General features: G+C 40.8%; 1 protein-coding gene and 2 gene segments (V, D, J or C); all 3 read right to left on the reverse strand.

Annotated features, from left to right (window-relative positions):
* Positions 1-14,341: 14,341 nt before the first annotated feature.
* On the reverse strand, positions 14,342-15,349 carry LOC121820062 (T cell receptor alpha variable 8-3-like). The segment is given in 2 exon segments: positions 14,342-15,045; positions 15,156-15,349. Coding segments are annotated over 2 exon segments (438 nt in total).
* A 27,230-nt stretch (positions 15,350-42,579) lies between these two features.
* LOC101112904 (T cell receptor alpha variable 5-like) lies at positions 42,580-43,568 on the reverse strand. The segment is given in 2 exon segments: positions 42,580-43,218; positions 43,388-43,568. Coding segments are annotated over 2 exon segments (456 nt in total).
* A 10,638-nt stretch (positions 43,569-54,206) lies between these two features.
* Positions 54,207-59,523, reverse strand: part of LOC114115815 (uncharacterized) — a 12,002-nt gene continuing 6,685 nt past the window's right edge. The window contains exons 3-4 of the mRNA XM_060418519.1: positions 54,750-54,905; positions 54,207-54,550 (exon numbers count right to left, since the gene is read on the reverse strand). Coding sequence (XP_060274502.1) covers positions 54,207-54,550; positions 54,750-54,905 — 500 coding nt within the window. The remainder of the gene's footprint in view (positions 54,551-54,749; positions 54,906-59,523) is intronic.

The following is a 59,523-nucleotide window of genomic DNA, read 5'->3' on the forward strand; positions in this document are numbered from 1 at the left end:
ACTGAAGCGACTTAGCAGCAGCAGCAGCAAGAGACAGAGAGACTTTAGGTCAGCGTTTTCTCTTTCAAGTTATGGTATCCAGGACAGAATAGTATAGTTTGAATATGGTCTGCTCAGCACAGGGTTCCACATATTAAAGTTTAGTACAGGCACAGCCATCCCCTGGGCAAAATTTACTGCCTCAAAAATATTTCATTGAACATTGCCTGGCTTACCATAAAAAAATGTGATCTTAGAAGGCTTTTTCTAGTATCTTCATGGACTGTCAAGCAGAATGAGGGCAATATTCATGCCCTCATGGTCTTCAGATCCAATAATCATTTGTATAACAATGTATTAGTGATGCTATATAGTTATATCTTGCCTTCAAGAAATCTCCCTGAAATAATGACTATAGCTGCTATTTCTTGGAAAGTCCTTAAAATATATCTGAGTGTTGAGATGGCACATTTACTTTTGACTTTATTACTACAGAAGCCTGTGAAGGATGGACTGGTCTGCTGGTACCAACAAAGGCTCAACTTGAGGCTCCTTTCCTGCCCTAAGTGTCAAATATTTATATAAATTGGGATTCTTCATACAGGTGGTCAAATAAGTTGGACCATAACTTTCCCATATCCAAACCTACAGTGACCTAAATGGCTGGTCTTACATTAGTTTCTCTTTGCTCAGAAACATGGCCCTACAGGAAGAAAGCAGGGGGAAAGATGCTAAACAATAAGTGAGAAAAATCCAATTTCTTTCTTCTCCCAAATCAGTTAGTGTATAATTTTTTCTACTGTCATCTTGGATTAGCTCCTGTTTTGTAATTGAAGTTGGATTAAAGAATTTCCAAAAGGTGTTCTTGTATACTGTTTAATAAGGCAAATATTTATTGAGGACAGGTTATGTGCAATGTAGAGTGACATGAGAGTGGGGAGAAATTGCCTGCATCATGGAACCTCAAGACCATCTTCATATCCCCATGCAGTCTCGGGAGACTGAAGTTGTCACAAAGCAACACGGGTCTCTTCAGAAGCAGAGCCAGGGTCCTTGGGACCAGATCAGATCTGGGTTTTCACTTATGAGATCAATGACAGATCAAGGTGAACCTAAATCCAAGTAAAATGGAATAAAATGGGACTTCACTCACTGAGTATCAAAATCACCACACGGATGAGCCATAGGTAAGCAGGGAACTTATTTCCAGAGATATATTTTTTATTTTTTATCTATAACATATATTTCTTATAAAAAAAGAAAGAAAGAAAGAAACTCAGTGACTTTTGGAACCTGAAGGAGGTGGATGAACTCACTCACGGGTAAAGCAACAAATTATTTCTCAATCAGCCTAACTGTACCCTGGCTTATAGCTCCCTCCTCCCAGGTCTGACTTGGGTACTCAAGATTCCCAGGCAGGGATGGCTGTAAAATTTGAGGGACTCCATGCAAAATGAAAATCTGAGGCCCCTTGTTCAGAAAAACAGAAAAAAGTGACACTAAAAAATATAGAGATCTTAAAAAATATTTTCTTACTTAAAAAAGGCAATAGAGTTTATGCGTGCATGAGCGCTAAGTTGCTTTAGTCATGTCTGACTCTTTGTGGCCCTATGGAATGTAACCCACCAGGCTCTTCTACCCATGGGCTTCTCCAGCGAAGAATACTGGACTGGGTTGCCATGCCCTCCTCCAAGGGATCTTTCTCACCCAGGGACTGAACCCATGTGTCTTACATCTCCTGCATTGGTAGGCAGGGTTTTTATCCCTAGCACCATCTGGGAAGCCAGGTAGAGTTTATAAAGAAAGTGAAAGTGAAAGTGAAAATGAAGTTGCTCAGTCATGTCCTACTCTTTGTGACCCCATGGACTGTAGCCTATCAGGCTGCTCCGTCCATGGGATTTTCCAGGCAAGAGTGCTGGAGTGGATTGCCATTTAATGATATATTAAATAGAAACATAAATTTACAACTTGCAAAAAATATTTTGGATCTTCAGTTCAGTTCAGTCGCTCAGTCATGTCCGACTCTTTGCGACTCCATGAATTGCAGCACACCAGGCCTCCCTGTCCATTACCAACTCCCAGAGTCTACTCAAATTCACGTTCATCAAGTCAGTCATTGATGCCATCCAACCATCTCATCCTCTGTCGTCCCCTTCTCCGCCTGCCCCTAATCCCTCCCAGCATCAAGGTCTCTTCCAATGAGTCAACTCTTCACATGAGGTGGCCAAAGTATTGGAGTTTCAGCTTTAGCATCAGTCTTTTTTTTTTTAAGAACCAAAAATCATTTTAATGAAAAATGTCATAGGAAATAAAGGAACACTTGAGCAAGCTACAAGAAAATAAAAACTCCACTGCTAGATGTGAAATTACTGATGCAAATAGAGAAATTTTTTAAGGTTACTATTTTTCTTTTGTGATAGATATTTCAGGAGGAGGGCAGAATTCCAACGAAGACCCAGGATTGATTTCCTTTAGAATGGACTGGTTGGATCTCCTTGCAGTCCTAGGGACTCTCAAGAGTCTTCTCCAACACCACAGTTCAAAACCATCAATTCTTCAGCGTTCAGTCTTCTTCACAGTCCAACTCTGACATCCATGCATAACCACTGGGAAAACCATAGCCTTGACTAGACAGACCTTGTTGGCAAAGTAATGTCTCTGCTTTTTAATATGTTATCTAGGGTGGTCATAACTTTCCTTCCAAGGAGTAAGCGTCATTTAATTTCATGGCTGCAATCACCATCTGCAGTGAATTAATAACAAATACTTTATTAATATCATATCTTGATAATAAGATTTACCTGGCTTGCTTTTCTGCAAATTAATTTATTAGGATATAAAAATTATAACTTTAACAATTTAATTTTAATTAATATAATTGAAAGCAATTTCAGTTGCTATTGGTAAATGCAAGATTGTAAACAAAACTTTTTATAATTTTTAATTTTGAGAATATTTCTGTTGATGTAACTGATACTAGAGCTCTTGAGTATTTTGTATGCTGTAACAACATAATATAAATGTTTCAAACTGATAAATTAGTTTGAAATATAAATTCTAGTAAATCCAGAGTTGACGTCTCCAGTGGAACAATTTTTGTAGAAACAACTTAATTCTTTAAACCAATCAACTTCATGTAATTCTGAATTTAATGCCAAATATAAATTTATACAGGGACATTTTAATGTTTCCACTGACATTCTCTGTAACTTGTGGAAGGCGTATAAGACTAAAAGTGGCTTCATGACTTACTTATAATTAAGTGCTTATTTATACATCATATCACTGTTTAATTATAGGGGAAGTGAGTACAAATTATTTTTCTATGTTAGTAATTGTTTCATTGGATTAATTCAAAATGAAAATACTATTCTTTTTCATTAAAGCTATTATCACATGCAATTTCAATTTCTACACTTACGAAAATTTGCTTTCCAATGTAGCAGCAATTTTCAAAATCACCGTTTCTCATTTTTCAGAGAATTTTAACATCTCTCCCACAAGCATTATTGTGATGTTGACATATAAACGTTTATTTTGTAATGACTGAGCAACAAAGTTTACTGATACCCACTTTAGGATCCTGCAAAGTCAGAGATTGACTCAAACTTGCTATCAAAGGCTACTGTGGGGACACATGCCAGCCCATGGAGGGGTGGGGCTGAGGCAGCTGCAGTTTGGATACAGGCTGCAGATCACCTGGGAACACTGTGCCTCCACCGCACAGAGGTAGGTGGCTGCGTCTTCCAGCTGGGAGGCTGTGATGTGTAGGGTACTATACCGCTCTTTGGAATTCATTGTGGAACTCAGTCTTTCATTCTGCTTCATCCCTGAAGCTATGAAAAACAGCCTGATGAGGCTGCCTCCAGGATTCTGCTGGAACCACTGCAAAGTCTTCACTGTGGCAGAAAAATTACACCTCAGAGTACAGTTGGCTCCCTCCTGGAGATTCAGGACAGAAGGGTTCTGCTCCACCTTCACCGCTTTCACCCCTGCTTGGAAAGAGAGAAACAAACACGTATGATGTCTCTGGGGAGTCATGGATGCAGTTTCCAGACCTGTAAACTATCTCAGGAAACACCCAGGAGGATGTAGGACCATCTGGGCGCTCTGGCTCAGCTCACCTTCCCTCCCAGCTGCACTCTAGAACAACCCAGACTCACAGCAAACCTGGACCCACAGAAGCCCCAGCAAGGCTTCCCACCACCTCTTCATGACTCCTTGCTCAGTTACTGGGGTACTTTTCCCCCACTCTGGAGGGTGTAGAGTCTTGGATCCAGAGAAGTTTTCTTCTTACTGTCAAAATCTTCCAGTTTTACTGGAACTCACCAGTATTACTGAGAACCAGTCACATCTGAGCTCTGTCATTCACTTAACAGGAAGCTCCACCCACAGTGAATCAGGAAGATTGTGCAGTAATCTCTCCAGAACTGTAGTTGCAAACAGTGCAGGAGGGTAGGAACAATATCTGTAGTATATGAAGATATAAGGCATTTTAAAAACACTTTATGTAAGAAAAATTTGTGCAAGAGTGTGTGAGAAAGGGTGGGTGTTACTTCTGAGAAGATCAGTGTCTCAACTGTGTTAAATGGAACCTTGAAGAATCATAGGAAGAGTGAGCTCGCTCCCAAATTACTTAGAATGACAGAGCATTTAAGAATTCAGTTGTATGACAATTCAGCCTTTAAAAAGAGTAAAACATTGTCATTTGCTACAATATGGATGGACCTTGAGGGCATTATGCTAAGTGAAGTAGGTCAGACAAAGACAAATAACATATAAATACTCTACTCCATGTGGAGTATTTTTTTTTTTTTTTAATCAAGCTCATAGATAGAACAAATTAGTGGTTGCCAAAAGGAGGGATGAGGGTTGGAAATGAAATAGATGAATGCGGTCAAAAGGTACAAACTCTAAGATATAAAACAAATATTGTGGGGATGGAACGTATGGTAAGATGACTATAGTTAATAATACTGTACTGCATATTTGAAAGTTGCTAAGAGAGTAGATCTTGAAAGCTCTCCTCATTAAAAAAAAAATTGCAACTCTGTATGACACATGTTACTAGACTTGTTGTAATGATCATTCCACTGTATATAAATATCAAATCATTGTGTCATATACCTGAAACTAATACCATGCTATATGTCAATTATACCTCATTTAAAAAATAATTCAGTGATATGTTAATTCTAATAAAGGAAAACTGATACAAGCAGTATATATGAAGACAGTGATACATTTTCTTGAAATTGAGAGCTCTAGAAACCCAGAAGGTACAGCTGTCATCTGCACAGAATATTATTCTAGTAAGATTTCAGTGGGTCAAAAGAAACACAGGATATATGTACAATGTCCATTCTGACTTAACTTCCACCTCCCCCCTTCTCCTGCCCAACTGGCGGACAGATGCACTACACAGCTGATTCTGAAAAGGATGCATATTGCTAGTCAAATTAAATATTGTCCTTTTCTTTCCTCTTTCTACCTGTGTTTCTTGCTTTTAATTCTTTCCTTTTTGCTCCTGATTATTCTTGCTTCTTCTAGTCTCAGGCGAGATATATGAAAACTTCCTAGGTCCATGGAATTGGGAGAGTTTAATCACAAAATTTAAATATTGAAAACAGGTAATGGAGATGTTTCCTGTTGAGCTTCCATGCTCACAGAGCTCAGTAATATTAATATTCCCATCCCTCTACCTCTGCTCAAAGAATCATCCTCATAATTGATTTAGAGAGGTAAGGACTTCAGCTTTCCTAAGTTTATAGAGAAAGACAAAGCTGAAACTTCAGATAACTTTACACAAATACTGTTCCCTCTCCCCACCTTTGCTATGTATGATTTGACTGTTCTGTGCTCTCTGGTTGTTGTTCAGTCACTCAGTCTTGTCTGACTCTTTGCAGCCCCATGGACTTCAGGACAAGAGGCTTCCCTGTCCTTTATCATCTCCCAGAGCAGCAGCAGCAGCAGAGCTTGCTCAAACTCATGTCTATTGAGTCAATGATGACATCCAACCATTTCATCCTCTGTCGTCCCCTTCTCCTCCTGCCCTCAATCTTTCCCAGCATCAGGGTCTTTTCTAATGAGTCAGCTCTTCATATCAGGTGGCCAAAGTATTGGAGCTTCAGCTTCAGCATCAATCCTTCCAATGAATATTCAGGATTAATTTCCTTCAGGATTGACTGGTTTGATCTCCTTGCAGTCCAAAGTACTCTCAAGAGTCCTCTCCAACACCACAGTTCAAAGGCATCAATTCTTTGGTGCTCAGCCTTCACTATGGTCCACCTCTCACATCCATATGTGAATACTGGAAAAACCATAGTTTTGACTAGACAGACATATGTTGGCAAAGTAATGTCTCTGCTTTTTTTTTTTTTTTTCCTCAGATAAATGTTGACTTTTTCAGCATCAATTTTCTTTTATGGTACACTCCCAAGTTTTGGCAACTTGTTTAGCACAATTTAGCTGCAAGCACTTTAAAAAGTCTTTTTTTTTTTTGCTTTTCTTTTCTTTTCATTTTTTTATTGAAGGATAATTGCTTTACAGAATTTTGTTGTTTTCTGTCAGACCTCAACATGAATCAGCCAAAAATATACATATATCCTCTCCCTTTTGAACCTCCTTCCCATCTCCCTCCCCATCCCACCCCTCTAGATTCATACAGAGCCCCTGTTTCAGTTTCCTGAGCCATACAGCAAATTCCCACTGGCTATCTATTTTATATATGGTAATATAAGTTTCCATGTTACTCTTTCCATACATCTCACCCTCTCCTCCCCCCTCCCCATGTCTATAAGTCTATGCTCTATATCTGTTTCTCCATTGTTTCCCTGAAAATAAATTCTTCAGTACCATTTTTCCAGATTCTGTATACATGCTTTAGAATATGATATTTATATTTCTCTTTCTAACTCACTTCACTCTGTATAATAGGTTCTAGGTTCATCCACCTCAACAGAACTGACTCAAATGTGTTCCTTTTTATGGATGAGTAATATTCTACCATGTATATGTACCACAACTTCTTTATCCATTCATCTGTTGATGGACATCTAAGTTGCTTCCATGTTCTAGCTATTGCAAACAGTGCTGCAATGAACAATGGGATACATGTGTCTTTTTCCATTTTGGTTTCCTCAGGGTATATGCCTATGAGTGGGATTGCTGATTCATATGGTGGTTTTATTCCCAGTTTTTAAAGAAATCTCCCTACCATCTTCCCATAGTGGCTGTATCAATTTACATTCCCACCAAGAGTGCAAAAACACTCCCTTTTTTCTACACCCTCTCCAGCAAGTATTGTTTGTAGACTTAGTGATGATGGCCATTCTGACTGGTGTGAGGTGATATTTATAGTTTTGATTTGCATTTCTGTCTCTGCTTTTTAATATGCTGTCGAGGTTTGTCATAGCTTTTCTTCCAAGGAACAAGTGTATTTTAATTTCATGGCTGCAGTCACCATCTGTAGTGATTCGGGAGGCCAAGAAAATAAAATCTGTCACAATTTCCACTGTTTCCCCATCTATTTGCAATGAAGTGATGGGACCAAATGCCATGATCTTAGCTTTTTGAATGCTGGGTTTTAAGCCAGTTTTTTCACTCTCTTCTTTCACCTTCATCAAGAAGCTCTTTAGTTCCTCTTCACTTTCTGCCATAAGGTTGATGTCATCTACATATCTGAGATATGTAGATATTATTGATATTTCTCCTGGCAATCTTGATTCCAGCTTGTGCTTCATCCAGCCTGCCATTTCGCATGATGTACTCTGCATATAAGTTAAATAAGCAGGGTGACAATATACAGCCTTGACGTACTCCTTTCCCAATTTGGAACCAGTCTGTTGTTCCATGTCTGATTCTGACTGTTGCTTCTTGACCTGCATACAGGTTTCTCAGGAGATGGTAAGGTGGTCTGGTATTCTCATCTCTTTAAGAGTCTTCCACAGTTTGTTGTGATCCACACAATTAAAGGCTTTAGCATAATCAATAAAGCAGAAATAGATGTTTTTCTGGAATTCTCTTGCTTTTTCTATGATGCAACAGATGTTGGCAAATTGATCTCTGGTTCCTTTCCCTTTTCTAAATCCAGCTTGAACATTTCGAATATCTCAGTTCACGTACTGTTGAAGCCTTGCTTGGAGAATTTTGAGCATTACCTTGCTAGTTGAAAAATGTCTGCAAATGTGTAGTAGTTTGAATATTTGCTCTCTGGGCTCCCCTCTTTGGAACATTTGGAACCATCAGTCTTTACTTCTTGTAAAGCCTACAGCGGCCCCTAGTGTGCAGAAACAAAGCTCACTTTAGACCAGCTAGTTGGTGATGGACAGGGAGGCTTGGTGTGTTGCAGTCCGTGGGATTGCAAAGAGTAGGACACAACTAAGCAACTGAACTCACTCACTCAACTCAGCATCACACAACCCCAACCCCATTCACTTCCTGTTTCTTGGTCAAAGAAATGCTGAAGGTCAGAAAACAGTATAACTGCATGGATTAAATGGGGATTAAAAATGAACCAATCCAACTTTTAAGATGGAATTTCATGAAAATTAATACTGTAAAATAATTTGACAATTCTCATCTATTGCTATTTGATTTTTTTTACTTAGTTAAAAATAAGTGCATAAATATTTACTAAAATTCTACTGTACATGAGGTAATTTATGAAAGCTTAAGAATATGTAAAAAGGATGAGACAGCATTTTACAGTCCACTGAGTAAAGCCAAGAATCAAAGAGTAGGACCATAAGAGGAAAGTACTGAAAGCTATATGATCCCAGGGAAGAGAGAAATATTTCACTTGATGCAGGTGAACAAAATCTTATTAAAAGGAGATTGTTTTCTCTCTCTGGCATTTTTATGAGAATATAGCAGAATATGGATAACATTTTAGGAAAGCTTTTATAATTTTATTAAGTTTAACATTAAGAAGAATTCATGAAACTATGGAGGATTAAAATAATAAAACGTTATATATAAATTAAAATTCTCTTTGACTCTTCACTTCCAAATTTGACCATTTTGATCATTCATAGATTTGGAATTGATGCCAGCAGGTTTACTTTAGATTTATCTACAGTAAGTCTCCTACATACGAACCGACAAGTTGAGAGCTTTCAAAGACGCAAATGTGGAGCTTACTAATGAAGATCTGAACTGAAGGTCCAGAGTAAGGATGAAGAGAGACAAGAGGAAGAAGTAACTAAAGAACCAAAGAGATTCACAAAGCAGGAAATGTAAGGGGGTTTTCTTTGTTGGAGGAGACACTGTTAGTTTCTGAGGCAGAGGACCAGAACATAGAGTACACAAAGGCTGCAGCAGCTGTTCAGAATGCAGGCCAGTGCTACTGAGTCTTTTATGATGCGAAAAAGAGTTACTTACCACCCAGACAAGGCCTGGATCATTCTTTTCAAGAGGGTAGATAGAATTGAATCCAGCAAGGAAGCAGAACGTATGCCATCAACATCAGATGTGAATGAAATCAGAGTCCGCCCTCCATCTCCTATTGCTGATGACCCTTCAGCTGTACCATCTCCCACCTCCTCTCCCTTCTCCATCAGCAACTCTTCCTGCCTGTTCACTCGATGCTACTCCCTGTGCGCCAGCTGTTGTGCTGTACTGCTGTACTTTTCAAGGCACAGCACTGTAAGATTAAAAGTGTTTTCTTTACTTTTTGTGTTTGTTTGTTTGTTATACATTATTGTGTGATAAAGTATTATAAACCTATTACAGTACTATATAGTCGATTGTGTCAGTTGGGTACCTAGGCTAACTTTGTTGGACTTAGGAACATACTGGACTTAACGAACACACTCTCAGAACAGAACTCATTCCTATATAGGGGACTTATTGTAGGTATATCAAATATACAAGCCAATAGAAAATATATAGCATTTTTAGTATTTTATTTAGTTTTTATTTAATACAAAATGATGCATATTGTGAAACATTTCTGTAACTTGCTTTATGGACTCAATAATAAATCTTGTGGGCCTTATTATATTAACATAGGTTAATATATATATATATACTAACATAGGTTCTTCTGCTGTATTGTATTCCATACTATGCATATACTACCCTTTATATGGCCCTTCCCCTATTGATGGTTGTCCCTACTGCCCTGTGTGTAAGGACTGAAGCCCCCTCCCTTACCCAGTGAACGCATCAGACCCATCAAAGAGGCATTCCAAAGGAGTGTCAATTCTGCTTAAGGAACAGTGAAGGAGTCCAAGAGGACACCAAGTTAGTGAACAAAATTAACTTCTGCAAGGTAAGACCTAATTTTTTAAAAAGACATAAGTGCAAAAAAATTAATTTTCAAAAGAAAAAGAGAGTGGAGGAAAGTTAGCAGCGATGAAACTAAGAAATTAAGATTTACTTACAGAAGAGGATGAAACTAAAAATGAGGACATTTCATAATCCGACACAGCAAAAGGTCAGAGACAGCTATGAATAACAGCTTTAAGGAAGCTTTTTTTTTTCTTCTTCTTTGGCATATTTTTTGTGGAGCTGTTACATTTTCTTTTTTATTATTATTATTATTATTATTTTACTTTAAAATACTGTATTGGTTTTGCCATACATCAACATGAATCCACCACGGGTGTACATAAGTTCCCACTCCTGAACCCCCCTCCCACCTCCCTCCCCATACCATCCCTCTGGGTTATCCCAGTGCACCAACCCCAAGCATCCTGTATCCTGCATCGAACCTAGACTGGTGATTCATTTCTTATATGATATTATACATGTTTCAATGCCATTCTCCAAAATCATCCCACCCTCTCCCTCTCCCTCTGAGTCAAAAAGTCTGTTCTGTACATCTGTGTCTCTTTTGCTGTCTCACATACAGGGTTATCGTTACCATCTTTCTAAATTCCACATATATGTGTTAGTATACTGTATTGGTGTTTTTCTTTCTAGCTTACTTCACTCTGTATAATTGGCTTCAGTTTCTTCCACCTCATTAGAATTTATTCAAATGTATTCTTTTTGATGGCTGAGTAATACTCCATTGTGTATATGTACCACAGCTTTCTTATCCCTTCATCTGCTGATGGACAACTAGGTTGCTTCCATGTCCTGGCTATCATAAACAGTGTTGCGATGAACATTGGGGTACATGTGTCTCTTTCAATTCTGGTTTCCTTGGTGTGTATGCCCAGCAGTGGGATTGCTGGGTCATAAGGCAGTTCTATTTCCAGTTTTTTAAGGAATCTCCAAACTGTTCTCCATAGTGGCTGTACTAGTTTGCATTCCCACCAACAGTGTAAGAGGGTTTAAGGAAGCATTTTTAAATATATCATTTAAAAGGACCACTTTTCAAGTTTCTCTAAAAACACATCAAGGGAAAGTGGGAAACCTCATCCTCAAAATTATTCATAATCATTCTGTGTACCAGAAATTAGTGAAAATTTTAATCAAGGAAGGCCTCAGCTATCTTATTTATGAACTTCACATTTATTTACTAGAGGGTTGTTACTGACTGAATCATATCCCCCACCCTAATTCATATGTTGAAGCTTAATTCCCAGTACTCAGAATCTGACTGTATCTGGCCTTAAGTCTTAAGATAAAAATGAAGTCATATGGGTGGGTACTAATCCGTGTAAGTAGTGTCCTTATAGGAATAGGAAATTTGGACACAGACATGCAAGAAACAGAAGTAAGACTTGGCAAAAGCAGTGAGAAAGGAGTCATGTTTCTCAAACAAAGGCAAGAGGCCTCAAAGAAACTAACACTGCCAATACCTAAATGTTAGATTTATAGCATCTAGAACTATGACAAAACAAATGTTTGCTACTTAAGTCACCCAGGCTAAGGTATTTTATTATGGCAGCCTTAGGAAACTATCACAATGGTCAATTTTAATATCATATGAAATGTCACAAAAAAACCTTGAAGTCATCACTTTCCAGGTCTTTGTTCTTTGCCTGTTTGAGTGACCCAAACCTTTATTCCAGAAAGATCTGACTTTTCAATGGTCCTGTTTTAGTTTTGATTGCTGATATTTTCTAGTAAGCTTAACCACTGGACGTGAAAATAGTAAGCGGCTCCAAACACAGTATTCTTTGCTTCCATTGTATGAAAGCAATCCAATATCCTTTTGTTATTCAAGATCAGTCACTCCAGCTAATATGTTCTTTATTCTTCCATGTTGATTTGATGGCTAGAGAGCCCAAAATATCCAGTCTCATTGTCCATTGACTGGAGCCATTGTTTTGCCCTCTGGTGAAAGAATTATTCCCAGAGGGACTAAGATCTCCAAATCTACATGCATAAAATTGCCAGCTTGAAAATCTATTAAAGTTTGTTAATGGATTATTAGGTGTAACAGTGAGAGGAGCCACTCCCTTCTTTTGATTCCAGGTCCCATGTATTCTGGCTACATGGAGACAGTAACATACAATGGTCTCTGATTCGAAGCACATGCTGAACCCTGTTACACACAGAGCCATCCTATCATGTTGTCTTCCAACTGGTACTATCTAGAAAGTGAAAGTCGCTCAGCCGTGTCCAACTGTTTGCAACCCTATGGACTATACAGTCCCTTCTCCAGGGTTTCTTCCCAACCCAGGGATCGAATCCAGGTCTCCCACATTGTGGGCAAATTCTTTACCTGTTGAGCCACCAGGGAAGCCCAAGAATACTGGAGTGGGTAGCCTATTCCTTCTGCAGCAGATCTTCCTGACCCAGGAATTGAACCGGGGTCTCCTGCATTGCAGGTGGATTCTTTACCAGCTGAGCTACCAGGGAAGCCCTGGTTAATTACTGGAAAAGTCCAAATTGTTAATTTCATAGATAAAGTAGCTCAAGATTTTCATTTTATTCCTCATATAATTTATTATTGTAGAAATTTCTAAAAATCATACAATTATATAAATAACAATAAATTATTAATAGAAAGAAGGGAGGGACCCAGGGAGGGAAGAAGACCACTTTGATTTCACAGGCAGAGTTAGGATCGGGAGGTTGGGTTATGATCTCCCAGCTGCTTGGGGTCCTTGGTATAGGACTTATTTTTCTTCAAACTCAGCTTGAGTTCAGAATCAAAAGGAAAACTTCAAATCAAAAACTTCTCCTAGATAAAGTGCTCCCTGTAGTCCTACAGGACATGTGGTTTAACCAACGACAGTGAGTCACCTGGAAAGAGAGGTAGAAGAGAGTGTTATCCAAAAACAGAAAGGAAGGGTGGGAGGGAAAGAGACATTAAATGAGCATACATTGCTTGTTCTTCATTGTGTTTCTCCAATACCCCTTTTACTTTCCTTATATTCATCCAGCAATCACTTAAATACATTTATTACAAGCCATATCAGTAGGTCCTAAAACTATTGTTATTTTCAGACTCACCGTTTAAGATAAATCATGGTCACAATCTACTCGTTCCCTTTATATTTTGAGAGCTCCTATGCACGTATCTCCTATACATTATGCTGCTGCTGCTGTTTAGTCATTAAGTTATGTCCAACTCTTTGCAACCCAGTGGACTCTAGCCCACCAGGCTCCTCTGTCCATGGGATTTTCCAGGCAAGAATACTGGAGTCGGTTGCCATTTCCTTCTCCAGGGGATTTTCCCAACCCAGGGCGTGAACCCACATCTCCTGAATTGGCATTGGCAGGTGGATTTACCGCTGAGCCACCTGGGAAAAACCCCTCATTCATTATAGTGTAGGCCAAAGAGGCAACCAGAAAACCCCCCTCCTTCTCCTCTTTCTCTAGAGTACTCATTATGTTCCAAGTTCTTAAGAACACAAGGACTATAAAAACTTCTTATACAATTCTTCCCATCCTAGACAAAAAGTTTATATGGATCACAAATTTATACTGGTTCCAGTATCATCTTAGTATTCATCAAAATTCTTATCAATATTCTAGCAAAGTTTGAATTGCTAAACTTACTACCTGATTAATTATGACAATTTTAACATATAAAAATCAAACTCTAACATTCTAACAGTGAAATCATATAAGAACAGGGTGAAAGCAAGGCAGGGGGAAAAATGTCCATAACTGAAAGAAAGCAGCAAAGGAGTTATATTCACGAATTTCTGCTGTAGATTTATAGAATTTAAGAGAATAACAAAAGAATGAGAAGCTACCTTTATAACTGAGATAAATTATCTAGATATGAGGAATTCTAAATCTCCATTCTCCTTAGGTACTATTCTTAAACAGTTGCCAGAACTAATATGACTATAACAGTTTTCTAAGCCCTGTAAGATTCTAATCAACTTCAGAAGTCCTCCTAAGTGAAATAAATATTCAGAGAAAATATTCTAACATTTTGTGACCAACACAGTGAGACCCGGGGGGAAAAAAATTCAAGAAAATTGTCTGTGAATGACCCAGTAAGGAGGCAAATTTTCAGGGAGAGAACATGAGCAGTTCATCTTTAGTTTTCTATCTTGAACGAGACACAAAGTGTTAAATGAAAACCCATACAGTCAATCCCTTAAAACAGTCAACCTAAAGGCCAGTCCTTAAGCATCTGATTAGCACATAATAAGAGCATCATTCTAGGATCTTAACTATTTATTGTTACGTGGTTTCTAAAGCAAGTAAAAAGTTCCCGAAATAAAATTTACCAGACATGGAACTGTAGGCTTATATAAAAGTACCTCTGTCTGCTCAGCTCTCTTTGCCTCATTTGCAATCATATAGCAAAAGATCATTTAAAATAAAACCAGAAGCGATCGTGAGTGTCTGAAAACTCCACTACCATGAGTGGTTTGTGTTCAACTCCTCCTGCAGTCCCAGGCACTGTGGCACTCAGTGCACAGAAGTACTCAGATGAGTCACTCCAATGGGCTGAGAATTTCCTCAGGTTGAAGGAAAAATCACTGCTCCTAAATTCAGCCACGAAGCCTCTAATGCCTTGAACCACGGTGTTCCCTGAAAAGTACTTGAGGAGCAGCTGGGGTCTTTGCCCGGGGTACTGGATGTACCAGAATAGATAGGGAGTTGCATTGTAGGAATAGTTACACTTCAGCTCCAATGAGGTTCCTTCAGAGACCAAAACAGGGTCATCAGGCTGGGTCACTGACTGGCCTCTGGAATCTCCTGCAAAATCAATGCCATGTCAGTAAAAGCAATGCAGACATCACTATGAAAAGAATTGTATTTGTAGTAAGAGTCTGTAGACCTACAGACCACTAGGAAATTTTACTCACTCGGGGCAAATATCATCCCCAGTATTGAGATGAGCAGCAGCAGCATGGCTGAGCAGTGGAAACGCTGTGAAGTCTTTTCTGAATGATCTCCCCTGAGCAGACAGGAAAGTGGCAGGAGAAAGAAGTTTAAGTCTGGACAAGTTCCCCACTAAGATAAAAACGCAAACGCTGCTGAGATGAGCCTGCAGCTTTCTGATGTTTGATGCCTGATTCCTCTCTCTTGCCTCTGCAAAAAACTCAGCAAGCTGCAGGGAGGAAGGACTGAACAGAGGAAGCTGAACAAGATCTTTAGTTTGTGCACATCGCCCTCTGAAGGCCAAATGTAGAACAAAGATCCCAAGGCCCCACGGAGAGCTAATCAGTGTCTTCCTTTTATTTTCTGAGCTACATCAAAAACTGTCTTCCCAATATGTTTTTACCATCCCAAATCTATGATGGTATGTTAGTCCTAGAGTCTACAGAAAATGAAGACAAAGAAAAGAAAGTGAAGTCACTCAGTCGTGTCCGACTCTTTGCAACCCCATGGACTGTAGCCTACCAGGCTCCTCTGTCCATGGAATTTTCCAGGCAAGAGTACTAGAGTGAGTTGCCATTTCCTTCTCTAGGAGATCTTCCCCACCCAGGGATCGAACCTGGGTCTCCCGCATTGCAAGCAGGCGCTTTTCAGCTGAACCATCAGGGAAGCCTATAGAAATTAGATGTCATATAAAAGTAGAGTAACAAGTTACTTCACTGAGAAATCAGTTTATAAAAGGCATCTCAGAGTTGGAATTTGAGTCTATGAGAATCTTTGGAATTAGGCTAAATGCCTCAGACAGTTCTGTCATGGTGGTGATGGAAGATGGCAGAGATGTTTTCTTTGACTAATGCTCATGAGTCCACATGATGCTTGTGAAATCTTTTAGATGTAAAGACAGGGCCCAAAACTATAAGACACTGATGAAGAAAATTTAAGGAGACACAAATAAATGGAAAGATATATTGTTCTCGTGTATTGGAATAATTAATACTGTTAAAATATTCATACTACCCAAAGCAATCTATAGGTTCAATGCATGCGGGCATGCTCTGCTGCTGCTGCTAAGTTGCTTCAGTCGTGTCCGACTCTGTGCGACCCCATAGACGGCAGACCCCCTCCTGGTGGAGCTCCCCTGTCCCTGGGATTCTCCAGGCAAGAACACTGGAGTGGGTTGCTATTTCCTTCTCCAATGCATGAAAGTGAAAAGTGAAAGTGAAGTTGCTCAGTTGTGTCTGACTCTTCGCGACACCATGGACTGCAGCCTACCATACTCTTCCGTCCATGGGATTTTCCAGGCGGGCATGCTCAGTGGTGTCCAAATCTTACAACCTCACAGATTGTAGCCTGCCAGGCTCCTCTGTCCATGGAATTTTCCAGGCAAGTATACTGGAGCATGTTGTCATTCCCTGCTCCAGGGGATCTTGCCAACACAGGGATCGAACCCACATCTCCTGAATTGGCAGGCTGATTCTTTACCACTGAGTCACCTGGGAAGCCCATAGTTTCAATGTAATCCGTATCAAAATGCCAATGGCACTTTTCACAGAAATAGAAAAAATAATATCAAAATTTTTATAGAACTAAAAATGATCCTGAATATCCAAAGCAATCTTGAGAAAGAATAGCAAAGTAGGGGGCATCACACTTCTTGACTACAAGCTATAGCAATAAAACTGCTGCTGCTGCTGCAAAGTCGCTTCAGTAATGTCTGACTCTGTGCGACCCCATCTACCACAGCCCACCAGGCTCTCCATCCATGGGATTTCCCAGGCAAAAGTGCTGGAGTGGGCTGCCATTGCCCTCTCCATAAACTGTTTGATATTGACATAAAAACAATCACACTGATTAATGGAATGGGATAGAGAGCCCAGAAAAAATTCACATATATATGACCAGCTAATTTACAATAAAAGAGTATACAATGGATTAAAGACAATGTTTTCAATAAATGGTGATGAGAAAACTGCACAGTCACAAGCAGAGGAATGAAAGAGCACCCCTATTATACTCCATAAAAAATCAACTCAAAAAGGTTTAAAGACTTGATCATAAGACCCAAAAACATAAAACTCATAGAAGAAAACATTAAGCTATTTTCAATAACATATATGCATCATGAAAGCATTAAAGTAATGAAATAAGTCAGAGAGATACAGACAAGTATTTAATGATATTACTTATATATGGAATCTTTAAAAAGAAAAAAAAAAAAAGCTTATGGAGAACAGATTGGATATTGCCAGAGGTAGTGGTCAGTACTTCGGTGCAATCTCAAAATCTGCAGAATGATCTCTGTTCGTTTCCAAAGCAAACCATTCAGTATCACAGTAATGCAAGTCTATGCCCCAACTACTAATGCTGAAGAAGCTCAAGTTGAACGGTTCTAAGAAGACCTAGAAAACCTTTTAGAACTAAGGCAAAAAAAGATGTCCTTTTTATCATAGGGAACTGGAATGCAAAAGTAGGAAGCCAAGAGATACCTGGAGTAACCAGCAAGTTTGGCCTTGGAGTACAAAATGAGGCAGGGCAAAGGCTAACAAGAGTTTTGCCAAGAGAACACTCTGGTCATAGCAAATACCCTCTTCCGACAACACAAGAGAGACTCTACACATGAATATCACCAGATGGTCAATAGCAAAATCAGATTGTTTATATTCTTTGCAGCCAAAGGTGGAGAAGCTCCATACACTCCGCAAAAACAAGACCAAATCTACTGCTTTGGGTCTAGAATTTTGGTTTTGTCCTCTCTCCACTCTACCTTCCAGTGGATTCTGTCATCTAATTAGGTAAAAAAGTTGGTTCTGCTGTGAAAATATTATTGTTTCCCTCAAATGAACCTAAGTTAATTAGGGTACACTGTTGTAACCAAGATATCCCTTCTCCCACCCCAAAATGCACTGGCTTAAAGAATGTGACTGTTCTCACAAATAACCACCTCTATTTAGGTAAGAGATCAGGGTGACAGAGCAAATCTGCTCCATGCAGTGATTCAGGGGTGCAGGCTCCTTCCTTCGTGGTGCTTTTTCATCCCCTAGGGTATTGCCTTGACTCTACACATGGATGTCACCAGATGGTCAATACCTAAATCAGATTGATTATATTTTATGCAGCCAAAATGGAGAAGCTCACATACAGTCAGCAAAAACAAAACTGAGAGCTGACTGTGGCTCAGATCATAAACTTCTTATCGCCAAATTCAGACTTAAATTGAAGAAAGTAGGGAAAACCACAAGGCCATTCAGGTATGACCTAAATCAAATCCCTTACAATTATACAGTGGAAATGACAGATAGATTTGAGGGATTAGATCTGATAGACAGAGTGCCTGAAGAATTATGGAAGGAGGTTTGTAACACTGTACAAGAGGCAGCGATCAAAACCATCCCCAAGAAAAAGAAATGCAAAAGGCAAAATGGTTGTCAAGGAAGCTTTACAAATAATTGAGAAAAGAAGGGAAGCTAAAGGCAAAGGATTAAAGGAAAGATATAGCCATCTGAATGCAGAGTTCCAAAGAATAGCAAGGAGAGATAAGAAAGCCTTCCTAAGTGAACAATGCAAAGAAATAGAGGAAAACAATAGAATGGGAAGGACTAGAGGTCTCTTCAAGAAACTTAAAGATGCCAAGGGAACATTTCATGCAAAGATGGGCACAGTAAAGGATAGAAATAGTATGGGCCTAACAGAAGCAGAAGATCTTAAGAAGTGGCAAAAATACACGGAAAAACTATAGAAAAAAGATCTTAATGACATAAATAACCATGATGGTGTGATCACTCACCTAAAGCCAGACATCTTGGAGTGTGAAGCCAAGTGGGCTTTAGGAAGCATCACTATGAACAAAGCTTGTGGAGGTGATGGAATTCCAGCTGAGATATTTTGAGCATTACTTTACTAGCATGTGAGATGAGTGCAATTGTGCAGTAGTTTGAGCATTCTTTGGCATTGCCTTTCTTTGAAATTGGAATGAAAACTGACCTTTTCCAGTCCTGTGGCCACTGCTGAGTTTTCCAAATTTGCTGGCATATTAGTGCAGCACTTTCACAGCATCTTCTTTCAGGATTTGAAATAGCTCTACTGGAATTCCATCACCTCCACTAGCTTTGTTTGTAGTGATGCTTCTTAAGGCCCACTTGACTTCACATTCCAGGATGTCTGGCTCTAGGTGAGTGATCACACCATCGTGATTATCCGGGTCGTGAAGATCTTTTTTGTACAGTTCTTCTGTGTATTCTTGCCATCTCTTCTTAATATCTTCTGCTTCTGTTAGGTCCATACCATTTCTGTGCTTTATCGAGCCCATCTTTGCATGAAATGTTCCCTTGGTATCTCTAATTTTCCTGAAGAGATCTCTATTCTTTCCCATTCTGTTGTTTTCCTCTATTTCTTTGCATTGATCACTGAAGAAGGCTTTCTTATCTCTTCTTGCTATTCTTTGGAACTCTGCATTCAGATGCTTATATCTTTCCTTTTCTCCTTAGTTTTTCGCTTCTCTTCTTTTTCACAGCCATTTGTAAGGCTTCCCCAGACAGCCATTTTGCTTTTTTGCTTTTCTTTTCCATGGGGATGGTCTTGATCCCTGTCTCCTGTACAATGTCACGAACCTCTTTCCATAGTTCATCAGGCACTCTATCTATCAGATCTAGGCCCTTAAATCTGTTTCTCACTTCCACTGTATGATCATAAGGGATTTGATTTAGGTCATACCTGAATGGTCTAGCAGTTTTCCCTGCTTTCTTCAATTTAAGTCTGAATTTGGTAATAAGGAGTTCATGATCTCCTCTCCAGGAGCCACAGTCAGCTCCTGGTCTTGTTTTTGTTGACTGTATAGAGCTTCTCCATCTTTTGCTGCAGAGAATATAATCAATCTGATTTCGGTCTTGACCATCTGGTGATGTCCATGTGTAGAGTCTTCTCTTGTGTGGTTGGAAGAGGGTGTTTGCTATGACCAGTGCATTTTCTTGGCAAAACTTATTAGTCTTTGCCCTGCTTCACTCCACATTCCAAGGCCAAATTTGCCTGTTACTTCAGGTGTTTCTTGACTCCCTACTTTTGCATTCCAGTCCCCTACAATGAAAAGGACATCTTTTGGGGGTGTTAGTTCTAAAAGGTCTTGTAGGTCTTCATAGAACCGTTCAACTTCAGCTTCTTCAGCATTACTGCTTGGGGCATAGACTTGGATTACTGTGATATTGAATGGTTTGCCTTGGAAATGAACAGAGATCATTCTTTCGTTTTTGAGATTGCATCCAAGTACTGCATTTCGGACTCTTCTGTTGACCGTGATGGCTACTCCATTTCTTCTGAAGGATTCCTGCCCGCAGTAGTAGATACAATGGTCATCTAAGTTAAAATTCACCCTTTCCAGTCCATTTTAGTTCACTGATTCCTAGAATGTCGACATTCACCCTTGCCATCTCCTGTTTGACCACTTGCAATTTGCCTTGATTCATGGACCTGACATTCCAGGTTCCTATGCAATATTGCTCTTTACAGCGTCAGACCTTGCTTCTATCACCAGTCACATCCACACCTGGGTATTTTTGATTTGGCTCCATCCCTTCATTCTTTCTGGAGTTATTTCTCCACTGATCTCCAGTAGCATATTGGGCACCTACTGACCTAGGGAGTCCCTCTTTCAGTATCCTATCATTTTGCCTTTTCATACTGTTCATGGGGTTCTCAAGGCAAGAATACTGAAGTGGTTTGCCATTCCCTTCTCCAGTGGACCACATTCTGTCAGACCTCTCCACCATGACCCTCCCATCCTGGGTTGCCCCACAGGCATGGCTTAGTTTCATTGAGTTAGACAAGGCTGTGGTCCTAGTGTGATTAGATTGACTAGTTTTCTGTGAGTATGGTTTCAGTGTGTCTGCCCTCTGATGCCCTCTTGCAACACCTACCATCTTACTTGGGTTTCTCTTACCTCGGGCACAGGGTATCTCTTCACAGCTGCTCCAGCAAAGCACAGCCACTGCTCCTTACCTTTGATGAGGGGTATCTCCTCCCACCACCCTTCCTGACCTTCAACGTGGGATGGCTCTTCTAGGCCCTCCTGCGCCCACACAGCCACCCCTCCTTGGGCGTGGGGTTGCTCCTCCCGGTCGCTGCCTTGGCCTCGGATGCGGGATGACGCCTCTTGGCCGTCGCCCTTGACCTCGGATGCAGGGTGGCTCCTCCCGGCCACCGTCCCTGGCTTTGGACACGGAGTATCTCCTCCCGGCCATCGCCCCTGACCTCAAACACGGGGTAGCTCCTCTCGGCCATTCCTGCGCTGTCGCAGCCTGGCACTGTAGGTCACTGCCCCTGACCTCGGACGTGGGGTAGCTCTTGGCCACATATTAATAAAAGGCAAATGTCATACCTAATACATCCAGTTCTTGTGCTGATCAATTTGTATCCCTTCTACAGTTCCCAGCATATATCCAAGATGACCTAAAAAAATAACTCTTCTTTCTATTCCAATATCAAACAAGGATAATATATCTTGAAATTTTTTATATTATTGTCCTTGAGACTCTCCACTATCTCAAGGTGGGGGTGCGGGAAGAAAAGCCAACGAGATCATCTTAGAGTCAGATCTATCACTGCTCAAAACTTCTGTTTAAATTAATGTCCAGTCCCCTCTTTGCTACTGGCAATGTGATATATATACATCTACACAAGTACCTGCAACATTAATCTACGTTAATACCTAAGACAGGTGTCTCAAGAAACTACATTTGAGTCCTGGTTCTGCTACTAACTTGGCTTCCCTGGTGGCTCACAACATAAAAAATTTGCCTGGAACATGGGAGACCCAGGTTTGATCCCTGGGTAGGGAAGATCCCCTGGAGAAGGAAATGGCAGCCCACTCCAGTATTCTTGCCTGGAGAATTCCATGGACAAAGGAGCCTGGTGGGCTACAGTCCATGGGGTTGCAAAGAGTCAGACAGGACGGAGGGACACACATCTGCTACTATATATGATCATGGATAAGCAACTTATTCTCTTTGTGCCTCAGTATCCTCATTTATGAGGCTGGAATGGAAATATATATACAAGCGTTTGAGAGAATTAAATGATTTGATGCACATTAAAGACTTAGAAACAGCGTGTGTAGCAAGGAGTAAGACCTCTGTCAGCATATAAGTTCTAATAGGCCAGCAAATTTTGTATGTTCTCTGTACTGTCTCTTAGATTATGATCTGATACTGAGTAGGCACAAATAAGTCTTTACTGAATACATTTTCTTAATGAAAAAAAAAAAGGTAGCCTTTTTGTGGTAGCAGTAATGGGTTTTCCAACCCATTCATTACTTTAACAAATATGTGAAGAGATTTTACTATGATGCAGTCACTATTCTAATTACAATGAATGTAACAATTCTGCATTAATATGTATGGAGAACATCAGTCTATGTCTAACATGCAACTCCCCCCAAAATAAACTGTAAGAAATGTTCTGTCTTTACTTACCATGTGTGTAGTCATACAAAGGACTCCCTCCTCCCCCTTTCTTTCTTAAATTTCTTCCTTCCTTTAAGAGGCTAATGTTTCTTGGGATGAAGTTTCTCTAGAAATCACCCCTTCTTGCCCTAGATACCAGAGAGCATTGAGTATTTGCAATCCTGTCTATTGCAGGTGTATCTTTAAATACAATATTTCCCTAGATGATCCGGGGCACAGTCAAGGGGTTAGAACTTTATGCAAGGATAACATATAGACCATTTAATTCATTGCAGATCTTATGCTTGTAAAATTACAAATTGCATCCCTGATTAAGGAACCATGGTGACAGACTCTCATCATTAAGGCATCTTGTATGAGGCATGTTTACTTATTTTTCTGCTGTCTTCTTAGAGTTGATTTGGGGGACTTTCACACCAGCAAGAGTTCGGGGGTAGGTATTGGGTGGCAACACAGTAGCCTACTTCCTGGTTCCTAAACCAAAGTGGATAATAAGGTCAGACACTCAGCATCCAGGCCCCCCATTGCTGCTCAGAGTTTGTTCTCAGCTCCCCCTGCAGTTTCTGTCACTGTGTCACTCAGAGCACAGTAGTACACAGCCGAGTCTGACTCTTGGACTAAGGCTTTCTCCAAGTGGAAGGAGGTGGTTTCTGTATTGTATGTGGCTTCAAAACCTTTGTTGCTTCCTTTCTTGTTGTCCCTCTGGGCTCTCAGAAGGAGCTGTGGACCTTCTCCAAGATACTGGACATACCAGAAAAGGGCAGGGTACTGTTTGGTTTCATAGGAGCAGTTCACAGTCGAAGACTCCCCCTCTAAGAGGGTCACTTAGCCTTTTGGCTGAGTCACTGAGTCTCCATTGCTTCCTCCTGGGGGGAAAAAAATAGTTCTGGTTACCTTGGCACAATACAGGGCTCTATCCCTTAGTGAAAATTGTGGCTAAAGAGTATACCACCATAATGAAACAAAAGACTCTAAGGTCTAGGTACCATTTTACTTACCAAACATTAAAAATAGCACAATCACTGATCCTAGAGGAGAGTTCATTCTTGGAGTCTCTATTGTCTTTGAGTCTTGATTGCTTAGTGTGAGAAAAAGTTAAGGTCACAGTGAATAGATGATGGTGAGGTCAGAATTTCAGCAGGAAACATGTATGTTTTAGGAAGATGCACCCCCTTGTGGGCAAAATGCTATACTCAGAGGAATGCTAACCTGTTCTCCTGTCAAAAGTCAGTCATACAGCTTCATTTCTGGCTTTATTTTTATGACACCTGTTAGCTTTCAAGATGTTGTTGTTGTTGCCGTTTAGTTGCTAAATCATGTACAACTCTTTTGTGACCCCATGGACTGCAGCCCTTCAGGCTCCTCTGTCTATGGGATTTCCCAAGCAAGAATACTGGAGTGGGTTGCCATTGCCTTTTCCAGGGGATCTTCCCAACCCAGGGATCAAACCTGTGTCTCTTGCATTTGCAGGCAGATTATCACTGAGCCTCCAGGGAAGCCCAGCTTTCAAAATAATCCTTTGTAAATCTAAACAGCATTTGGTGTTTTTCACACGCCTTTTTTTTTTTTTTTCCCAGTGCACAGCTTAACATGGAAGCTCATACCACATTTCTGCAAACTGTTCAAGTTTTTTCTTTTCTAAATGTTGGCTGAACTGGGTCTTCATTGTGGCATGCGGGCTTTCTCTACTTGTGGCTCACTGGCTTCTCTTCTTGCAGAGCATGGGCTCTAGATTGCGAAGGCTCTGTAGTTGCAATGCAGGGGTTTCTTTAGGCATGGCACACAGGTTCTCTAGTTGCCCCAAGGCATGTGGGATCTTAGTCCTCAGGCTAGGGACCAAACCCATGAGCCCAACACTGGGAAGCAGACTCTCAACCACTGGACCACCAGGGAAGTCCCACTTTTTCTTACTTAGCCATTTTTGGCCTCTTTGTGATCCACTGAAATGTCATACAAGCACATTTTACAGAAAAATCAGAGGAACATCAATAAGACAAATCTAGTCATTAGTACACATAATCATTCTACCTCAATGAAACTATGAGACATGCCATGTAGGGCTACCCAAGATGGATGGGTGAGAGTGGATGGGTCATGGTGGAGAGTTCTGACAAAACGTGGTCCCCTGGAGAAGGGAATGGCAAACCACTTCAGTATTCTTGCCTTGAGAATCCCATTGAACAGTATGAAAAGGCAAAAAGATATGACACAGAAAGATGAACTCCCCAGGTTGGTAGGTGCCCAATACCCTTACTGGAGAAAAGTGGATAAATAGTTACAGAAAGAATGAAGTGGCTAAGCCAAAGGAGAAACAACGCCCAGTTGTTAATCTGTCTGGTGGTAAAAGTAAAGTCTGATGCTGTAAAGAACAATATTGCATAGGAACCTGGAATCTTAGGTCCATGAATCAAGGTAAATTGGATGTGGTCAAACAGGATATGGCAAGAGTGAACATCAATATTTTAGGAATCAGTGAACTAAAACGGACAGGAATGGGAGAATTTAATTCAGATGTCCGTCATATCTACTACTGTGGGCAAGGATCCCTTAGAAGAAATGGAGTAGCCTTCATAGTCAACAAGAGTCCAAAATGCAGAACTTGGGTACAATCTCAAAAATGACAGGACTATCTTGACTTGTTTCCAAGCCAAACCATTCAACATCACAGTAACGCAAGTCTATGCCCCAACCACTAATCCCGAAGAAGCTGAAGCTGAACACTTCTGTGAAGATCTGCAAGATCTTCCAGAACTAACAACAAGAAAAAAGAGATGTTCTTTTTATCATAGGGTACTGGAATGCAAAAGTAGGAAGTCTAGAGCTACCTGGAGTAACAGACAAGTTTGGCCTTGGAGCACAAAATGAAGCAGGGCAAAGACTAACAGTTTTGCTCATAGAACACACTGGTCGTAGCAAACACCCTCTTCTAACAATGCAAGAGACAACTCTACACACGGACATCACCAGATGGTTAATGCCGCAATCTGATTGATTATATTCTTTGTGCCTGAAGATGGAGAAGCTCTATCAGTCTGCAAAAATAAGACGAAAGCTGACTGTGGATCAGATCATGAACTGCTTATTGTGAAATGGAGACTTAAATTGAAGACAGTAGGAAGAACCACTAGGTCATTCAGTCAGTCATTTCAGTTGCTCGGTCATGTCTGACTCTTTGTGACCCCATGGACTGCAGTACACTGGGCTTCCCTGTCCATCACCAACTCCCAGAGCTTGCTCAAACTCATGTCCATTCAGTCGGTGATGCCATTGAGTTGTTGATACCACCACCCTTTGTCGTCCCCTTCTCCTCCTGCCCTCAGTCTTTCCCAGCAATAGGGTCTTTTCTAATAAGTTAGCTCTTCCCATCAGGTGGCCAAAGTATCAGAGCTCCAGTTTCAGCATCAACCTTCCAATGAATATTCAGGACTGATTTCCTTTAGGATTGACTGCTTGGATCTCCTTACAGGCCAAGGGACTCTCAAGAATTTTCTCCAGCACCATAGTTCAAAAACATCAATTCTTCAATGCTTAGCTTTCATTATGGTCCATCTCTCACATCCATACATGACTTCTGGAAAAACCATAGCTTTGACACAACAGACTTTTGTCAACAAAGTTATGTCTCTGCTTACTATGCGGTCTAGGTTGGTCATAGCTTTTCTTCCAAGGAGCAAGAGTCTTTTAATTTCATGGCTGCACTCACCATCTTCAGTGCTTTTGGAGCCCAAGAAAATAATGTCTGTACTATTTCCATTGTCTTCCCATTTATTTGCCATGAAGTGATGCGACTGGATGCCATGATCTTAGATTTTTGAATGCTGAGTTTTAAGCCAACATTTTCACTCTCCTCTTTCACTTTCATCAAGAGGTTCTTTGGTTCTTTTTTTGTTTTCTGCCATAAGGATGGTACCATCTGCATATCTGAGGTTATTGATATTTCTCCCAGCAATCTTGATTCCAGCTTGTTCTCCATCCAGCCCACCATTTTGCATGATGTACTCTGCATACAAGCTAAATAAGGAGGTAGCCTTGACATACTCCTTTCCAAATTTGGAACCAGTCCATTGTTCCATGTTTGGTTCCAACTGGTCTTCTTGACCTGTGTGGAACAACAGATTGGTTCCAAATGGGAAAAGGAGTACATCAAGTCTGTATATTGTAACCCTGCTTATTTAACTTATATGCAGAGTACATAATGCGAAATGTCCGGCTGGATGAAGCACAAGCTGGAATCAAGATTGCCGGGAGAAATATCAACAACCTCAGATATGCAGATGACATCACCCTTATGGCAGAAAGTGAAGAAGAACAAAAAAGTTTCTTGATGAAAAGTGAAAGAGGAGAGTGAAAAAGTTAACTTAAGACTCAACAATCAGAAAACTAAGATCATGGCATCCAGTCCCATCACATCATGGCAAATAGATGGGTAAATAATGGAAACAGTGACAGACTTTATTTTCTTGGGCTCCAAAATCACTGCGGATGATGACTGCAGCCATGAAATTAAAAGATGCTTGTTCCTTGGAAGAAAAGCTATGACAAACAGAGACAGCATTTTAAAAAGCAGAGACATTACTTTGCCAACATAGGTCCATCTAGTCAAAGCTATGGTTTTTCCAGAAGTCATGTATGAATGTGAGAGTTGGATTATAAAGAAAGCTGAGCACCGAAGGATTAATGCTTTTGAATGTGGTGTTGGAGAAGATTCTTGAGAGTCCCTTGGCCTTCAAGGAGACCCAACCAGTCAATCCTAAAGAAATCAGTCCTGAATTTCATTGGAAGAACTGATGCCAAAGCTGAAACTCCAATTCTTTGGCCAACTAATGTGAAGAACTGACTCATTGGAAAATACCCTGATGCTGGTAAAGATTAAAGGCATGAGAAGTAGGAGACAACAGAGGATGAGATGGTCAGATGGCATCAGCAACTAGATGGACATGAGTTTGAGCAAGCTTCAAGAGTTGGTGATGGACAGGGAAGCCTGGCATGCAGCCGTCCATGGGGTTGCAAAGATTCAGACGCAACTGAGAGACTAAACTGAACTGACTTTGCAGGAGTCAGGTAAACTGGTCTGGTATTCCCATCTCTAAGAATTTTCCACTCCTTGCTGTGATCCACACAGTCAAAAGCTTTGGCAAAGTCAATGAAGGAGAAACAGATGTTTTTCTGGAATTCTCTTGCTTTTCTATGATCCAACAGACGCTGGCAATTTGATCTCTGGTTCCTGTGCCTTTTCTAAATCCAACTTGAACATCTGGAAGTTCTTGGTTCATGTTCTGTTAAAGCCTGGCTTTGAGAACTTTGAGCATTACTTTGTTAGCATGTGAGATGAGTGCAATTGTGTGATACTTTGAACATCTTTGGATTGCCTTTCTTTGGGACTAGAATGAAAACCGACCTTTTCTGGTCCTATGGCCACTGCTGAGTTTTCCAAATTTGCTGGCATATTGAGTGCAGCACTTTCACAGCATCATCTTGTAGGATTCAAAATAGCTCAGCTGGAATTACATCACCTCCACCAGCTTAGTTTGTAGTGATGTTTCCTAAGGCCCACTTGACTTTGGATTCCAAGATGTCTAGCTCTAGGTAAGTGATCACACCATTGGGCTTATCCAGGTCATTAAAGTCTTTTTCATGTATAGTTTTTCTGTGTATTCTTGTCACCTTTTCTTAATATCTTCTGCTTCTGTTAGGTCCATACCATTTCTGTCCTTTATTGTGCCCATCTTTGCATGAAATGTTCCCTTCGCATCTCTAATTTTCTTGAAGGGATTTCTAGTCTTTCCCATTCTATTGCTTTCCTCTATTTCTTTGCATTGATCCCCGAAGAAGGCTTCTCTCCTTGCTATTCTTTGGAGCTCTGCATTCACATGGATATATCTTTCCTTTTCTCTTTTGCCTTTAGCGTCTCTTCTTTTCTCAGCTATTTGTAAGGCTTCCTCAGACAACCATTTTGCCTTTTTGCATTTCTTTGTCGTGGGGAAGGTCTTGATCCCTGTCTCCTGTACAATTTCGCAAACCTCCAACCATAGTTCATCAGGCACTCTGTCTATCAGATCTAATCCCCTGAATCTATCTGTCACTTGCACTGTATTATTGTAAGAGATTTGATTTAAGTTATACCTGAATGGTCTAGTGGTTTTCCCTACTTTCTTCAATTTAAGTCTGAATTTTGCAATAAAGTGTTCACAATCAGAGCCACAGTTAGCTCCTGGTTATGTTTTTGCTGACTGTATAGAGCTTCTCCATCTTCGACTGCAAAGAATATAATCAATCTGATTTTGGTATTGACCATCTGGTCATGTGCATGTGTAGAGTCATCTCTTGTGTTATTAGAAGAGGGTGTTTGCTATGACCAATGTGTTCTCTTGGCAAAACTGTTCGCCTTTGCCCTGCTTCATTTTGTACTCCAAGGACAAACTTGTCTGTTACTCCAGGTAGCTCTTGACTTCCTACTTTTGCATTCCAGTCCTCTATGATGAAAAGGACATTTTGGTGTTAGTTCTGGAAGGTCTTGTAGGTCATCATAGAACCGTTCAACTTTCTATGGCATTAGTGGTTGGGGCATAGACTTTGATTACCGTGATATGAAATGGTTTGCCTTGGAAACAAGGCAAATGAACAAATCAAGTTTGTTCTGTCATTTTTGAAATTGCATCCAAGTTCTGTAGGGCCATGCTCAGTAAATCTTTAATCCAATTTTCTGTTGATGGGTGAGGCTGTGTTCCCTCCTTGTTGTTTGGCCTGAGGCCAAACTGTTGACCCATGCCTCGACCAGAGATTCCTGGACACTCAGAGATAGTCTGACTCAGTCTCTTGTGTGGACACTGCTCTTTTCTCCTGGCTCCTGATGCACACAAGGTTTAGTTTGTGCCCTCCAAGAGTCTGTTTCCTCAGTCCTGTGGAAGTTCTGTAATCAAATCCCACTGGCTTCCAAACTAAAATTCCCTGGGGGCTCGATAAAGGACAGAAATCATATGGACCTAACAGAAGCAGAAGATATTAAGAAGAGGTGGCAAGGATACATGGAAGAACTGTACAAAAAAGATCTTCACGAGCCAGATAATCATGATGATGTGATCACTAATCTAGAGCCAGACATCTTGGAATCTGAAGTCAAGTGGGCCTTAGAAAGCATCACTACAAACAAAGCTAGTGGAGGTGATGGAATTCCAGTTGAGCTGTTTCAAATCCTGAAAGATGATGCTGTGAAGGTGCTGCACTGAATATGCCAGCAAATTTGGAAAAGTCAGCAGTGGCCACAGGACTGGAAAAGGTCAGTTTTCATTCCAATTGCAAAGAAAGGCAATGCCAAAGAATGCTCAAACTACCGCACAATTGCACTCATCTCACACGCTAGTAAAGTAACGCTCAAAATTCTCCAAGCCAGACTTCAGCAATACATGAACCGTGAACTCCCTGATGTTCAAGCTGGTTTTAGAAAAGGCAGAGGAACCAGAGATCAAATTGCCAACATCCACTGGATCATGGAAAAATCAAGAGAGTTCCAGAAGAACATCTATTTCTGCTTTATTGACTATGCCAAAGCCTTTGACTGTGTGGATCACAATAAACTGTGGAAAATTCTGAGAGAGATGGGAATACCAGACCACCTGACCTGCCTCTTGAGAAATCTGTATGCAGGTCAGGAAGCAACAGTTCGAACTGGACATGGAACAACAGACTGGTTCCAAATAGGAAAAGGAGTACGTCAAGGCTGTGTATTGTCACCCTGCTTATTTAACTTTTATGCAGAGTACATCATGAGAAACACTGGACTGGAAGAAACACAAGCTGGAATCAAGATTGCAGGGAGAAATATCAATAACATCAGATATGCAGATGATACCACCCTTATGGCAGAAAGTGAAGAGGAGCTAAAAAGCCTCTTGATTAAAGTGAAAGAGGAGAGCGACAAACTTGGCTTATAGCTCAACGTTCAGAAAACGAAGATCATGGCATCTGGTCCTATCACTTCATGGGAAATAGATGGGGAAACAGTGTAAACAGTGTCAGACTTTATCTTTTTGGGCTCCAAAATCACTGCAGATGGTGACTGCAGCCATGAAATTAAAAGACGCTTACTCCTTGGAAGAAAAGTTATGACCAACCTAGATAGTATATTCAAAAGCAGAGACATTACTTTGCCAACTAAGGTCCGTCTAGTCAAGGCTATGGTTTTTCCTGTGGTCATGTATGAATGTGAGAGTTGGACTGTGAGGAAGACTGAGCACTGAAGAATTGATGCTTTTGAACTGTGGTGTTGGAGAAGACTCTTGAGAGTCCCTTGAACTGCAAGGAGATCCAACCAGTCCATTCTGAAGGAGATCAGTCCTGGGATTTCTTTGGAAGGAATGATGCTAAAGCTGAAACTCCAGTACTTTGGTCACCTCATGCAGAGAGTTGACTCATTGGAAAAGACTCTGATGCTGGGAGGGATTGGGGGCAGGAGGAGAAGGGGACGACCGAGGATGAGATGGCTGGATGGCATCATGGGCTCGATGGACGTGAGTCTGAGTGAACTCCGGGAGATGGTGATAGACAGGGAGGCCTGGTGTGCTGCGATTCATGGGGTCTCAAAGAGTCAGACATGACTGAGCGACTGAACTGAACTGAACTGGGGGTTCTCTGTCCCTTGGCCAGATCTCCACTTTGAGAAATCTGTTGTGGGTACTAGAACTTTCTTAACAGTGCAAGAATTTATTGGTATAATTGTTCTGCAGTTTGTGGGACATGTGCTCGGCGGCTCTATGGTGGGTAACGCTGCGTGACCCAGTTGTGCTGCTGCCAGAGCCTCTGTCCACGCAGCAGGCCACTGCTAACCCATGCCTCCACAGGAGACACTCCACTCAAACACTCAAAGGCAGGTCCGGCTCAGTCTCTGTGGGATCTCTGGGTCCTGGTGCACACACGGCTTTTTTGAGCGCTCTGAGCATCTCTGTCAGGTATGGAGTTTAATTCTAAACATGATATTGCCCCTCCTACTTGAGGAAGCCTTACAAAAAGCTGATAAAAGAAGAGGCATGACAGGCAAAGGAGAAAAGGAAAGATATACCCATCCGAATTCAGAGTTCCAAAGAATAGCAAGGAGAGATAAGATAGCCATATCTTATCTCATTTAAAACCTTAAATGAACAATGCAAAGAAGTAGAGGTAAACAGTAGAATGAGAAAGTCTAGGGATCTCTTCAAGAAAACTAGAGATACCAAGAGAACATTTCCTGTAACTGCTGCTAAGTCACTTCAGTCCTGTCCGACTCTGTGCGACCCCATAGATGGCAGCCCACCAGGCTCCCTTGTCCCTGGGATTCTCCAGGCAAGAACACTGGAGTGGGTTGCCATTTCCTTCTCCAATGCATGAAAGTGAAAAGTGAAAGTGAAGTCGCTCAGTCATATCCAACTCTTAGCGACCCCATGGGCTGCAGCCCACCAGGATCCTCTGCCTGTGGGATTTTCCAAGCAAGAGTACTGGAGTGGGGTGCCATTGCCTTCTCCTTTCATGTAAAGATGGGCACAGTAAAGGACAGAAATAGTATGGACCTAACAGAAGTAGAAGGTATTAAGAAGACGTGGCAAGAACACATAGAAGAACTGTACAAAAAATATCTTAATGACTGAGATAACCACAATGGTGTGATCACTCACCCAGAGTCAGACATCTGGGAGTGTGAAGTCAAGTAACCAGGGGACAGGGTTGCTAATAAGGATCAGGGTGTTCAGGGTCCACATTCTTTCAGTGCAGAGATCATCTGGCATCAGGTGATGATGGGCAAACCGTGACCTTCTCTAAATTGAAGAGTGCTTCAACAGGTCTCCCACTTGCTGGGGGTTTTAGTTCTGCAGAAAAGGCAGAGGAACCAGAGATCAAACTGCCAACATCCGCTGCATCATTGAAAAAGTAAGAGAGTTCTAGAAAAAACATCTATTTCTCCTTTATTGACTATGCCAAACCTTTGACTGTGTGGATCACAATAAACTGTGGAACATTCTCAGAAGGATAGGAATACCAGACCACCTGACCTGCCTCTTGAGAAACCTATATGCAGGTCAGGAAGCAACAGTTCAAACTGGACATGGAACAACAGACTAGTTCTAAATAGGAAAAGGAGTACATTAAGGCTGTATATTGTCACCCTGCTTATTGAACTTCTACGCAGAGTACCCGTGGACTGCAAGGAGATCCAACCAGTGCATTCTGAAGGAGATCAGCCCTGGGATTTCTTTGGAAGGAATGATGCTAAAGCTGAAACTCCAGTACTTTGGTCACCTCATGCGGAGAGTTGACTCATTGGAAAAGACTCTGATGCTGGGAGGGATTGGGGGCAGGAGGAGAAGGGGACGACCGAGGATGAGATGGCTGGATGGCATCACCGACTCAATGGATGTGAATCTGAGTGAACTCCGGGAGTTGGTGATGGACAGGGGGGCCTGGTGTGCTGCGATTCATGGGGTCTCAAAGAGTCAGACATGACTGAGCAACTGAACTGAACTGAACTGAACTGATGCAGAGTACATCATGAGAAACCCTGGGCTGGAGGAAGCACAGGCTGGAATCAAGATTGCTGGGAGAAATATCAATAACCTCAGATATGCAGATGACACCACCCTTATGGCAGAAAGTGAATAACTAAAGAACTTTTTGATGAAGGTGAAAGAGGAGAGTGAAAAAGTTAGCTTAAAGCTCAACATTTAGAAAACCAAGATCATGGCATCCGGTCCCATCACTTCATGGGAAATAGATGGGGAAACAGTGGAAACAGTGGCTGACTTTATTTTTCTGGACTCCAAAATCACTGCAGATGATGACTGCAGCCATGACATTAAAAGACACTTACTTCTTGGAAGGAAAGTTATGACCAACCTAGAGAGCATATTAAAAGCAGAGACATTACTTTGTCAATAAAGGTCTGTCTAGTCAAGGCTATGGTTTTCCAGTGGTCATGTATGGATGTCAGAGTTGGACTATAAAGAAAACTGAGCACCGAAGAATTGATGCTTTTGAACTGTGGTGTTGGAGAAGACTCTTGAGAGTCCCTTGGACTGCAAGGAGATCCAACCAGTCCATCCTAAAGGAGTTCAGTCCTGGGTCTTCATTGGAAGGACTGATGTTGAAGCTGAAACTCCAATACTTTGGCCACCTGATGTGAAGAGCTGACTCAATTGAAAAGACCCTGATGGCTAGATGGCATTAGCAACTCGATGGACATGGGTTTGGGTAGATTCTGGGAGTTGGTGATGGACAGGGAGGCCTGGCGTGCTGCAGTTCATAGGGTCACAAAGAGTCAGACACAACTGAGCAACTGAACTAAACTGAACTGAACCTACCCTTTGGAACTCAGGGAAGGGGATTCAGAAAGTCTTTTGTGCCCAGGAGTCTCACAGGGTCTTGCTTGGTTTCAGTTTTCTGTTCACAAAATGAATAATAACAGAATATGGCTTAATTTGCTAATATCATCATTGTATGTCTTTGTCATCATCGTCTTTTATTTTATGTTCAGTTTAGAAGTCTCAAATTTTTGGACCAGTTTTTCATCTAAAGGAATATACATTTTATATTCAGGAGAAATATTTTAAAAGAGAGCGAAATGCATTTAACCTTGTGTAGTTCTCATCCTGTTCTGCCTTAGTCACAAAAAACTGGGCAGAATCAATTTCTTGCTTAAAAACCAGTGTCAACTACAAACTGGCACTTACCAAGAGCATTGCCAATGACTGAACAACAAAGTCATTGCCATCTGCCTCTGCGGAGATTGAACCCTACGCTGCTATAGCTGTGGACCTTCAACAATCCCTGAGGGAGTTCATGGTGGAGTGAGGCAGTCTGTCCTCCAGGGATTCTGGTGGGACAGGTCTTTAGATAGTTGGATGTTTTTAGAAACAGATTTCATTAGCTCAATCCTTGCATCTCGTCATATCTAGAGAAGCCCTAAATCCCTTCATGATGACATCAGATCCTCATGAATAACAAAAAACCTTTTGTCAATTGAGTGCTTCATGGTATTGAACTCCTCCTTCACCGAAACCTTATATATTGACTTTCCCCCACTGCCACTTTGGAGCAGTCTTATAGAGCCATCTGACATGCTACCTCCTGGGCTGCAGTCCTCATTCTGCCCAAATAAAACAACTCACAACTCTCAAGCTGTACATCCTTTTTTAGTCGATACAATCAAAATGAAAAACTTTTCAAGTTCTCAGGTATTTTTAGGCATATTTTGTTTGTTTTGTACTCTGAAAAATTAGACTGTTTGAAACTCAGGGCCAAGACAAGCTTGAGAAATCATGTATTTAAGCCTACGGGAGAACAAAGCTTGCCACCCCAAAGTATATTTATTTCATTGGCTTGAGATTTATTTTGGACTAATTGCTTTTAAGAAACGGAAGTCTCAGTAAGGCTTTCTTTTAAATCTCCCCCGTATCTGCTTCAAAGAGTTTAGATTGTCAGAAATAAAGAAAATTTGCTGTATCCTCCTAGGTTCTTCTGGCTGGTCTAAGAATTAAACTGACATGAGACAAATTAACAGGAGAAAATCAAACAGAAGTTTAATAACATGTACACTTGGGAGAGACCTAGGAGAACTGAGTAAAATGGCAGAGACTCTCATCTTAAATATGGCCTTCAACTAAAGACAAAAGAGGATGTTGAGGGTGGTGATTTGGGACTTCAAAAGGGTGGATGGCAATTCACATGGAGATGGAAAAACAACTTTTGATAAACAAATGTTTGTTGGGCCATGTAGAGACAATAGGACACAGAGAGGAACTTTAACAACTATTTCATACTATAATTATCTATGGTGATGGCTTCCTTCCTGGAACAGGTCCTCTATTTACATTTTAGGCACTTAAGGGAAAGGTCATAAATTCTTCATGAGTCTTTTGGGCTTTCAAAATAACTAACCTAAATTAATCCTCATGCCAAAGATACATTTTTGGGTGGCAAATTTTGTTCCCCTATGAGATAAAATTGGCTCAGACGGTAAAGCGTCTGTCTACAATGCAGGAGACCTGGGTTCAAACCCTGGTTTGGGAAGATCCCCTGGAGAAGGAAATGGCAATCCACTCTAGGACTGTTGCCTGGAAAATCCCATGGACAGAGGAGCCTGGTAGGCTACAGCCCATGGGGTCGCAGAGTCGGACACGAATGAGCGACTTCACTTCACTTCACTTCATGAGATAAAAGGCCTGGAAGGGCCAGAAAGAGCACTATCACCAGAGACATCTACAAAGAATGTGGGCTAGGTGTGCTGGAAGAAACTTGGCAGGGCCTGGAGACCAAAGTCCTCTCTGTTTTCCCAACTCACACAGTCAGTATCAGCAGTGCTGAGACAATAAAATGGACCCCCCATATGTGGTCAATCCAGTGCCCTATCTCACACCCTTTGGCCCTTTAAGTAACTCTCATTTTGTTTTCTAAGCCTTTGTGGGTTACACAGGCAGCAGCTCTGTTTTCTGTGAGCTGTTGGCAGGGCTTGGGTACAGGCGGTGGAAGGCAGTGCCCTGCTGAGCTGAGATGCAGGCTGGGAGGCTGTGATGTGAAAGGAGCTCTGTCTGAGCCTGGTGTCAGAGGCCGCCCTCAGTCTTCTGTTTCTCACACTCATTTTCATGTATTAGGATCAAGATGACCAAGCCTCTCCCCAAATCTTGTCAGTACCACTGTCAGGATACTGGGGGATAATTCATTCAGTTACAGGTCACAGTGGCCTTTTCACCCTCCTGAAAGCCCAGGGGCTAGGGATCCTGTTCCATCTTTTGGCTGCTTATCCCTAACCAGAAACACTAGACCAGATACAGGAGGTTGACACTAACACTCTTAAGAGCCATATTTTCTTCCCACAACCTGGGTATAACCAAAGATGAAGCAGAGTGGATCCTGATCCTCCTTGCTCTATCCTGTGGGCTGTGGATCTCTTTCTCTTCATCACCAGGAGCCTCCAACTCACAGTCCACTGGAAGCCACAAAATCACTAACAACTCCCAGAAACTGTAGCATTCTTCTCCCCAGATGTGGCTTGAAAGGTGGACTCAGCCCCCTCAATCAGAGAGCTACTCTCTTTAGTTTGGCAAGTATTACTGGGGTTCTTCTATTGGAGGAAGTCTCCACCTTCTGCCCAACTAATCCATGACAAGCCTGTTCAGTCCTTTACATACACACACTGACCTAATTCAACTCTAAAGTGAACGTTCTCTCAAATCTGAGAAAGAATCTGAAAAAAATAGGAAACATTGCCATCTTGTATTCAGCAGGTTTTTACAAAATGTAATGTGCTCTAGAGAGGGCTTCCCTGGTGGCTCAGACAGTAAAGAATCTGCCTACAAGAAGGAGACCCAGGTTCAATCCCAGGGTCGGGAAGATCCCCTGGAGAAAGGATTGGCCAGCCACTCCAGTATGTGTTCTAGAACAGTGCTTCTCAAATGTACTATCCATACAAAGAACCTAAAGATTTTGCCAAGATACAGATTCTGTTCCATTAGGACTGGGATAGGACTGAATAGTCTAAGTTTCTAATAAACTTACTGGTGATGTTGGTGTTGCTGGTACTCAGATTACACTTTAAGTGGCAAGTCCAGAACAATGTTTGTTGAGCCTCAGTACATACAAACTGGATTTGTAGTATTAGGTTTGGGCTTCCCTGAGAGCTCAGCTGGTGAAGAGTCTATCTGCAGTGCAAGAGACCCTGGTTAGATTCCTGGGTCAGGAGGCTCCCCTGGAGAAGGGATAGGCTACGCACTCCAGTATTCTTTGGCTTCCCTCATGGTTCAGACAGTAAAGAATCTGCCTGCAGTGCCAGAAATCTGGGTTTGATCCCTGGGTTGGAAAGATCCCCTGGAGGAGGACATGGCAACCCACTCCACTGTTTTTGCCTGGAAAATTGCCATGGACAAAGGAGCCTGGCGGGCTACAGTGCATGGGGCAACAAAGAGTCAGACACAACTGAGTGGCTTTCACTTTCACATTTTTCACTTTCAAGTTTGATTACAGGACAAATGATAAGGCTTCCCAAGGTCTTCATGCCATTGCCCAGACTATTCTGCTGTTCCCATGACAGTTATCAGAGGATTTCATGAGCTCCAGATAATGTGAACATAGAAGAATGCATGACTGAACTCTAGGAAACCTCAGATCCAAGAATTGAATCTCCTCTCTTCATCCCTATTTGCCTCCCCATAGGTAGGAAAAGTATTGCTTTGACTTCAAATTTTCTTTCTTCTTAATCTTGTTGGGCTAGCGTAAGTAAATAGTTAAGCTCCAACGATAACTCAAATCAGTGATGTTTCTCAATTCATACAGAATGCTCTCTGAGAGGTCCTGTAAATTTTTTTAAAAAATACAACAGTGCTTTCCTGGTGACTCAGTGGTAAAGAATTTGCGTGCCAATGTAGGAGACACAGGTTCAATCCCTAGTCTGGGAAGATCGAATATGCCACAGAGCAACTAAACCCATGCACCACAAATACTGAGCCTGTGCTTTAGAGCCCACGAGCCACACTACTAAGCCCATGCACCCTAGAGCCTTTGCTGTGCAACAAGAGAAGCCACCACAATGAGAAGCTTGCACACTGCAACCAGAAAACAGCCCCTGCTGGCAGCAACTAGAGAAAAGCCCAAGCATCAATGAAGACCCAGTACAGCCAAAAATAAATAAATAAAATTCTTAAAAATACACCAGTCCTCTGATTATAGCTATCAGAGTTTCTTTCTTTTCCACTTTGATATTTTCAAGATGAATTACAATTATTGCCTCAAATATATTTAAGCCATACTTGTGCCTAGACGGATGGATAGATGGACAGACAGATGGACAAGCGCATGGAAGAAAGAAGAGAATCATCTAGAGTATGATGAGAAATAAACCTAGAAGGAGAGTTTAGGTTTAGAAAGCAGATTTTGAATGCCTAAATTCATTGTGCAGGTTATTTATTTGCAAATAACTACTGAGGCTTTTGAGCAAGTGAGTAATGTGAAAATTCCATACATTTAATCTGGCTGCTTGTCCACTAGAGGAATTTGGAGAAGGAGGTGGTAGGCATTATGAAGTAATCTTTAAGAGACTGTGTTCCAGCCTCAAACTAATCTGGCTCAGTTCTTTCATTAAATCTCTCTGACTGAGCTTCAGCAAGCTACTTAATGTCCTCAAGTACCATTTTCCTTGCCTGTAAAATATGGATACTATCAGGGTGTTATTACCAGAATGGATAGACTAATGTACATGAAATGCTTTGTACATTCATCATACACAGTAAGAACTACTGATAGAGGAAAAAGAATACAAGGCAAACTATAACCAGTCAGGAGCCCATTTCTGCCTTCTCACTATGAAGTAGAGGTGACTGAACCAGGGTCACTTAACTTCAGAGCTAGAAGGAATTTTAGAGAATTTACAGAAAGTGATGGATTAGAACTACTGTATATCAAACAAGATTCAAATTTTGAAAATATAGAAAATAGAATGAAAAAGTAAAAATCATTACTTATCCTATCAAGCAAAGATATGTATTGTCAGTGTCTTTGTGTATTACTTCCCAGCCTCTGCACTATTCACGTTTTTACTATGTAGCAATCACTATAGTTAGCATTTTAATTCTTCCCAATTATCACTTTTAAATAATCATTGTAGTTTCTTTTATAAATACCATTTATTTGCTATTATATAATATTCCATTTGGGTGATTAAGCCTTTCAAGATTATACATTTTGGTTTTTAATTTTTGGATGGTATAAATAACTTTATAAATAACTTTGTAAATAATTATGTTTTTATAAATTAAGGTTTTCCTGAAGACAGATTCCCTACAGAAAATTACAACAAAGAAAATAATTTAAAAAATAAATAAGTTTAAAAATAATAAGACAGTAAAAATAAATTGTAAAAAACAAAGTATGCTTTTTAAGAGTTTCCAAAATTGCTTACAGATGTAGTCTCTCACTAGAGCATGTTGATATCACTGCATCATGTCCAAATTCTTTTTTTTAATTGCCATTAAATTATTCCTATAATTCCCTAATAGGTTTTTTAAAGTTATCCAGTTACATTTCTATCACTTAATGGCAAATAGAAGGGGGAAAAGTAGGAACACTGACAGGTTTTATATTCTTGGGCTCCAAAATTGCTGTGGACTGTGACTGAAGCCATGAAATCAAAAGACACTTGCTCCTTGGCTGTAAAGCTCTGACAAAATTAGACAGTGTATTAAGAAGCAGAAGCATCACTTTGTGGACAAAGATCCATATAATCAAAGCTGTGGTTTTCCAGTAGTCATGTATGGATATGAGATTTGGACCATAAAAAGGCTGAGCACCAAAGAATTGATACTTTTGAATTATGGTGCTGGAGAAGACTCTTGAGAGTCCCTTGGATTGCAAGTAGATCAAGCCAGTCAATCCTAAAGGAAATCAACCCTGAATATTCATTGGAAGGACTGATGCTGAAGCTGAAGCTCCAGAACTTTGGCCACCTGAGGTGAAGAACCAACTCATTAGAAAAGGCCCTGATTCTGGAAAAGATTAAAGGCAGGAGGAGAAGAGGGCAGTGAGGATGAGATGGCTAGATGGCATCATCAACTCAATGGATGAGTTTGAGCAAACTCAGGGAGATAGTGAAAGACAGGAGAGTCTGGCATGCTGCAGTCCATGGAGTCACAAAGAGTCAGACATGACTTAGCGACTGAACAACAATAATTTATGTTATTATAAATACCAGTAGGTTTAAACATTTTCCATGTTTGTGAACCATGTTGCTTTTTCCTGTGTAAATTACCTCATCACATCTTCTGTATATTTACCTACTTGGATATTAATATTTTTGTTTTAATGCATTTTAAAAGTATTTATAAAAATTATTGATCTACTGTCAAAAGGAAATTAACAGTTAACTGTGATTGAAGTGAAGTGAAGTGAAAGTTGCTCAGTCATGTCTGAGCAACCCCGTAGACTATACAGTCCGTGAAATTCTCCAGGCCAGAATATTAAAGTAGCCGTTCCCTTCTCCAGGGGATCTTCCCAACCCAGGGATCGAACCCAGGTTTCCTGCATTGTAGATGGATTCTTTACCAGGCGAGCCACCAGAGAAGTCCTGGTGTGATTGGGGCATAATAATTTTGATTTTTTTCATAGACTATATTAGCTTTTAATATTTAAGTAATCACATCTTCTATTTTTCCCTTTATCTCTTCCATCATTTTTAAGTTCAGAAAGTCTTTCCTATTCAGTTTCTTAATTAATATACATTTGCATTTTTAACCAATAACTTTGTGGTTTAATTACTTTAATCTCTCTGGAACTTAATTCCTCATGTAAGGTACTTCATTTGTTAATCAATATTTATTGATTACCTAGTGATTTGGCAACACTTTTTTTCCACCAAATGTTCAACTTTATGCTTCTCAAATTAGAGTATTGCTCTCTTCAAGACAAAACCTGAGATACATACAATGCAGCATCTGGGAGCACTGTTATCACTGAAAAACTAAAGAACAGGCAAATTGATAAATTGTTTAAAATTAATATGGATATCAGTTCAATTCAGTTCAGCCTCTCAGTCGTGTCCGACTCTTTGCAACCTCATGGACTGCAGCACGCCAGGCCTCCCGGTCCATCACCAACTCCCGGAATTTACTCACACTTGTGTCCATTGAATCAGTGATGCCATCCAACCATCTCATCCTCTGTCGTCCCCTTCTGCTGCCTTCAGTTTTTCCCAGCATCAGGGTCTTTTCAAGTGATCACTTCTTCACATCAGGTGACCAAAGTATTGGAGTTTCAGCTTCAGCATCAGTCTTTCCAATGAATATTCAGGACTCATTTCCTTTAGGATGGACTGGTTGGATCTCGTTGCAGTCCAAGGGACTCTCAAGAGTCTTCCCCAACACCACAGTTCAAAAGCATCAATTCTTTAGTGCTCAGCTACAGTAAAATAAAAATGATCACTCCAATTTAAAAAAGAAATAAAATAAAATAAAACAAATGGAGATATTGTAAAAAAAAATCATGTACAAGTTTTCTTTAATAAAACTAGTCAGAGCTTGATTAAACAAAAACAATATAATAAATAAAGTAAATATGAGATTGTTTGCACTGACAGCAGACTACTTTGAACTGCTGTGCCTCATTGTACAGATTCCAGGAAGGAAATGATCATGTTTATTCTCCCTCCTTTGTAGGGATGCTTCAGGAGAAAGTCTGAGAACCTCTGATCTAAACAATTGATACAACACAATTGGGGAAATAATCCTGTTCTGCCCATTAATTTAGAACTCATCTTCTGTTTTACTCAAATTCTTTTTTCCCTAGTCTATTCCTTCCTTTGTCACTGCCTTTATACCCGTTATTAGCATAAATTATTTTGGTAGCCATTGCCATAAATATAGCTGCGTATGTGTGCTCAGATGCTATTGAGTCCAACTCGTAGTGACCCCATGGGCTATAGCCCACAAGGCTCCTCTGTTCCTGGAAATTTTGCAGTCAAGAAAAATGGAGTGGGTTGCCATTCCTACTCCAGGGAGTCTCTCCAACCCAGGGGTGGAACCCACATCTCCTACATCTCCTGCATTGGCAGGCATATTCTTTACACTGCACCACCTGGGAAGCCCATAAATATGGCTACCTCATTTTTAAAACTATTTAAAGGGTAACACCAGAAAAAATATTTCCTTTTACCACAAATGCAAGGGGATGATGTAAGAAGAAATAAAACGGTGACATAAAATTACCCATGAAATCATAATAAACTAGGTTTTATAAGATTTACAAATATGAAATGTTTAGATTAGGATATAATATTAAGTGGAAATAATTTAAAATATCAGTCTATATGCTCCTAATTTTTAACAAGATTTTAATGAAGAAGGTATACTAAACATTAGCCATGATTTATCTGAATGATAGGATGACATTTTAACCTTCTATTTTGTACTTTTTTTTTTCCATAACACATAGTTAATATTTTAAAATCAGGAAAAGTTAATAAATGATACACTCAAAAGATAAGAATCTTTCCATCAAGAAGAGTGATCTTTGACATTGACACCAAGATGTCCTTGGAAGGGGAGAACTCTGAGTAGTACTCATAAAATCAATCCTAAAGTCCATATATCCAACTAAGAAACCACTAACTACGCTTAAGCAATCATTCAAAATATTCTAACACTTTTTCGGCCATCTTGAAACTCACTTTCTTTGAGGGATGTATAGAATGTCTATATATCTAAAATGCAATAGTACAGCAAATATCTGACAGTCTCTGTGGCAAAGAAAAAAAGTTTGGGGCTCAGGTTTGGGTAGAGGCTGCAGGTGCCGGGGGACCACTGTGCTCTTGCAGCACAGAAGTAGGTGGCTGAGTCACCGGGGTGGGTAGCTGTGATGTTCAGGGAGAGATGTTTGTTCTTCTTATTCAATAAAACAATGAGTCCTTGTCCTTCTTTCTTATCCACATTTGAAAGAGTATGTATAAGCAACTGCAGACCTTTTCCAGGTTCTTGTTTGTACCAAACAAAGTAAGCGGAGGCACTGTCTGTGTAAGTGCAGTTGATAACACAGTTGTCTCCCTCTTGGACACTCTGGAAAGAGGGATACTGCTCCACTTTTTCTCCTCTACTCTTATCTGTAACAAAAAAAGAAAAGAAAGCCAGACAAAATCGTTATCATCATTTCCCAGAGTTTGCTTTTTTCCCCCTACAGTAATTTCAGGCTATCCAGAAAAGACCAGTCTTCTCCTCAGACTTCTAATAAATATTTACTAAAACACCCTGTTCACAAAATTCTCCACTCACAGTCCAGCTGCAGCCACAGGAAGAGGAACCAAGGTCCCATAGGTGTCTTCATTGTTCTCCAAATTGGGACCTGCGATCTCCAGCCAGGAGAGCTACTTCGATTACCAGGTTATCTCTTCCTTTCCTCCAAAGCACAGTGGTTTCTTAACGTTTCAACACAGGCATCTGCTTTTGCTGTTACAGAGTCAACCTAAAGGAAGCATTCACATTTTCTTCCTTGACAAAAGTGCTCTGCCATCTTGTGGTCAGATCCCCAACTGCTAAACCAACTTGTCAAATCGTCTTTTGTCTTATATCTGGGGGAGACTCTGACCCACAAACAGCAATAGGTGAAATAAATAAAGTTCCAAAGGTATTTCCAATTAAAAATTATGTGGATTAGCAAAAAGCAGACACAGTGAAAATGTAGAGCTCAGAATTCCATTCATCTTTTTCAGCACAGACTGAGTCATTCTGAATAAATTTGAAGAAGTTATATGTTTCTAACATTTTTTTTGAAAACAAGCTTAGTCTCCTTGAAAGAAGGAAATGCCATGATTGACTCTGCTAAGCAACTGAGGAGTAAAATTTTTCCTTCTTATCTTCTCTAGCCTTTTTAGTAGGCCAGAGAATTCATCAGCCAAATCACCCATTTTAGTTCAGCTCTCACAAAGGAAAACTCTTTCTAAAAGCAACATTTAAGCACAAGGGCTGGAGTAAGAGACAAATAAATACATAAATATGCAAATAAAATATCAAATGCTTGCTATTGCAGACTCTGCTAAACCTGGCCTTGCAGCGATCTCCTTATTCCCAGGAATGGACAGTGCCATGTGGCAAAACATGAATGTTTCTTTAGTAAAAGTTACTACAAGACTGTAGAATAATGGATAAGGAGAGGAGAAAAGACTTCCATAAGTTCGTATTAATCCAACCATAGGGAAGAGTTTGGCTGTGGACTGTGGTAGGAAATCTGACATTCACTTTCAAATCTTTTCCTCCAGAAGAACAGATTATCTGAAATTATGAATAACCCTAGTAGAGCTATTCCCTGGACAAATCCTCAGCTGTGTGAATTTTTAAACTAAATCTTGCCTTGCTTTAAAACAAAATTGACATGAAAGAGATTCTGGATTGATGCGGCAACATATGAGGCTACAGATATTACTTTTTCCCACAGACACATCAAATCTACAACTACATACAGTTTTTTCTCAAAGAAATCCAAAAACTAGCTACATGACTCCTACACATCAGGTGAACAAGAAAAAATATATATATCAAAATAGATAAGCAAAGGACTTCCTTGAAGCTCCAGAGGTTAAGAACTCATCTGCCAATTCAGGATACATGGGTTCAGTCCCTAATCTGGGATGATCCCATATGTCCTGGAACAGCTAAACCACTGAACCACAACTCTGGCTCAACTCCAGAGCAGGTGAGCCTCAACTACCGAGCCCATGCCCCACAACTACTGAAGCCCATGTGCCTACAGCCTGTACACAGAAGCAAGAGAAGCCACCTGAAAAATAGAGAGGGAGAGAGAGAGAGAAGCCACTGCAATGAAAAGCCTGAGCACCTCAACCAGAGAGTAGCCCTCACTCACAAAAACTAGAGACAGACTGCAGGCAGCAATGAAGACTCAGCACAGCCATACACACATGTAAGAGAGGCAGAGACACAGCCCCGCCATAGGACCCCTAATATGGCAACAAAAATTTGAGAGGGGACTCACAAGGCCCACCTTATTCTTGCTGTGTGCAGGGCTTAGATCCAACACCCAGCACCCTAACTTTTAGGATTTGTATCTGAGACAGGTCCGCAAAGCATTCACGTCTAAAAGTCAGTGGGGCTTGCGCCCATGAAACCTGCAAAACTATAATGGCCTCACAAAGACTCGTTGTGGCCATCCCCCCAGAGCTCAGTGCAGAGGGAGCTAATGGACATACCCATTCCCAGCTTTTCCCTGAATGAGGCCTCTTTGTATAGTTTAAGAGCTATTTCCTGATGGTCTGGCTTCCAACCAATCTGCATCTAGGTACTGACTGAGATCTCCCCTTTCAGGCATTGACAGGTCTTGACACACTTTCAACTACTGGGAGCCACCAAGAACAAAGAAGTCTACTTGGACAATCACACAAGTTTAAGAGACAACAAAGCCCTCGGGCTGGGTTGAATGATGAGATTCATCTTCTATAGAAGACCACCCCTTCAAGACTGAGAAAAGTGGCTGTTTGATCTAATGCACAGAAACCAACACAGAGAGTCAAGGAAAATGGAGAAACAGAAGAAGATGTCTTTAATGAGCTAAAATAGCAGAACAAACTAAGCTCTAAGTTATAGAAGAAAGAAAGTATCAAAGATCAGGCAGAAATAAATAAAATACAGACTAAAATGACACAGAAAAAAATCAATAAAACTCAGAGGTGATTTTTGAAAAGATAAACAATATGCACAAACTTTTAAATAGACTCACCAAGAAAAAAAAAAGAGAACTCAAATAAATAAAATTAGAAATTAATGAGTAAAATTATGACTGATATCACAGAAATACAAACGATCACAACACTATTATGTATATGGCTAAAAATTTGGAGAACCTAAAAGAAATGGATAAATTTCTAAAAACAATCAACCAAGACTGATCAGAAAGATTTATGAACAAATAAATTACTAGTAAGGATACTGAAGGGCTTCCCTGGTGGCTCAGCTGGTAAAGAATCCACCTGCAATGCGGGAGACCTGGGTTTGATCCCTGAGTGAGGAAGATTCCCTGGAGGAGGGCATGGCAACCCACTCCAATGTTCTTGCCTGGAGAATCTCATGGACCCAGAAGCCTGGTGGGCTACAGTCCATAGGGTTGCAAAGAGATGGACAAGACTGAAGGGACTTAGCAGGCATGCACACACAAAGAGACTGAAGCAGTAATCAAAAGTAAAGTCCAGGGCCAGGTGGCTTCGCTGGTGAATTCTGTAAATCATTTAAATAGGAATTAAACTCACACGGTAGTAAAGTAATGCTCAAAATTCTCCAAGCCAGGCTTCAGCAATACATGAACCGTGAACTTCCTGATGTTCAAGCTGGTTTTAGAAAAGGCAGAGGAACCAGAGATCAAATTGCCAACATCCGCTGTATCATCAAAATAGCAAGAGACTTCCAGTAAAACATTTATTTCTGCTTTATTGACTATGCCAAAGCCTTTGACTGTGTGGATCACAATAAACTGTGGAAAATTCTGAAAGAGATGGGAATACAGACCACCTGACCTGCCTCTTGAGAAATCTGTATGCAGGTCAGGAAGCAACAGTTAGAACTGGACATGGAACAACAGACTGGTTCCAAATAGGAAAAAGAGTGCGTCAAGGCTGTATATTGTCACCCTGCTTATTTAACTTCTATGCAGAGTACATCATGAGAAACACTGGACTGGAAGAAACACAAGCTGGAATCAAGATTGCTGGGAGAAATATCAATAACCTCAGATATGCAGATGACACCACCCTTATGGCAGAAAGTGAAGAGGAACTAAAAAACCTCTTGATGAAAGTGAAAGAGGAGAGTGAAAAAGTTGGCTTAAAGCTCAACATTCAGAAAACGAAGACCATGGCATCTGGTCCCATCACTTCATGGGAAATAGATGGGGAAACAGTAGAAACAGTGTCAGACTTTAAATTTTCTGGACTCCAAAATCACTGCAGATGGTGATTGCAGCCATGTAATTAAAAGACGCTTACTCCTTGGAAGAAAAGTTGTGACCAACCTAGATAGCATATTCAAAAGCAGAGACATTACTTTGCCGACTAAGGTCTGTCTAGTCAAGGCTATGGTTTTTCCAGTAGTCATGTTTGGATGTGAGAGTTGGACTGTGAAGAAGGCTGAGCGCTGAAGAATTGATGCTTTTGAACTGGGGTGTTGGAGAAGTCTCTTGAGAGTCCCTTGGACTGCAAGGAGATCCAACCAGTCCATTCTGAAGGAGATCAGCCCTGGGATTTCTTTGGAAGGAATGATGCTAAAGGTGAAACTCCAGTACTTTGGCCACCTCATGCGAAGAGTTGACTCATTGGAAAAGACTCTGATGCTGGGAGGGATTTGGGGCAGGAGGAGAAGGGGACGACAGAGGATGAGATGTCTGGATGGCATCACTGACTAGATGGACGTGAGTCTGAGTGAACTCCAGGAGTTGGTGATGGACAGTGAGGCCTGGCGTGCTGCAATTCATGGGGTCGCAAAGAGTCAGACACGACTGAGCAACTGAACTGAACTGAACTGAATACCAATCTTTTTCAAATATTTAAAAAGAAGAAGAAAAGGGAATACTTTTAAACTTATTTTATGAGGCCAGCATTATCCTGATCCTAAATCAGACAAGGACACTATAAGAAAGTAAAATTACAGATCAATATCCCTGATATACATAGAGGCAAAACTCCTCAACAATAGATCAGCAACTGAACTCAATAATACAGTAAAAATATCAGGCACCAAGATCAAGTGGGAATCATCTCTTGAATGCAAACATGTTTCAATATGCACAATCCAATCAGTGTAATACATTATATTAACTAAAGAAAGTGAATATGAAGCCATTCAGTCATGTCCAACTGTTTGCGACCCCATAGAGTGTAGCCTACAAAGGCTCCTCTGTCCATGGGATTTTCCAGGCAATAGTACTGGAGTGGATTGCCATTTCCTTCTCCAGGAGCTCTTCCCAACCCAGGGCTCAAACCTGGGTCTCCCGCATTGTAGACAGACTCTTAACCATCTGAGCCACCAGGGAAGCATATTAACTAAGTGAAGGGAAAAAGTCATGATGATCATCTCAATAGGTTCAGAAGAAGTATTTTATAACATACAATTTTCATTCAAGGTTTTTAAAAACACTCCAAACAAAATGAATATAAAGGGAATGTACTTGAACATAATAAATCTATATGTACTATATGCGACTACCCCACAGCTAAAGTCATACTTGACAGTGGAAAGCTGGAAGCTTTTGTTCTTAAGATCACAAACAAGACAAGTAGGTCCACTTTCACCATTATTCAATATAGTACTAAAAGTCCTAGCAAGAGCCAATTAAGCAAGAAAAAAGAACTTCAAGGCATTCAAACTGTCAAGGAAGAACTAAAACCCTGTTTGCAGATGACATGACATTACATGCCACCACAAAAAATTAAAAATAAAACTACCATATGACCCAGGAATTCCGCCTCTTGGTATATATTCAAAGGAAATGAAAACTAGGATATCATAGAGGTATCTGCATTTCCGAGTTTACTGCAGCATTACTCACAATAGCCAAGATATGGAAACAATGTAAGTGTCTATCAATGAGTGAATGGATAAAAGGATGTGATATATATATATATATATGACATGGTTATGGATATGGAAGGAAATCCTGCCATTTGTGATAAACTGGATAGACCTTGAGTGCATTGTGCTAAGCGACTTATCAAAAAGACCAATACTATATAATAGCACTTATATGTGGAATCTAAAAAAAGCCAAACTCATAAAAAGAGAGTACAATGATGATTACCAAAGACTGGGAGTTAGGGAACTGGAGAGAGATTGTTTAAGAATACAAGATTGTAACTAGTAGATAAGTCCTGCAGATCTAATGTACAGCATAGCAATTATAGCCAGCAATACTGTATTATAAACTTCAGTGTTGCTGAGAAACTATATTTTAATTGTTCTTACCACAAAAAAGGAATGATAATTATATGGCATGATAAATGTGTTAGCTAATCATCAAAATTCTCCAAGCCAGACTTCAGCAATATGTGAACTGTGAACTTCCAAATGTCCAAGCTGAATTTAGAAAAGGCAGACGAATCAGAGATTAAAATGCCAACATCTGCTGGATCATCAAAAAAGCAAGAGAATTCCAGAAAAAATATCTATTTCTGCTTTATTGACTATGCCAAAGCCTTTGACTGTGTGGATCACAATAAACTGTGGAAAATTCTGAAAGAGATGGCAATACCAGACCACCTGACTTGTCTCTTGAGAAACCTGTATGCAGGTCAGGAAGCAACAGTTAGAACTGGGCATGGAACAATAGACTGGTTCCAAATAGGAAAAGCAGTACATCAAGGCTGTATATTGTCACCCTGCTTATTTAACTTCTATGCAGAGTACATCATGAGAAACGTTGGGCTGGAGGAAGCACAGGCTGGAATCAAGATTGCTGGGAGAAATATCAATAACCTCAGATATGCGGATGACACCACCCTTATGGCAGAAAGTGAAGAGGAACTAAAGAGCCTCTTGATGAAAGTGAAAGAGGAGAGTGAAAAGGTTGGCTGAAAGCTCAACATTCAGAAAACTAAGATCATGGCATCTGGTCCCATCACTTCATGGGAAATAGATGGGGAAACAGTGGCTGACTTTATTTTTCTGGGCTCCAAAATCACTGTAGATGGTGACTGCAGCCATGAAATTAAAAGACGCTTACTCCTTCGAAGGAAAGTTATGTCCAACCTAGATAGCATATTAAAAAGCAGAGACATTACCTTGTCAACAAAGGCCCGTCTAGTCAAGGCTATGGTTTTTCCTGTGGTCATATATGGATGTGAGAGTTGGACTATAAAGAAAGCTGAGTGCTGAAGAATTGATGCTTTTGAACTGTGGTGTTGGAGAAGACTCTTGAGAGTCCCTTGGACTGCAAGGAGATCCAAACAGTCCATCCTAAAGAAGATCAGTCCTGGGTGTTCATTGGAAAGACTGATGTTGAAGCTGAAACTCCAATATTTTGGCCACCTGATGTGAAGAGCTGACTCATTTGAAAAGAGCCTGATGTTGGGAAAGATTGAGGGCAGGAGGAGAAGGGCACGACAGAGGATAAGATGGTTGGATGGAATCACTGACACAATGGACATGGATTTGGGTGGATTCCAAGAGTTGGTGATGGACAGGGAGGCTTGGCATGCTGCAGTTTATGGGGTCGCAAAGAGTCAGACATGACTGAGTGACTGAACTGAACTGAATCATAGTGCAATATATAAGAATGTCAAATCAAAAAGTTGTACATTTAAACTTACACAATGTTATACGTCAATTATATCTCAGTTAAAAAAAAAACTATTGGAAGACATAAATACATATTGAGTGCTTTCAAAAACAATATTTACTCCTTGCTTGCTTTTGAACTGTGGTGTTGGAGAAGACTCTTGAGAGTCCCTTGGACTTCAAGGAGATCCAACCAGTCCGTTCTGAAAGAGATCAACCCTGGGATTTCTTTGGAGGGAATGATGCTAAAGCTGAAACTCCAGTACTTTGGCCACCTCATGAGAAGAGTTGACTCATTGGAAAAGATTCTGATGCTGGAAGGGATTGGGGGTAGGAGGAGAAGGGGATGACTGAGGATGAGATGACTGGATGGCATCACGGACTCGATGGATGTGAGTCTGAGTGAACTCTGGGAGATGGTGATGAACAGTGAGACCTGGCATGCTGCGATTCATGGGGTCGCAAGGAGTAGGACACGACTGAGTGACTGAACTTGAACTTGAACACTACATTGCAGCAAGAATGATGATATTCAAACAGAAATTATATCATGTCAATGTGGAGTTTTCATTTAGCCAACAGGTTTGTCCTTATACTTTGAATAACATCCATACTCTTCACAAATATTTGAATGCTGTCGCCCCAGACTACTTCTTCTATCTTTTCTTACATATCTGATGCTCACCTCCATTAATTAGCCAGCTTTGCTCAAATCTTTCCTATCCTTCAAGTCTCAGATTAAAAAATCATATTTCAACTGATAAATAGATAAACAAAAATGTTGCATATCTCTACAGTGGAACATTATTCTGCCTTTAAAAAGAATAAAATTCTGAGACATGCTACAAAATGGGTGAACCTGGAAGACATTATGCTAAAGTGAAATAAGCCAGGCACAAAAGGACAGATACTATATGATTTATTCCACTTATATGAGACCTAGAATAGGCAAATTGCTAAATTATATGACACAATCTGCATATCTTAAACTTTGATTCTCCTCTTCTAACTATATACTGAAGTACTGAGGACCATAGACCATGCCCAAGCTAGTTTTGTGAAGTTTCATTTCCTAATGCTGGGTGAGTGGACATAGTAGTTTGAAGGAATATTTCTGGAAGCAATTCCTACAGTAGGATTGACTAGCAACAACTTAACTATACAGAGAAGTCACTGTGAATCACATTAATATATCTCACTTAATGCAAACTAAATGTGTCCTCAACTCAGTCTTATCCATATAACCAGATTTCCAAAAATGTCTGAAGCTACTCCAATACGACCTGAAACAAGGGTAAGCTGATACAGGAGTAGTGAGCATGGGAAAAGATTGTTTTAACCAATTGCCACTAAAATAGCTTGCTTTTAAAATTTTTCGTATAAAAAAAAGTGACCACATTACAGGACCCCTTCCAGAACTTGGCCTCCATCAGGTCTCTGTCAGGTCTCATTCTCTCTTACAAGGTCTTCCTAATTGTCCTTATGGCTTAATCTTGTCCCACCCTTCCTCAATGAGTTATTCCTCAGGGCACAGACTGTGATCTTTCTAAAATTATAAGTTAGATTAGATCACCCCAAAACCCTTCAACTGCTTCCTGTTACATGTAGTTCAGTTCACTTCACTCAGTCGTATCCAACTCTTTGTGACCCCATGAATCACACCCCTGTCCATCACCATCTCCCGGAGTTCACTCAAACTCATGTCCATCGAGTCAGTGATGCCATGCAGCCATCTCATCCTCTGTTGTCCCCTTCCCCTCCTGCCCCCCAATCCCTCCGAGCACCAGAGTCTTTTCCAATGAGTCAACTCTTCGCATGAGGTGGCCGAAGTACTGGAGTTTCACCTTTAGTATCATTCCTTCCAAAGAAATCCCAGGGCTGATCTCCTTTAGAATGGACTGGTTGGATCTCCTTGCAGTCCAAGGGACTCTCAAGAGCCTTCTCCAACACCGCAGTTCAAAAGCATCAATTCTTCGGTGCTCAGCTTTCTTCACAGTCCAACTCTCGCATCCATATATGATCACTGGAAAAACCATAGCCTTGACTAGACAGACCTTTGTTGGCAAAGTAATGTCTCTGCTTTTCAATATGCTCTCTAGGTTGGTCATAACTTTTCTTCCAAGAAGTAAAGCATCTTTTAATAAATCTAACCATAATGTTATAAATCCACATAAGACTGAGCTCCTGATTACCTCTTTGCCGTTATCACCCACCTCTCTTTTTTCACTATTTTATGGGAATATCATAATATATATCATAATATCCCAGCCATCTTTCACAAATAAATCAAATTTCCTTCTGCCTTAGGACCTTACTGCATTTGAAAACTCTTCCTTACCCCAGATCTTAATACTGATTTTCGCCTTTTTTTTTTTGAAATTCAAGACTCAGTCAGAGTTTTTAGAACATTGAGCAACTAAGCACACAACCACTGTAATTCTTTTTAATATTATGCTCTTTTATTTTATTAATGTCACTTAAGTTTTGACATCATTGTTTGTTTTCTCATCCTATCTCCCCATAGTAGAATAAAAAATCCATATGTGCAGGAAATTTGTCTGTATTGCGGAATAAGGTATCTTTAACCACTAGACCAATGCCTACCATAGTATGCTACAAAATAAAAATTTTTGAGCGACTGTATATTTGAACAAACTCCAGATGAAAGAATTTTGGCCACTTCCCTATTAGGGAGAAGAAAGCAGCTCCTCAGGGGTCTGGTAGAGTTTGAGTCTGGGATGACTTTGTCCTCATCTGTGTTCTGACCTCTGCTGCGTGGGTCACTGAGACCTGCTAGAGGTGACCATGGGTGGTTCTGTGGAACTAAGGGCAATAGGTCACCATCACTCCATTGCTATTGTCGTTTAGTGGCTAAGTCATGTCCGACTCTTTTGCAGCCCCATGGACTGCAGCCCACCAGGCTCCTCGGCCCACAGGATTCTCCAGGTGAGAACACTGGAGTGTGTTGCCATGCCTTCCTTCAGGGGATCTTCCCAATCCAGGGATCAAACCCACATCTCCTGAATTGACAGGTGAATTCTTTACCACTGAACCACCTGAGAAGGCCCATCACTCCATAGGGGACTTCAAATTAGCTTTTCCTCAGAATTCACTCATTAAAAATTGTCAAAATGTGTTTGCGTGTTGACTCTCATGAAACTATTTTGCACTTTATCAGTGTAAAAAATTGACTTATGAGTGTCTAAGAATACAGTCAGAGTGCTAGGAATAAGACCGTGGCATCTGAAGTCAGATTGCTTCTCTTCCAGTACTGCTCTGCCACTGGGCACCTCTACCTTGTAAAGTCTTTCAGCTTCTTATTTTTTATGCTTTTTCCCCTTGTTGTTAAAAAACAAAAAATGAGGACAACCCAATACCTGTGTCATAAAGTGATATGGAGATTAAACAATTGCATGCAAGTGCTACCTAAACATTAGCTACTTTACTATATTTGATATTAAGGCCTTCCGGACACTTAAAGTCATGAATGCAAGCACTGCCAAGCAAGACAATGCTCCCTTTTCCTTTCTTAAAAGTTTAGTCATGAGTTAATATTAACAGATAAACACGTGTACCAGCAGCACATGAACATTTGTAGGTTTCTCTCTGTACTAGCCTATTTAGTATCTGTTCCTTGAGGCTCTAACTTTGACCTTGAGTTGGACCTTTCCACTGTTTGCTGAAACATGAGTTTGCCATTTTTTATTTTTTAAAGAATCTCTATGTTAGCTTTAAATGTTTAAAATTAGAAAATTTAAATACTGACAAAATGAATCAGGGAACCTAATGCTGTGCAAACGCTGATGTGCAAGTCTGTCCTGTGTCAGGGACCGTGGCTGAGGCAGCTGCAGTTTGGGTACAGGCTGCAGGCCACCTGGGAGCACTGTGCCTCCACCGCACAGAGGTAGGTGGCTGCGTCTTCCAGCTGGGAGGCTGTGATGTGTAGGGTACTATACCGCTCCTTAGAATTCACTGTGGAACTCAGCCTTTCATTCTGCTTCGTCCCTGAAGCTATGAAAAACAGCCTGGTGAGGCTGCCTCCGGGATTTTGCTGGAACCACTGCACACTGTTCACTGTGGCAGAAAAATTGCACCACAGAGTAGAGTTGGCTCCCTCCTGGAGGCTCAAGATTGAAGGACTCTGCTCCACCTTCACTCCCCTCACCCCTGCTTGGAAAGAGAGAGAAGCAAACACAAATGATGTCCCTGGGGAGTCATGGGTGCAATTTCCAGACCTGTAAACTGTCTCAAGAAACACCTGAGGATGTAGGACCTTCTAGGAGTCCCAGGTCAGCTCTCCTTCCCTCCCTCTCACTGTCAACTCTGGACACTCCCCAGACCCCTATCTGAGATGACCCTGACTCACAGGAAATCTGGATGCACAGAAGCCCCAGCAGGATTCCCCATTTTCTCTTCATGACTCCTTGCCCAATTACTGGAGTGCCTTCTCCTCTACCCGAAGGATGCAGTCTTGGGTCCAGAAAAATTTTGTTCTTACTGTCAATATGTTCCATTAGAATCACTGAGAACCAATCACATTTGACGTGTGTCACTCACTTAACAGGAAACTACACCAATGATGGCCCAGCCCAGGCTCAGTGTGTAATGTCTCAGGTGTGTGGATGTGTAGGGGGTGGGGAAACCCAGGCTGGTGAGGGTGAGGGAGGCAGTGAGGGAGAAATGCCCAGCGTTCCCTGTCTTTCTTTCTTTCTTTCTTTCTTTTTTTTCAGAACTGTCTTAGGTAGGAAACAGTGAAAGTTTGGGTGGAAGGTAAGAAAAGTGAAAACAAAAATAACTCAGAGGGAAATAGAGGCCTGGTTTTAACACAACCTGGAAGATGATAGTTTCAGTGAGCCTGCCTTCTGAACAAGAATTAAAACATGAAGTTTGACAAAGAATTGGATAATTTATTTACATGGAATATCTAACAAAGAAATACTGTTTCATGGTACATTACATTTTGTTAATCCCTTTTGTTACAAAACTAAACACAAATAAAAGAAATTAAAATAGTTTTGTAAACCTAAAAATGTAGATTTATTTTTATATATGAACACAGCTCAGTTGAGCTGCTCAGTCGTGTCCGACTCTTTGCGACCCCATGAATAGCAGCACGCCAGGCCTCCCTGTCCATCACCGTCTCCCGGAGTTCCCTCAAACTCACGTCCATCAAGTCAGTGATACCATCTAGCCATCTCATCCTCTGTCATCCCCTTTTCCTCCTGCCCCCAATCCCTCACAGCATCAGAGTCTTTTCCAATGAGTCAACTCTTCGCATGAGGTGGCCAAAGTACTGAAGTTTCAGCTTTAGCATCAGTACTTCCAAAGAACTCCCAGGGCTGATCTCCTTTAGAATGGACTGGTTGGATCTCCTGGAAGCCCAAGGGACTCTCAAGAGTTCTTCTCCAATACCCCAGTTCAAAAGCATCAATTCTTCGGTGCTCAGCTTTCTTCACAGTCCAACTTTCACATCCATACATGACTACTGGAAAAACCATTGCCTTGACTAGACACAGTTCAGTTCAGTTCAGTTCAGTCATTCAGTCGTGTCCAACTCTTTGCGACCCCAAGAATCACAGCACGCCAGGCCTTCCTGTCCATCACCAACTCCTGGAGTTCACTCAGACTCATGTCCATCGAGTCAGTGATGCCATCCAGCCATCTCATCCTCTGTCGTCCCCTTCTCCTCCTGCCCCCAATCCCTCCCAGCATCAAAGTCTTTTCCAATGAGTCAGTAGAGGTCTACAATTAGACTCTGATAAAAAAATAAATTGACCATGTATAGAATATCCACCTTAGTCTCATTCCCACCTCCTCTCTTCTCCCTTCCAACCCTTTCTCCTGACATTCTGCACATCACATGGCTGATCTGCTCTGTGAACATGAAGTGAGGACCTCGTTTTTTACTTCAGACAAAGTGTTTTCTCTTTTTCCCTCCAGTCTTTCCTTATACCTTACCCCTTTCTCCTCTCTTTACTTCTATTCCTTCTTTCCCTCTTCTCTTTGTCTTTTTCCTCAGAGGAGAGACAGGATACAACATTGTATCAGCGTATTAAAGTAATTTCTAAGTCGGTAGAATAAAAGGTCATTTTAAGAATTTTTCATTCTAAAAATCAGAGGAAAAGGAAATAGATAATGTAGTTGTTTTTTTTTTTTCCTACTGGATCCTCCAGCCCTATTTGGCTCTAACAGATTCCAACTCTTAATCCTGCTCCAGCAATCATCTGTCAAATTATCTTAGCCCAGGCCCTCCTCAACCTGATCCAGTGACAAGTTAAGGAAGATCTGAGCTCCATCTTTCTGAGATTATGCTAAAATAGAAGAGCCAAGCAAATAACAAGAACATTTGGTAAATATTCTCCCTGAAAATTTTTTTTCTTTTAAATGTGATTTTTTTATTTATTTTTTTTAATCATAGTAAAAGTCACATAATGTAAAACATACTATTTAACCATATTTAACTGAACAGTTCAGTGGCACTAAGTACATTCACATTGTTGTGCAACTCTCACCATCATCCATCTCCCAAATTTTTCACCTTCCTAAACTGAAACTCTGTCCTCATTAAACACTAATTCCCCATTACCCCTCCCATTACCCCACTATCCCCTAGCCCCTGGCACCTACCAATGGACTTTTTTTTTTAATTCCAATGTACTTTCTGACTCTATGACTTTGACTGTTCTAAGTACCTCATATAAGTGGAATCAAGCAGTATTTATCTTATGCTTAGTGACTTTTACTTTATCACATTTTCCTAAGTCCCTTCTTCTAACTCTTATTAACCATCTCCCCATTCAGTTTTTTTCCCCCCAAATATTCACCCACAGATGGGACTATCTAGAATCTTAAGAAAAAAATCCTCAGTTAAAGTGAAGCCAGTGGATTAAAGCCATCAGCATAAACTGTCACAGCTCTCCCCTATGTCTGATCTCAGGTCATGGGGCAATCCCCATGCAAAAACAGATGCTGCCACTGTCCCATCTGAAGCGATTCTCTGAGCAAGTTCCAGCCTCCAGTCTGTTGGAGACATTGTATATTCCTCATAAGCTGTCTTTCCTCTTATGAATCCTGACTCTGAAAATTAAGACCATGTCTGCAAGAGAGCTAAGTTGAGTTCCCTTGGCCCTACGTGTCTATAGAATACACGATCTTTCTGAAAATGCCCTAAGTCGATCTCTTGAGTCACTGACAGCCTCATGTTCACCAGAAGTTTATGTTCAGCTCCCCTTTCTGTCCCAGGAACTGAGTCATCCAGAGCACAGAAGTACTTGGCAGAGTCCCTCCAATGGGCTAATGGTTTCTCCAGGTGGAAAGTGGTTTCACTCATAAATTCAGCCTTAAAACCTCTGATGCCTGAAACAAGGCCTTCTCCAGATATGTACTTCAGGAGAAGCTGGAGTCCTTGGTTGGGGTACTGCATGTACCAGAAGAGATACAGTGAAACAGGAGATGAGTAGTTGCACCTGAGCTCCAGACAGGATCTTTCAGAGACAGTGATGTAGCTGTCAGGCTGGGTCACTGACTGGGCTCCGGCTCCTCCTGAAACGTCAATGCGGTGTTAGTGAGTCCAGGACAGACTTACCTCCTAAGAGACAGTGTCTCTATTCAGAGACCAATTGCGATACCACACTTCGAGAGAACAGGAAGATGAAATAGAATTTTACTCACTTAGGGCCAACAATGTGATAAGCACTGTTATGGGAACCAGACTCATGACTGAACAGTGAAGAAGCTGTGGGATACTATTTTGAAGATCTTTCCTGAACAAGAAGGAATATGGCTGAGGAAACAGCACTCTTTATAATGTAAGAAAACTTTCTGTATTAAATAAATAAGAGATAGGGAAATTGTTTCCTTTATAAAAGATTTGATAACTCTTATGGAAACTTCTTTATTTTACTATATATATAAATACTTGAAACTATATATAGAAAAAGAGTGGATATGGTTGAGTGGGTATGGTTAATGCTCTAGAATCTTGCTTTAAGCATGTTGCAGAAATGGTTGGAAGAGTCTCTTCCTTGACAAATCTGGATGTTTTCTGACTTCTGAATGCTTCTCATTTATCACCGTCTGCAGCTGGACACCTCAGCCAGCTCTGTGAAGGAGGAGCCAAAAGAACGTTGCTGTTCTTGAACTGGAATTCTAGTTTGTGCAACATCGCCCTCTGGAGGCAAAACAGAAGTAGTTCTTCTCCTACACTTTGCTATATCCCCTATTTCAAGCATGATTGTGCTGTGCTGTGCTTAGTCGCTCAATCGTGCCTGACTCTTTGCGACCCCATGGACTGTAGCCCGCCAGCCTCCTCCGTCCATGGGGATTCTCCATGCAAGAATACTGGAGTGGGTTGCCTTGCCCTCCTGCAGGGGACCTTCCCAACCCAGGGATCGAACCCAGGTCTCCCACACTGCAGGTAGGTTCATACTGTTTATCCCAGGTATGAAGACACATAAGAAGAGAGAATCTGAGACATCACAGAAAAATTGATTGAATGAGTATAATAGTATTCCGAGTCCTTTCCCATAATAGATTACATAGAAAGCATCAGAATAACCCTTAGGGAAGAGAATCAGATAGATTGACCCAGGCTCAGTTTTAGTTAAGGAGATTCGTTAAAAAAAAAAAAAAAAAAAAAAACAAGAAATAAACCACCATATGACCCAACAATCCCACTACTGGGCATATACTCTGAGAAAGCCATAATTGAAAAAGACACAAGTATCCCCAGTATACACTGCAGCACTATTTACAGTAGCTAGGACATGGAAGTAGCCTAGCTATCTACCGACAGATGAATGGATAAAGACGCTGTGGTACATATGCACAGTGGAATATTACTCAACCATAAAAGGCATACATCTGAGTCATTTCTCATGTGGTGGATGAACCTAGAGCCTGTGATACAAGGTTAAGAAAGAGAAAAACAAATATTGTATATTAATGCATATATATATATGGAAACTAGAAAGATGGTACTGATGAACCTATTTGCAGAGCATCAATGGAGACACAGACATAGAAAACAGACTTGTGGGCATGGTAGGGAAGGGACAAATGAGCGGGTGCGACGAATAGAGAGTAGCATGGAAAATACACACTGCCATATGTAAAATAGATAGCCAGTGGGAATTTGCCGT

This window comes from Ovis aries, chromosome 7 (assembly GCF_016772045.2).
Source record: "Ovis aries strain OAR_USU_Benz2616 breed Rambouillet chromosome 7, ARS-UI_Ramb_v3.0, whole genome shotgun sequence".
NCBI lineage: Eukaryota > Metazoa > Chordata > Mammalia > Artiodactyla > Bovidae > Ovis > Ovis aries.